Below are 72,089 nucleotides of genomic sequence, written 5' to 3'. Positions count from 1 at the left end.
AGAGACCCAAATCCTACCTCCTTTTAGGCTGAGCATATGGAAAGTTGAACTTCCTAGATCATAACAAAGATGTACTATGACATTGGCAAAGTCAGCAATAAATCGTGGTATGTGATCCAAATCCCTTTTAAGATTTGGTTGGCGAGGGGTAGGCAAGAACAGAACTACAGTTGCTACAGTCAGATACATTTTATGACAGGGGCAGATTAGGACCCCTTGTTTGCCTGGGGCTCATTTTCAGTGGTGTACTTGACCTGGCTGTGTTCTGCTGACAGTCCTGCCCTGATGACCTCCAATGCTATTCAAACAATGGTTGTTTTAAATACAATTTTAATTTATTTTTGTTAAGGAGGGGCTGGAGTGATATGTGCGAATTTATACTGACTAATGTAATTTAGCCTTGCGGAACACCCATCATAAAGATTCTTTTAGCAGTACCGCATTTATGAGTTGTGGGAGAAGATCACAGTGATAATTCATGATAAATCTAACTATCACAATATTGAAAACACATATTGCTATACTGCATTCTGGTTCACTAAGGTGTCATACATTATTTACTGTCACAAACATTACCTCAGTAAGTATAATTTCTGAGATCCACTTTCTACACAAGTTTCGTTTCCAATAGTATATTCCTACTTAGAAAGACAACACATTCAGTCCATTTTATGGTCTCCACTTGCAAGCACAGTGCATGGATACTCGACACTTCCGCAGGGCTACTCTGCTCTTTTTCTGCAGTCTGTGGTACTTTGTCTGAAGGAAGCTTGCTAATTGCCTCTACATGTGCGATACAAGAACCACTTGTGTGTGCAGACTGGTACTCTGTTTAAGGGCAACATGCTTATTGCTTGTCCACGTGCACAACCAGCTGTGTGCGCTAAATTAGCTTTCAGTGGTTCTGTCTGTGCTGTGCCTTGTTTATGTGTGAGTACATTTTGCACCTGATGCATTTTGTTTTGTGTGAGAGATACATGAACTTGATGTGTCTTCCTTGCATCATGGACACTTGTAGCCCCCACAAAGTTCAGTTCTGTGACTGAGTGAACCTTCAATCAGTCAATCAGTACTTCTATAGCACAATTAATCACCTGTGGGGTCTCAGGGCCTGTTTGCAGGCATGCTGCTCAATTGAAAAGCCAGGTATTTAGGTCCTTCCTGAACTGCTTCAGTGATGGTGTCTGTCCAAGTTTGAGAGGTAGTGTGTTCCATGTCCGGACTGTGAGGTAGGAGAAGGATCTTCCTCCTGCTGTGCTTTTTTCAGATCTTGGGAATGACTTCTAGGGCAAGCTGGGAAGAATAGAGTTGTCTGTTGGGTACGTAGAAGGTGAGGCGGTGGCTGCAGTAGGCCAGCCCTATGTTGTGTAGTGCCTTGGAGGTGTGAATCCGAAGTTTATATGTGATGTGCTTGTTGACTGGGAGCCAGTGTAGGTTTCTGAAGTGGGAGGAGATGTGGCTGTGTTGGGGAATGTCCATGATGGACCCGGCTGCTGCAATTTGGACTCTTTGTAGTCATGATTGCAGTTTCTTGGTCATGCCATCATAGAATGCGTTGCTGTAGTCCAGTTTGCTACTGATGAGCGTGTGAGTGACTGTCCTCCTCATATTGGTGGGGATCCACTTGAAGATCTTTCGAAGGAATCAAAGGGTTTGAAAACATGACCATGAGACGGCATTGACTTGGTGGGTCATGGACAGAGAGGAGCTCAGGATGATGCCCAGATTGCGTGCATGGGTAGTGGAAGTGGGGGCGTTTTCCAGTGTGGTAGATCACCAGGAGTTGTTCCAGGCAGAGGGGGTGGAGCTGATTAGGAGAATCTCCATCTTGTCTGAGTTGAGTTTGAGGCAGCTGGCTTCCACCCAGGCGGCGATAGCTCTCATCCCATTGTGGAAATTTCTCTTGGCCTTTACAGGGTCGTCAGACGGGGAGAGGATCAGCTGGGTATTGTCAGCATAGGAGCTGATGTTTAGCCCGTGTTGTTTGATGATCTTGGCGAGCGGAGCCATGTAGATGTTCAGGAGCATCAGGCTGTGTGATGATCCTTGGGGCACTCCGCAGCATGTTTCTTTGGGTTCTGATGTGAACGGCGGTTGTCTGACACTCTGTGTTCTTCTGGTAAGGAAGGATCTAATCCATTTCAGTGTTTCATCGGGGATGCCGGCGTCATGGAGTCTGGCGCAGAGGGTGGACTGGGAGATGGTGTCAAATGCGACAGGGAGGTTGAGGCGAATGTGTGGGGCCATGTCTCTGTGATCTAGTATGGCACCTATGTAAATAGCGGCTGCTAGGAGTGCTGTTTTGGTGCTGTTTTTGCTTCTGAATCCAGATTGGTATAGCTCTAGGATCTGGTGTGTCTCAAGGAATTCGGTGAGTTGCTGGTTCACAGCTTTTTCCATTACTTTGGCTGGGAAAGTGTGCAGAGAGATGGGTTTGTAGTTTTTCAGCTCCCTCCGGTTTGTCGTGGGTTTCTTGAGTAGCGGGTTGATCTTGGTGTGCTTCCAGTTTGATGGAAAGGTGGCGACCCCGAAGGATCGGTTGATAGTCCAGCAAAGCTCAGGTGCTGTGGTGGCGCTGGCCAGGTTGAACATGTGATGAGGGCATGGATCTGAGGGTGCCCCAGAATGGATGGAGTTCATGAGCTTTTGGGTATCCTCTGTGGTGATGGGGGTCCGTGGTGGTGTTTGTGGACGGTGCGGGTAGGTATTGGTTCTTGAAGCCTTTGTATATGTCCTAGATTTGCTGGTGGAAGACAGTGGTGAGATCGTCACGGAGGTCTTGAGAGGGAGGAATGGATAAGGTGTCTGTCCCAGGGTCCGTGAACTCTTTGATGATGTCGATGAGCTCCTTGCTAGTGTGAGTACTGGTGCTGAGGTGTTTTTGAATGCAGCTTTTTTAGTGGCTCTGACATTCTGGAGGGGCATGGTGACTGTGTTCTTGTATGCTATGTGGTCTTTGATTGATTTGCTGCTCCTCCATTTCTGTTCCAGTCACCTGTTTGGACTCTTGTAGGTCTTTTGTGAACAATTTGGGTGTTTTGCTTTGTAGGTTTCCTGCTGGTTTCCTGAGGGTGGCTATGCTGTTAGCGCATTCCAAGATCTAACCTTACAAACCTCATTCTTACTGTGCTAGCCCATTTCTAAACATAAGAAAAGGCTGCACTTCAGATGCTTGTTCTTTTTGTGAAGGGCATTTCACTATTTCTTACTGCGCTCTGCAAGTGATGTTTGCTCTATTGTCTACAGTGTGCTTGTTTGTGTTGTGAGAAAATCTTGCCCTGGTGCACCCATAGCATGTCTTTTTCCAGAAATGCTACACTGTCTCAATGCCAGATGCATGTACCTCTAATAAAAGCTACTTAAAACATAGCAAACGTGTGTTTCTAGTTTGGTTATTTTGGGAATATTGGCTATGTATCCATTGTACTGTGAAAAATGTTTGTTTACATCCACAGTAGTCTACCAAAATCCATTCTTCACTGAGTTGTATGCAAGTGAGAGTATTTATCTCCCAGCTGACTAGATGATTCACACATTAGTAACTTAGGGAAAGCTGTGCAGTCAGACACTAAAATCAGAAGTGGCTGTGTAAGAGAGGACCAGCTTTCCTGGCAGATGCCATTCATGTAATATATGTATAACCCAAAGCCCAGATATCCTGTCAGATGCATGAACATGTGATATCAGTGTAGGATATTGCTTGTGTAGCGCTTTGAAACTCTAACCTACAAAGCATTTGCGCGTTGAGATATACACTTTCTCTATGAACTCTCTACCTGTAATTTCTATGTTTCATGGTGTACGTCTATTTGAAACCTTAGATGGCAAGATTTATATAACCTAAATTTAGGTTACATGGATGATGTCTGAGTCTGCATGATTTCTTAATGAGATCAGAGAAAATAATATCTAGGTAACCAGAGAGATAGTTTTGCTTTCAGATGCGTGAGCAGGTAATGTTGGTGTAACCCAAAAGTAGTCTTGCTGTTAGAATACTGAGGGCCATATTTATACTTTTTGACGCAAAACTGCACCGATGGGCTGTTCAGAGGAAACCTGGGGCACAGTACTACACTAGACCAACAACCTTTGCATTGGTGTATGCTGCTATGCCAAGGATGTTGTAAAGGTATAGCCAGTCCAGGAGGTTAGGGTACAACGTAAAACTGGCCTGCTGTCACACGACAGCTGGTATTTTCCCCTACATGAACTAGTGCTCCATTAACAGTCTCAGGCCATATCCGCAAGTGGAATGTAACATTGACAACAGTTGCCACTACCACCTCTGCTGTGTGTGTAGGTCAAGTAGCTAATGGCAGTTAAGTGCCCATTGATCAAACACACTGTAACCGGGCGTCCATCGCCGCGATTACGAACTGTAGCCCCGAGCCGGCAGAATCATACCCCGGGGGCACTCTCTGGGGAATCGCCAACCCAGAAGTATTAGTCGCCCTGGATATCTGGGACACGGAGACTGCAAATATGAGAGAGGAGAAGCCAGAGGGAGCGCGCGCTGACGAGTTGGAGGAAGAAACACGCAACAGGAGGGAGAACTAGCTGAGAACGGAGCCGGAAGCAGAAGAAGGAACCAAATCGGAGGAGGAGGAGGACGATCGCGAGGACGCGGGCGAAGGAAGAAGGAAACCAGACTTAGCGGGAAGCCTGTAATAAGGTCTGAAGACCACCATGGAGATCTAGAGGAGATACGATCAGTGCCACCACGTCCCTGGAGGGGCGTGGCTTACACAGGTACGATCGTACCTTAGGGTAAATCTCTTACTCGAGTGGATGCGGGGTGGGGTGGGAGAGAAAGAACCGGGAAGGGACCGGGAGGAAGGAATTAAAGGAAGGAGAAACTTTCAGCACACAATTACCTAATGGCACAAGGGGTGGTGGTGAAGAAAACCACCCTCCTATAAGATAAAGTAGAGAGAGAGGCGTATGTTCACGGAAAAGGGTGGTACACTCTAAAGTTACTCCTCTCACACCACTGCACCCACTGTCCTCACACCCCCTACTAACCCTTTTATAGCCTCGAGCCCAACATCTACACTTATCTGTTTTTTCCATTTTTCATTGGGAAACCGGCCATCATCCTCGGGGACGGGATCCTGTTTCCTCCTGAAGACCATCCAGACGGGATCACGGCAACCCAAGAGAACGCCCTAGAACAAAAGATCATATAAATATCTTTACTGGTCATAAAGAAGACGGGAATACCAAAGACAGTTCCTAAGGAGAAAACAGTATATAAAGTGAACGTTACACTTAAATCATATCCCAAATAAAGGGAACGTACAATCAAATGCGGTGTCGCAAGAGTCAATTTCAACCCCAACCCTTACAGAGCAGGAACCCACTACACACACCCAAATTAGAGGGTTCAGGATGACAATGACATCAATCCCCTGTAATCAATACAAATGTGCTAATCCTGTCAAATGTGAATGTCCATAGTTGCTACAAAAATCAGCCATTGTCATAAACATTATGAGGTACACAGCACTAATTTCATACCCATGCTGCATATGTCAGGGTCCACCCTGTGCCTGGGTCACAATAGCTGCAATGACACCATGCAACATCCCAACTGTTATACGGTTCTGACAACAGCATTGAGGGGGAGGACATACGTCACCGGCTAGTGAAATATACCCGCACAGTCAGAAGAGGAAATGGAACACTGCTGGGACCATCAGTGCAATCCTATGTAACACACATTCCCCAACATCAACATTACACTCTACAAATGCTGACATATATAGTGTGCCATGCCAATGCTATACATAATATATGCTAGGTCTCAGCAACATATAGCTGGATGTGAAATATCAGAGACTGGGGCAATTCCAGATTGTTAAGTGTGGTGCAAGTGCCCTCAGAACACCCACAGCCAGTGCAAGGCCACAACATGAGAATGGAAGTAGACGGAGGGTTGAGTTGGACAATAAGGTGGCAACATACAATTTGGGCAGAACCTACACCTAGAGGATGTGACGCTGACAAGTCCCCAAACTGTCCACAATACATGTGACATGCACGTGGGGCATACACCTGGGGGAAAGCTAACATTAAAGACAGGAACAATGAACAGGAACCAACATCACAGTGTGCAACTAATAGGAAGTCAGGCACGTCACATTTCAAATGCCACAACACAGACACACTAATTGTACAATATCTCATTGCAGAGGACGGTGGCAATCCTGGGGATGTGCCTATCCTGGACTTCCCTGATGACATGGATGACGAGCTGACAAACATCAGCCAGCAGACCCTCCAAGATGTCCTTGGAACCCTTCAGACCCTACCTTCAGTCGCAAGGAGGAGCACAGATACAGCAGCCATCACAGAGGACACACACACCACCCCAATTGTATGACCTGCCAGCTCCAACCCAGCTGAGGACTCTGACAACACTGGCACCAGATTTGAGAGGACTTTAGTTAGAGTACAGCGGGAGCTGGCCAAGGAGGTGCAGTGGGGATGGAAAATATGGCAGCCAGCCTAGAGGGGGTGCATTCATGCATGATGTCAACTGCAGAACAGGCAGCAGCCATGCAAGGGTGAACATCACTCTTGCAAGAACTTGAAAAAAGTGTGAAGGAAATAAGCACAGCAGTAAGAGAGTTGAAACAACACCTCCAACAACAAACCTTTCAACGCATGCACAAATGCAATATTGACCCCTTCAGGGCCGACCTGGCTGCCTACCACAGTGATGTAGCTGCTATCCTTAAGAACCAGCAGCTCCTCCTTGCTGCAGTACTGCCCTTAATAGCCCCACAGTTGGCAGCTACCGGAATTTTGGAATACACATCTTCAAACACTGAAGTGTGTGTTGCCCCTTCACACCCACCACCACCAAGGGCAGAGGAGACAACACACACATCAGAAGATGAAGACGTGGAACGGATAACCTTCACCCATATGAGTACCCAGTAGCACTAGTCCCTGCCACATGGCCACTTATAACCAAGGTCCTGTGCTTTGTAACATGCCAGTCTTGCAACAGCTGCTCACAAGCACTGTTCTCCAGCCCACTGTTTACCTTGTCACTATGCCCTGTGATTGTCTCTCACTACCTCATTGGCAATTCATGGCCCTCTGCACTGTATTACACTTCACTCCAGCATGTCCAATGACATGTCCATATGCACTTGAGTAGGATCACAATGGAAGGTGTCACACTGATGGACTCACAATCCTTGACTATGTAAAAATAGCACTACAGCACTTTCAAATAAATAGCACTTACACAACCACTTTGTCTCTGTGTAATGTGACATATCAAACCTGAGGGAGATTAGTGATGTTTGCCTCATGTCAATGCCCATAGAATGTCAATACAACTGCCTTGAAAGACTGTGGGCTGATAACTATGCACTGGGGTCTAGTTTGTACCATCATCTGTCCTTCCTGAGGGTTAATTCTGAGGTAAATAGAAACTACACAGTATAATGCTGTGTCAGACAGAATAAGTCTTCTTCAAGGGATGTCTAAGCAGAAAAATAGTGTCTTCTAATTTTTCTTCCAGACAATCTTTATGTATGTGACATTTGACTCAAATTGTTCCTCACACACACCATACAGCAGGAATGGATGTGTATGAGAATAGTACAAATAAGTAACCTGGCTGTACAATGTAACAAATGATAGGTGTGAGTCATGTATACTATACTACACAAGATTATACCACCACTCACCTTATCAGGGTTCACATGAACATCAGGCTGCAGGCAGTGTCCTCAATACCAAATCTAGTCTCAAAGTATGTAAGATTGAAAACATACATCCAAACCTAACAACATATTGGGATCCATAGTAACCGTGAGTGGTGAGTGCAATGGATGGCATATGCATAGAGAAGTAGCTTTGGTGTAGCTGCCAATGTGACAGCTCAATTGGGATTTGGATGCAGGATGGAACACAAATGCAAATACTAAATTGACACTGTTCACCCACGCCAAGGCCCTGATCCCCAAGCATATGACACATACTGTAAAGGAGTACCTAAATATTTATTTGAACAGTAAAAAAAGATACTAAAACTATGGGAAACACCTTAACTAACCTAACCTATCCTAACAACACATTACCCATAACTGGCCCTAACTACCCTAACCTAAACTTACTTATCACATTTAACTAAACACTCTAAACATCAACCCCTCCACCCCCTTATATGATGGGACACATGGAGAACAACATATACTAACCTAAACACAACCTATCTTATACTAAACAAATATATATTTTTGGGGATTTTTTGTTTTTTATACACTAAAACCCCAACATCATCCAACACACATGAAAAAACATGTAGAAAGATCATACCCTCCACCCCCAACCCACTACTACTAACTAAACTAACAGCCTATTCTAACCTAACACTAAGCCCCCTAAACCCACTAATTAAAAGAACCAGGAAAGAGGAGGGAGGGGAGGGAATCATGGGTGAGGGTATTATAGTCACAGGTTCACCCTCCACAGGGTCTTCTTAATGGCACGCACCCTCTTATTTATTTGCAACACCTCCTGCTGCAGCCTGTCCAGTCTGCGCAACATCCGTTGCCTGTCACGTTGCATAGCACAACAATCACCAGTGTCAATGACTGTAGCAGGGGTGGTCTGAGTGCCAGTTGTTGTTGGTTGTCCACTTGGTGGTGCCATCCTTGGAGGGGGAGGTGCAGGTGCTGCTTTCAGTGGTCCTGGAGCTGAGGAAGATGAAGGTCCTGCAGTGGTTGCTGGCATCCTTGGTGCCACCTTGGTCGTAGTGGTGGTGCTGGTGGTGGCGGCTGTTGTGGACACAGATGGGCCCCCTTGGGCAAATGCCCTCCACACCCCTGAGGCTCTTTCATGGCGAAACGCCGTGCCATGTGGCGGAACCCAGACTCCACATCCAGAATGTGGCGGTCATGCATCGCCCGCCACTGAAATTCACAGATCTGGCTGGCATCCATGTTGGCTGCTGTTAAAAAAGATAAAGCCAAACATTAGGTACATCATTGTGTGATGCAGCTACTGATGAGAATCAGACAATACATCTAATGTACCTGAAACAGGCCATATCACCATACAGATCACAGATTCTACCTGAGGAAGTACATGCCAACGCAGCCTACACATGTCCTAGCTAACAGCACACAATACTCTAAAAGATGTGTACCAACTTAAACGATCTAAGCATCATTGTTCAGCCATTAGTCATGTAACAAATGTTGCAAGTTCTCCACAAGTGACAGGGCAACTAATGACTATCTTCTGGATGACAATCAAGGGCCACAAGATCTGTGATTTGTAAATGGAATTACCAGGATGGTATGCAGTTGTTAATCAAGAGTGGTTATCTTAGGTTTGGACAAGTGATTTACAGATTTACATGTCTGGGTACTACACATGGATCATCACACCTAGGTACACATTTCATAACCCTAAGCCTGTGCCTCTGGGGGGGGGGGGGGGGTGGACAAGCAACACATACTTTCAAACATCAAGGACACCCAGGAAGCTTTGGACAGCTGTACATGGGTTTAGTCAGTCCACCACAGGTAAGGAGGGTGTCCAACTAGGATAAACACAAGCCGTGGACAATCCCATCCACATTTATGTTTGTAGTTGCAGTCAATTGTCAACTTCATTTGATACCACCAATACCGCTCCTATAACAAGAAGATAGATGCAACCACACATCTGGGCAAGAGCTGGATGCACACCTCTGACATTGTACTCAAGTGCCACATACACGTAGCACAACATGTGTAGCTAGATGCTGCTAGGAAGTCAAACACACAGTTGAACATGTTCATTAGTGAACAGGGAGGCTCAAGTCTGTGGGTAATCCCTATTCTGTGAGATTCAGGGTCTGACTTGCTGACTAAATCATGAATATGGCCCTCTGTTAAATTTTCTTTACTATAAATTTAAAAACAAATGTCACCCTATTCACATGGGCATGCCTCCAGGGCTGCACCACAATCCCAAAATATGACTATACGCCACTGATTGTCAAACTCCTATATGGAAAAAAATGTGAAACTCCAGTCAAGTTACATATCAGATCATGTGCCAGTACATCATACCTTGCTATGTGTCCAACACACAGGAGTCAATCACACAACAGCTGCAAACACAACACAGAACAGAAATATCAACACTTACTGGATATGTCTGGGTCCGTAAATCGAGCCACTTCACCAATTGTGTAAGGAGCAGGTCCACCTGTAAAGCGTGGAAGGGTGAAATGTGCTCAATGTCTATGCACTGTACAACACTTTAAAATAAAATAACTGTGTGTGACATTATATCTGAAAGTCCAGCCTCTCAGGCATGATGATACTCCAACATACATAGCACTGCAAACATGTATAGACCCTGTCACTAAAGTGAGTGATACACACACATATGCACTCATGCAGTGGCCTTAACTATCATGTGGTCACAAACATGATCCATCAATTGGGTGCAGACTCATTTATGGAGTGTAATCCTTTCATCATTTGTAGTAATGAGAGACATGCAAAGCCACATTCCTGGAGCACTGCAATATCAGTCACTCAGGTATTGTGGCTTGTGCATCAAGAGACAATCAGTTACTGTGTGATGCTCATGTGGGTTGATTGAAGGTCATGATTTATTATGCTTTCTATGGTCCCTTACATGTAGGGCCTGTGTTGTGTGTAGGTTACATATGCTACATTAACAGTGTACCGAGCCACATATGCCTCCTATGACACCATAATGGCAGGGATCCTGTGCGTTACTTGGTGACAATTTGAGGCAAAACATGGATTGTCCATTTTTAATATTTTTATACATCAATGAAATATATGCTGACAGTGTATATTGTGGTCATCCATGACAGAATGCATGGGCACAGTTGTAGTGATTGCCCTGTGTACCCATAATGGGTTTTGGAAATCACAGTTAGCCACATTCATTATCTTACATTTGCCAAGTTGGGAGATCAGCATGTATACAGCAAACTGACACTGTCACACTGTTGAAACATGGTTTAGCAAATGTACTACTGTGTCAATCATGATGATGTAGGTTTCAAATTGTATGTACCTTCGGAATGGCAGCAGTCACAGAAATGCTGGTTGTCTCATCTTAGCAGACATCCATGTCTGTGATAGCCTCCATACTGGAAGGTTAGTTATAGTACATATACTGCACTAGATCAGCAGGGGTGTACCAAACGTAAACTAGCAATGTATTAGGGAACTTTATATGTATGATGGAATTGGTCAGGGGTCCCTTGCACCACATCATGCATGTAATACATTGTGACCATGCATTCCCCAACGTCAGGTATCCCATGATGACCCCATAACTTATGAAAAGTGCATGGCTATAGAGTAACACAGATGGGAAATGCAGTAGCTCTGTTCCAGCTATTGTGCCCAAGACCAATTTAAAACACACAGGTACAATGAACACAGGGCCAGGGATAGTTTTTATCCCTCGATATGTATGATTTGCTTCATGTTATATGCTACAGCTATGGAAAGTAGCACCAAACATCATGATATGAACCCGTGTGCATTACTTTGGCATCCATTCCTAATTTAATTGCGGCACAACCAAGTCAAACCATCAGCCTAAGATATTACAGGAGGTTAGAAAGAAATTGGTACGTATGGGCCTGAATACAGTTCAGACATGCATTCAAAATAATTGGGGAACACCTTAAGTCTTTGAATTAGCTTGTGAAAAACATCTCTTTCCTGGTACACTCACGGACCATGGATAAAACATATGTTTGAGGCGCATTAGCATCATCTATTGATGTGAAGGCAGCACTAATTTACAAGATCCAGTTGTGTTTTGTAAGTTAGTGCAGCTGTAGCATCAACAAATGACGGTAATGTGTAGCAATTATTGTATAACTCAGGGCCACCGTATGTTTAACTTGCATTCCACATGTCCAAAAACAATGCCTGCAGCATATCAACAAATGTGCTACTGTCACTACAGCGTATTTAAATGTGCACATTACTCTGAATTGTACTCACCAACAGGGCCACCAATCACAATACCCAGGTGGTCCAGCAGGTCTTGCTCCCTGGCAACAAGGTCAGCCCAGCGGTGCCTCAGTTGGTGGTCATTGCGCGGTGTGTTGAAGATGCATCGCAGATGGTACAACACCTTTGACCACCGGAGCCTCTTCGCCTCTGTGTGATACCCCTGAATCACCCTGCCACCTGCTTCTATCATCAAGGAGAGGAAGTGGCACACAAGCCAAATGAATCCCCCCAGCTCCTCCTCACCCATTCTCCCCAGACGAGGCCTACCCAACATAACAGAAATAATATGAAAAATAAAGGGTACAGAGGAGAATAAAGAGAATGGAGGGAGGAAAATGAAAGAAAAGTAACCCTAAAACAGCCCAACTATCCCCAAACTAACAATACACAACAGACTCCCAACAGTACAAAGACAAAATTAGACAACAAATATAATAAATAAACACTTACAGTGAACAACTGAGACAACTACAAATAAAACAGATGACAAATAGGATGGCACACAGGAGACAAAAGCACAATTGGGACAGGCAAAACTCTAAGCACAGCCATACAGTCTAGTAAATCACAGACTGCAAAGTGAAAGTGAAAGTACACCCACTGTATCAATTCTGTAAACAGGATATCCTATTACATCACTTCCTGCCTCAAATGTGGTGTGTTTTTATTATGATGTGTCAAAATATTATGACACTTACAGTCTGTGCATCATATTTTATTTGACACAAATGCTAAAAATTGCCCCACATCCACAGTTCAAAATATTTCGCATTGGTAATCAGTTTCATGGGGTGCAGTGTAGGAAATATTGCTGGAGGCCAATGGATGCATCATGGCTGTGGGTGTCATTTTTCAACGCATATGCGGCGATTTTTGACACATATGTGCCTTTTTTACGCGTTTGCATCAAAATTTATGTCTTTTACTGTGTTTGTGTCATTTCTCACATTTTTATAGTAAATGACAGCTGTAACTGTACAGAGATAGGCTGTTTGCACCTGCATTGTGCATTCCAGTGTTTGGGCACATGTGGCAGATCACACTACTGTGGATCATGACACTCCAGTTGTTGTACCGGATGAGCACTCTTCACTGACGCAATAGATAACCAAACATTTTGAATACAAATTAGTATTACCCAGTTTGAGCAGGTTGTGCGTCAATAGAGGATAGCAAGGCTACGCAACTTAATACATTAACTCATTGCCTGTGTGTCAATGTCTGTGAATTGGCTATTTCAATTTTAGTTGGGCCTCTGTGTGAACATCACAAGATATGTTTTCAAAAATGTGCTTGTATGCATGTGTTGCAAATGATGATAACCATCAGATGCTATTCAATGTGGAAATGAGTCAGGAAATGTGTGTCATACACGTAGCAACTAATGCTGTGTGAACTTCCCAGACTTTTGGAACAAAAGCATCTCCCATGACAAACTATGCACAGGATAGATATAGGATGGTTGATAATGGCAATGTTACTAGAGTAATCCATCACATGTACTGGAATGTTGGATACCACTTCCTGGTCTCTTGTTTATATACTACCCATGAGTAAGGCATTTGAAAATGCTATGTAGGTACAGTGTTTGTGACACAGAGTCCCAATACCAATCCAAAAATGTTATGTCACGCCACAGTTTGAGTCATATAAATGACCTATGTTTCTCTTGTGGCAGTGGAGGACCAATAGACCAAGCAGCAGGTGTTCACATATTTCCAGTGGTTAATAGCACAAAGGTGTCCAGTTCAAGCGTGTGGCCATGTGTACCCTGTGTCATTCTTGGGCTCCATGTTGTCACAGTCACGTGCAGGTCTAGTCATGAGTCTGTGGAGCCATTCCCTGCATTAACAGAGTATCCTTCAAAGCAGAATTGACTGAAAGCCAAAGAGGAATCAACAACACACATGGGGATGGTCCAGCTATGGCACTGCAGACGTTTTATGAGAAGGGCAACAAGGCAACCTTGGGGTGCTCCCAAACTTAATGGATCAGTAAATAGAAACCGGCAGGTTTCATCAGAACATTTGTACACAGGGTGACCTAAAAAATTCCCACTGCAACAGGGAACATCAGTGCCTCTGTGCAGATTAATTTCACAGCTAGTCACCACGCAATCATTGAGTTGGTGATCAATCCCCGGTGATCGACAATGGCCTGCACATTGATGGAGTGTGTGTGCTTCATGTTGCGGTATAGACACTCTGTTGCAGCAGGTGGCACAATCCATACATATGTGCAGTCAGTGGCACCAAGCATGTGTGGGAAGCCGTTGATTTGGTAGAAGCCCTGTTTGGTTTCCTGCTGCTTCTGCTGTGTGTTAGGGAAGCTGATGTGGCGGGGTGTGAGGGAAATGATGGCATCCAATACCTTGGGTAGGAAGGCAGAGAATGAAGGCTGTGAGATTCCGGCAACCAGGGCACCAGTGGTTTGAAATGAGCCACTTGCCAACATGTGGAGGACAGCTAGCAGTTTGGTCTCTGGTGGAATGGTGTATGCAAGCTGGGTGCCAACTGTGGCTCAATGTAGCGCAGCAGCTGTTGAAAGGCTTGCCAGTTGAGTCTATACCTCTGGATGAAGTCATGTTGCCTGAGTCCCAGAAGGGTTGTCCTGGTCCGGAATATCCTCTCTTGCCTTCTGCGTTGCCTTTGGGGTCCTTGCTGGTGTGGTGGAAGGTGCTGGTGTTGGTCCTGTGCTCTGCGTCTTTGAGCATGCTGGATGAATAGCACCTCCATGTCTTCTTATGGGAGCTCTGATGTTGCTTCTGTGTGTTTTCCTTAAATACTGGTGTGTTTGCCCCATTTTAACGCCTGCCCTGACCCAGGCATTATTTTTTTACGCAAATCGGGCTGTGCACCATTTTACGACTCCGCCTCCCACCCGTGCGGGATTTTTGCACGGTAACATAAATATGGCGCACGGGTGTTTAAGTAATTTTTGGGACGGGAATGCCTACCTTGCATGTCATTAACGCAAGGCGGTTTCACGCATCCAGAAAATGACGCACACAGCGGATTTCTGGCGTTCGCGGGCTCGTTGTCAAAGTATAAATATGGTGTAAGGTTTGCGCTGAATTTGCATCAAAATTTTTGACACAAATTCAGCGCAGAGTATAAATATGGGCCTGAGTGCCTTATTTAGAGCTTAGGAGATGGAATACCAGACTAAGGATATTTGCAACATTTGTATGGTGGGGTATCCCTTCTGCCAATCTGTGAAATCTGTGTAGAGTTTAGATTAGATCTGTTTTTAAGGTCTGAGCTTGGACAACTTGTACCATTAGTGCAACCCATGGAATAGATCAGAGGTCTTAGTTTAAAAGATTCCTCTCCCCCTTCCAGGAGTTGATACCTGAGTCTCAACTGTTTGTTCTGTGTGTATCTTTAGGATAGATTTCTTGAGTGAAGTTTGAGCCCATGATAAGATCTGTTTAACCTGAAACATAACATTGCTACCAAAAGCATAAATGTATATGATTAGAATTATTTGAACAAAATTCTGTTTTTCTAAAGTCAGAGCCCGTGACGTCTGTTCCGGACACAACTAATTCTAAAAAGTTGTATTGTGTTTAAATGTTTAACAAACGTTTAGAGTTAGCATCAAACGATTCTGAAAGGGCTGGAAAACATTCCACTTCTTATTAAAATAAGTGGCATTTTTCAAAAAGTCCTTAATACCTTTCTTTATTTCTAAATGGTTTGACTCTTCCGCTATTTGTAATCAATGCCATAATAGCGTCCAAGATTTGAAACGTGTTGATTTAATTTGCCCGGCCCTATTGCCTTATCATCGTAAGTGATTGCGCCCTATTTGCCTATCCTTTTCACTTAGTTCTTCTTCTAATGTATTACAAGCCTTATTCATTCCGCCTACTGAAATTTTTGTGCTAGAGATTTAAACTATTTTAAGTGTTTTTTAACTTTGTATTAGCTTAGTCAATTTGTTTATCAAAGTTTAATCCGTTTGCTACTTTTATATTCCTTCTTTTTGTATATGTATGTATTATTTTATGTGGATCTCCACCAGAGTTCTGTAACATAATAAACTTAACATGAACTTTCTATATTTCGAGGTCACGAGTGTTCAAGTTTGTCTTTGGTGTTTAAAGAAGGGTGGTCTTAGTTCTTGTAAAGTATTGGCCTCATGCTAAATGTAGTCATCCTTCGATACCCAGGAATCTATATGGAGAATTGCATTGTATTTTATAGCACTGATTAAATCAAAATTAGGGTCCCGAAAATATAGTTGTGCCAAGAGGCTCAGTAGTTCCTATGATGGAAATATGACCTGACCTAAAAGCTGTTAGCGAACTGAAAAGGTTAATAAATTCATTTTTTTCTGAAATAAGGCCATAGAACATGTTTGGTCCAGGCCCACTCAAATTCTTGAGATGTCCATGGAGCATAAACCTGTGACAGACAGACACCTTTTGGTCTTCAGAAAGCAAAGTTTTCTGAAATCCTCCTTATTAATCTATGACAGTTCAGAATGTTCACATACAAGACAGCTGTGCAAAGAGGAACACTTTTGGATTATTTCAGTTATATAGAGAACCCTAAACAAAAACATTACTTTTGAATTTGAAGATAGTTGTAAAGATAAGAAAATTAATAATATCTGTCAGGATGTTATAGGAGGCTCTTGTTAATTGTTCTCCGTCAAGGCAGCAATAGCCATAGAATTAAAGACGGCATTTCCACTGAAAGTTCCCAAAATAAAAAAACACACAGGATTCCGGAACCCGCCTCTTTTATTACCTTTTCAAAGAGGCATGGGGTGCTCAAGTTGCTGCGCGCATTTCATGTACACGTACATACAAAGGAGCATGGGATTGGCACTAGCTTTTTTATGGGAAACAAAAGAAAGAGAGAGCCCTCTATGTGATGTGACCCTCATCTGATTGTCTACAAAATTAAGGACACTTAATCAAGGAGACGGTATACAAAGTCAGCAAAAGTTTAGTTAGTGCAGCGGGCGTTCAATAAGAAAACCACAAATTCCAATCAGTAAACTGAGTGAGTGCGTGTAAATAAAGAGGACACCTCGTGGGTACATACTTGGTTTGTGGGTAAATGTCAACTTGGTACTCTTGCCAATCATCATCAATACCTTCTCTTCCGTGTACCTATGAGTGCATGGTGTGAGAAGGCACTGACCGTGCAGCAGACTCCTAAATGAATAACCTAGGTAGAAGAAAATGTGCATGCGCCACCTAATTCTGGCACACCTGGACTCACAGTATCCCTAGTGTGTGAAGCTCACAACATCAAATATCTAATTATTTAATAAAGTTCGACTGCAAGCAGAGGAACTGGTTTTCACCCAGGATACCTGTTTAGGGTCGAGAGCGCAAGCGCTCTGGCCTGTAGTAATCCGGGCTTTTAACCATGCATGCCCTCTCTTGCCATTCCTTCTTTGGTGTGCTTGTTTTAAATGCTTCATTTTTATTGGTGCATTTTGTGGAATGTCCCTCCTTTGTGTGCTGAGCTCCCTCCCAGGCGATTTCACTGTGAACATTTTTGTTGGCTATCACAATACATCATGCTTCCTCCTGTTACAGGGTGTGATGGCCCTCCTCCAGTTTCAGCTTGCCTTTCATCCCAGCCCCGATTCTATCTAGATATTCACCAGGGAGCTAATAACTCTCACGCTCACAGCGGCCGTGGCGCTTTGAATTGACCTGCTTATGTCAATTGTTTTACTTTTCATTTTCAATTTATGTGGCAAGAAAAGTCCAGTTAGGAATTTACAACCCTAATAGCTCTAAGTCGAACAAACACGAGACCCATTGCAATTGCTTGTCATCCTTGTTTTCTGCCATTGTCACTGTCTTCCAGTCTTTCTCCTATGTATTGTTATTAACAAATTTAAAACAGCACACATGCCAGGGGTCTAGCTTCTTTCTTTCCCTTTCTCCCTTACAAACTTTCTCCTCCTCTGGGTCAAAGTCTATTGATGAACATTAGGTCCTGTCTCTAAAAACATGTTCTGGTGTCCTCCATTCATAACCACCAGCACAAATCAAGCACTGCATGCAACTGTTGCCTCTGTCACCGTCTAGTTTCCAGCAGTGCGCGGGCACTGGAACAAAAAAGTCAGTTATCATAAGGTCTGTAGATTGCAGAGAAAAAGAACGAAAAAAATATATCTCCACTCTGGCAGTGTTGTTCTCTGTCATGTTGCTCCCATTCTCTGGAGCCGAGGTGTGCGGATGGCTGGGCAGATGTGGTGGGTACAAGAATCTTCTTGCGAAGGTGTGTTGCATGCACGAAGGTAAACATTAACACTGCACTCTTCGATGTATACTTGTTTACAGGATCTATTCCAATAAAAGTATGCATATAATAGGAGCTCAACAGCCAGCATCCGAGTCTCACCAAGTCCAGTGCCAACTGACAATATCACAGCTAGGGAACATAATTTCACGGACTTGAGATGCTGGAACGTTCGTAGCATTCTACATGCTACCGTATTGAACTATATATAAATACACAACACTGCTAGTTTATGATCACCAATTAGGTGCTGGAGTGTGCTAGTGCATTGAGACTCATTGAGTGTCAGCTTGTACCCCTTCAGGTCTGCCATGTGTACACGTGAGAGAGGGCGGAGAAACCAAAAGTGGTGAGGAGGGTAAACAAGCTGGATCTATTGCACCTGACTATATCAGTTGACTTACATTTTGTTTCACTGCCCATATTTGCTCTGTTATGGTCACGTTCTGCAATATAGCCACCAATCAGCAGCACAGTGGGCAATATTCCAAAGATTTTGCTGTGACTTACTCTTTTAATACTCAACTTACTCCAGCATTCTAGGAGTACGTCAGGGGAACTCCTGCCTTAGCCCTCAACATTAAGAGTATACCATAAGTATTATGAGAGGTAGAGGCAGCAAAAACATAACAAAATCTTTCGTTTGGCCCATTATGTATGCCTATATGTAGTAGATGTGTTTCCTTCAAGCACACCCTGCAGACCGAACTCTGAGTACGTGCAACTTACTCTTGAAAATTTTGGAATAATTTAAGAATACTACAAGAATAAGGCACCCCTACACCTAGAAAAATCTTTGATAACCGGACCCTGAGAGAGCAGTAAATGGACTCTTACGTTAAAATCATTCTTTCATTAATAGGATGTATCCTCACATTTGCACTGCTAAGTACATTGGAGCCAGTTCAGCATTGTAAATAAAACACTGCATGTAACATAATTATCTGAAAAGAGATTGCTTCAGATATCTAAGTCATCAGCCACCAAGGAACTCTGCGAAAACAACCTATTTGTAGGGGGAGAGGTTAAAGATAAACATATAGAGGCCGAAGCCTTTATAGACAGAGAGGCTATGCCTGCAGGAACGTGATTATTTTTCCTAGACAAGTCGCAAAGGTTAATGGTGCAGATTACAATCAGTTTCAAGAAATGGACATGCGAAATTTAACACATTACATGGCTTCAATTTGTATAAAACTGTATACTGCAAAAACAAAAACAGGACTCCAAACAAGGAGGTACACTAACAGGTGCCCCAAACACAATAGAGGCTGTCTGCTACATTCCTTTAACCAACACAGGGTCTGCAGCTAGCCTTTATGGTTTAAGCTGAAGAGAGACATGTGTTTTTGGAAAATGTTGCCACTTCGTTTAGCCTAGTGTTTATTTCAAACATCATTCACAATGTCTTTAAACGATAGGTTTAATTGGTACATGTGTTTTTTAACTGCATGTTTCATGGGTGTCAGCACATCTCAAAGTGAGGAACAGGGTAAAAACATGTCTTACAAGCAGTCCCAGTATTAAAATCAGACTAAAAAGGGGACATCCTCAGGCAAATTGTGTTTTACAGGTTTTATCCTTTTCCTCCCTTTCCGCCTACAAAGTGACTTCGTGGAAGAGGCATAAACCAGGTCAACCACATGTATCATTTAAACATTTTCATGTGCCATCAATCTTATATACTACAAAGAAAGGCTGACCCTGGGCCTACAGATCAGTTTTTCCCTTTGGTGAAGTGCGATTTATTGATCTCCATTTAAAATAAATTAATACAACTATAGTGAGCCATCTGGGCTCACTCTCATGGGTAGTGAAGCTGCATGCAACAGTTTGGTTAGAGCTGATAAATAAAAGTGGGGAGTCTAACCCCTTGGGGTAAGTCCCACAAAGTATAACATAGAGTCAGTGATGTTATTTATTTCTCTGAGCATGTGGTTTTGGTGGCCTTGCTAGTACCCCCAGTACGGCACATTGGCAACAAAGGTGGGATATACAGGATGCTGCTCCAAGGTGCTTCACCTCTGTTTGACCATGTTGCAAGGCAGGGGAAGACGGGTGGTTCCCTGACCCCATGGACCCATACCCCCAAAGGACATGCAACACTCTGTCAGCCACTCATCTCAGCTCAGGTGGAGCTGCTTGAAGAACGAGCAACACCGCCTGGTTGGGCTGACTGTGCTCAGCAACCAGCGCTGGGAACCAGGATCGAGCAGGTGTGCTGGACATTCAGCCCGGCAAGGCTCAAACCCCGACCAAGTGCATCGCCATGCTCTACTAATGTGAGCCCCCAAGGGTGGTACAGCAGGCAATCATCGCGGATGTACAACGTTGATTGGGAACAAGGAGTGAAAGACTCATACCATCTTGGAAAGTCCACAGAGATAAACAAAAGAAAAACAGACTGAGAGTGAACAAGAGGCCACATGGGAAGGGCCCAAAAAGTGCAGCAAGAGAAAAATGTTCCATGTGACAGAAGAAGGAGAAAGTATGCTGAATGGGTGTCACACCTCTGAAGACCTGTACTTTGTGTTTTTTGCAAAGGAAATTCATGCCTTGTGGGGGACGACATACTACAGCAGTTTCCAGAGTTATTCATGGGACTAGAATGTTGACCCCCCCCCAGCAAGATACACATAAACAAGACAAAACAAGCAACAGCACTAAGACATCAGCGCATACCTTTTCATCTGCATCAATAAGTGGAGGCAGAGCTGGAGAAGCTGAAAAAAATGGATGTGATTGAGAAGGTATCGGGACTCACCCCATGGGTATCCCCACTTGTGATTACAGAGAAGCCCAAACAGCTGTGAGCCATCAAGCTGTGTACTGATATGAGGCTACCCAACAAGGCAATCCACAGAGAGTGTCACATAACACCAACAATTGACAACATAACTTCAGACCTCAATGGGTCAAAATGGTTTCTAAATTGGATTTAAATTAGGCCTGGGCATAGAACTCCGCTCTGCCCATGAAGTTTGTGGAATTCAGGCACTTCGCACTACATGGAGTAGCATGGAGTTCACGAATTTCGCACTCCAGCGCAGAGCGGAGTTTGTTCAAACTTGTGAGATTGGGTTTTGGCGCTGCTGCACGTGACAATACTCCCAGGCCGCTAGCGACCGCAAACAAGACTTCGCATTTGCCCATGTTTCTTCCAGCTGCACCAGTGGCCAAAACAGGACCACTCGCACTCGCAAACTCACTTCTGAAGTATATTTTCTACTCCAGAAACAGTAAATCTAGTCAAAAAGAGATTTTGACTAGATTTTCTTCTCCAATGGACCCTGCAATTTGTTTTTTCAGATTGAGAAGCCTTTTGTTTCAAACAGGAAGGATGTGTGTCAGAGACTCCAGTTTCCTGTGCCTGTCCAGCAGACTCCTCCCAGTGCTTTTTCCATCTCCTGGTCACTTTTCACTTGGATTTGAAGGTGGAAAGATCACTCTCTTTGTCTCCTAGTTATACCTTTGGATAAGGACTTTGTTTATGTTGAATCACACAAGTAAGTTCAATAACTATTGTATAAGGGTGTTGTATTTGTTTGCTTGGGCGTGCATCAGTATTTCTTTTTACATTAATTTGATATCTAATTTTAAAATGTTATAGTGTTGGGTGGGCTGGAGTTTAAATGTGGGCCTGTTTATTATTGGTTTTGCATTTCATTGATTTTTCACCTTTTGTAAAGGAAAATTGTTGCACAGCGCATTACCTTTTCTACTTGTTTGTAACATTTGCAATATTATTTTAGTATATGGGCTAGATTACCAAAGGGCCATTTAGCCAGAAGGCCCAGTACTGGTAGTCATCAGTGCATGAAATAAATATTTTAGTGGTAAATGTTTTTAAAACTTCATTTGGGGAAGGGAAGGCATTAGATTACATTTAGAGTATTGGCTAGTGTTTGCATTTCATTTGCTTTGCAAAAAGTGTATATATTATGGGGTAATAATACTTGATGGCATAGGAGGATGTTGTGTGACCATGTGTCTGGCAGCCATTTTGTGCATGAAGCCTGTGTCCCTTTGCCATAGGCTTGCATGTGTTCTGTGCTTGCCATGCCTCCTTGCTCCTTGTTGTTTGACCATGTGGATGACAGCCATTTTATGCATGCAGCCACTGTCCCTCCCTTTGCCATAGGCTTGCATGTGTTCTTTTTTGCCATGCCTCCTTGCTTCTTGTTGTTGTTGTGTGATCGTGTGGATATGGCAGTCATTTTGTGCATACAGCCAGTGTCCTTCACTTTGCCACAGGCTTACATATGTTCTCTGCTTGCCATAGCTTCTTGTTGTTGTTTGACCATGAGGCTAGCAGGCAGCCATGTTGTCCATCCAGCCAGTATGCCTTGCAATAGGCTTGCATGTGTTCTTTGTTTGCCATGCCTCCTTGCTGTTGTTGTTGTTTGACCATGTGACCGTCTGGGAGCCATTTTGTCCACATAGCAAGTGTCTCTTGTCATTGGTTTGCATGTGTTCTTTGTTCTCTGTGCCTCCTCCTTGCTCTTTGCTGTTGTTATTTGACCATCTGGCAGGGTAGCACCCATTCAGTCAGTGTTCCCCCCTTTGCTATAGGGTTGCATGTGTTGTTTGTTTGTTTGCCTTGCCTCCTTGCTCCTTGTTGTTGTTGTTTGACCAGGTGGCTGGCTGGCAGTCATTTTGTCTATCCAGCAAGTGTCTCTTGCCATAAGCTTGCATGTGATCTTTGTTCTCCATGCCTCCTCCTTGTTTCTTTGTGTTGTAACTCGTTGTGTGACCAGATCTGTGACTGGGGGTGAATGTTTGATTTGGTCTACATTCCGTCCATCAGCTATTCTTTTTTAATTTGTCGCCCCAAGTGGGAAGGGTATGCCCAGACGTGGGTCCCGTGCTCACTATGCCACCAGATTCAAGATAGCCTGGCTGAAGAGGGATGATACCCAGAAACCGGTCCCAGGGTGCTTGTTTCTGGTCTAGGGAGGACCTTGCCTGGCAGTTCGGGCTGGACTGTTCCCATGGGGAACAAGGTCAAGACTGATTTGCATATGGCTGGGTCAAAAGTGGAACGGCATGGTGAGCAAAAAAAATTATGGATTAAACCCAGATCTGTGACGGGGTGAATGTTTGATTTGGTCTACATTCCGTCCATCAGCTGTTCTTTTTGGATTTCTCGCCCCAAGTGGGAAGGGTATGCCCAGACATGGGTCCCCTGCTCACTATGCCACCAGATTCAAGCTAGCCTGGCTGCAAAGGGGTGATACCCCAGAACTGGTCCCAGGGTGCTTGTTTCTGGTCCAGGGAGGACCTGGCAGTTTGGGCTGGACTGTTCCCATGGGGACCAGGGTCAAGACTGATTTGCATATGGTTGGGTCCAAAGTGGAATGGCATGGTGAGCAAAAAAACTGATGGATTAAACCCAGATCTGTGATTGGGGGTGAATGTTTGATTTGGTCTACATTCTGTCCATCAGCTGTTCTTTTTGCATTTGTCGTCCCAAGTGGGAAGGGTATGTCCAGACGTGGGTCCTGTGCTTACTATGCCACCAGATTCAAGCTAGCCTGTCTGAAGAAGGTTGATACCCCGAAACCGGTCCCAGGATGCTTGTTTCTCGTGCAGGGAGGACCTGGCCTGGCAGTTCGGGCTCGACTGTTCCCATGGGGAACAGGGTCAAGACTGCTTTGCATATGGCTGGGTCCCAAGTGGAACGGCATGGTGAGCAAAAAAACTGATGGATTAAACCCAGATCTGTGACTGGGGGTGAATGTTTGATTTGGTCTACATTCCGTCCATCAGCTGTTCTTTTTGCAATTGTCGCCCCAATTGGGAAGGGTATGCCCAGACGTGGGTCCAGTGCTCACTATGCCACCAGATTCAAGCTAGCCTGGCTGAAAAGGGGTGATAGCCCGAAACTGGTCCCAGGATGCTTGTTTCTGGTCCAGGGAGGACCTGGCCTGGCAGTTCGGGCTGGACTGTTCCCATGGGGAACAGGGCAAAGACTGATTTGCATATGGCTGGGTCCAAAGTGGAATTGCATGGTGAGCAAAAAAACTGATGGATTGAACCCAGATCTGTGACTGGGGGTGAATGTTTGATTTGGTCTACATTCCGTCCATCAGCTGTTCTTTTTGCATTTGTTGCCGTAAGTGGGAAGGGTATGCCCAGACGTGGGTCCCGTGCTCACTATGCCACCAGATTCAAGCTAGCCTTGCTGAAAAGGGTTGATACTCCGAAACCAGTCCCAGGATGCTTGTTTCTGGTCCAGGGAGGACCTTGGCTGGCAGTTCGGGCTGGACTGTTCCTATGGGGAATAGGGTCAAGACTGATTTGCATATGGCTGGGTCCAAAGTGAAATGGCATGGTGAGCAAAAAAACTGATGGATTAAACCCAGATCTGTGACTGGGGGTTAATGTTTGATTTGGTCTACATTGCGTCCATCAGCTGTTCTTTTTGCATTTGTTGCCCCAAGTGGGAAGGGTATGCCCAGACATGGGTCCCGTGCTCACTTTGCCACCAGATTCAAGCTAGCCTGGCTAAAGAGGGGTGATACCCCGAAACCGGTCCTAGGATGCTTGTTTCTGGTCCAGGGAGAACCTGGCCTGGCAGTTCGGGCTGGACTGTTCCCATGAGGAACAGGGTCAAGACTCATTTGCATATGGCTGGGTCCAAAGTGGAACGGCATGGTGAGCAAAAAAACTGATGGATTAAACCCAGATCTGTGACTGGGGCTGAATGTTTGATTTCGTCTACATTCGGTCCTCAGCTGTTCTTTTTGCATTTGTTGTCCCAAGTGGGAAGGGTATGCCCAGACGTGGGTCCTGTGCTCACTATGCTACCAGATTTAAGCTTGCCTGGCTGAAGGGGGTGATACCCCGAAACCGGTCCCAGTATGCTTGTTTCTGGTCCAGAGAGGACCTGGTCTGGCAGTTCGGGCTGGACTGTTCCCATGGGGAACAGGGTCAAGGCTGATTTGCATATGGCTGGGTCCCAAGTGGAACGGCATGGTGAGCAAAAGAACTGATGGATTAAACCCAGATCTGTGACTGGGGGTGAATGTTTGATTTGGTCTATATTCCGTCCATCAGCTGTTCTTTTTGCATTTGTCGCCCCAAGTGGGAAGGGTATGCCCAGACGTGGGTCCTGTGCTCACTATGCCACCACATTCAAGCTAGCCTGGCTGAAAAGGGGTGATACCCCGAAACTGGTCCCAGGATGCTTGTTTCTGGTCCAGGGAGGACCTGGCCTGGCAGTTCGGGCTGGACTGTTCCCATGGGGAACAGGGCCAAGACTGATTTGTATATGGCTGGGTCCAAAGTGGAATGGCATGGTGAGCAAAAAAACTGATGGATTGAACCCAGATCTATGACTGGGGGTGAATGTTTGATTTGGTCTACATTCTGTCCATCAGCTGTTCTTTTTGCATTTGTTGCCCCAATTGGGAAGGGTATGCCCAGACGTGGGTCCCGTGCTCACTATGCCACCAGATTCAAGCTAGCCTTGCTGAAGAGGGTTGATACTCCGAAACCGGTCTCAGGATGCTTGTTTCTGGTCCAAGGAGGACCTGGCCTGGCAGTTCGGGCTGGACTGTTCCCATGGGGAACAGGGTCAAGACTGATTTGTATATGGCTGGGTCCAAAGTGGAATTGCATGGTGAGAAAAAGAACTGATGGATTAAACCCAGATCTGTGACTGGGGGTGAATATTTGATTTGGTCTACATTCTGTCCATCAGCTGTTCTTTTTACATTTGTCGACCAAAGTGGGAAGGGTATGCCCAGACGTGGGTCCCGTGCTCACTATGCCACCAGATTCAAGCTAGCCTGGCTGAAGAGTGGTGATACCCCGAAACCGGTCCTAGGATGCTTGTTTCTGGTCCAGGGAGGACCTGGCCTGGCAGTTCAGGCTGGACTGTTCCCAAGGGGAACAGGGTCAAGACTGATTTGCATATGGCTGGGTTCAAAGTGGAATGGCATGGTGAGTAAAAGAACTGATGGATTAAACCCAGATCTGTGACTGGGGGTGAATGTTTGATTTGGTCTACATTCTGTCCATCAGCTGTTCTTTTTACATTTGTCGCCCCAAGTGGGAAGGGTATGCCCAGACGTGGGTCCCATGCTCACTATGCCACCAGATTCAAGCTAGCCTGGTTGAAGAGGGGTGATACCCCGAAACTGGTCCCAGGATGCTTGTTTCTGGTCCAGGGAGGACCTGGCCTGGCAGTTCGGGCTGGACTGTTCCCATGGGGAACAGGGCCAAGACTGATTTGTATATGGCGGGGTCCAAAGTGGAATGGCATGGTGAGCAAAAAAACTGATGGATTGAACCCAGATCTATGACTGGGGGTGAATGTTTGATTTGGTCTACATTCTGTCCATCAGCTGTTCTTTTTGCATTTGTTGCCCCAATTGGGAAGGGTATGCCCAGACGTGGGTCCCGTGCTCACTATGCCACCAGATTCAAGCTAGCCTTGCTGAAGAGGGTTGATACTCCGAAACCGGTCTCAGGATGCTTGTTTCTGGTCCAAGGAGGACCTGGCCTGGCAGTTCGGGCTGGACTGTTCCCATGGGGAACAGGGTCAAGACTGATTTGTATATGGCTGGGTCCAAAGTGGAATTGCATGGTGAGAAAAAGAACTGATGGATTAAACCCAGATCTGTGACTGGGGGTGAATATTTGATTTGGTCTACATTCTGTCCATCAGCTGTTCTTTTTACATTTGTCGACCAAAGTGGGAAGGGTATGCCCAGACGTGGGTCCCGTGCTCACTATGCCACCAGATTCAAGCTAGCCTGGCTGAAGAGTGGTGATACCCCGAAACCGGTCCTAGGATGCTTGTTTCTGGTCCAGGGAGGACCTGGCCTGGCAGTTCAGGCTGGACTGTTCCCAAGGGGAACAGGGTCAAGACTGATTTGCATATGGCTGGGTTCAAAGTGGAATGGCATGGTGAGTAAAAGAACTGATGGATTAAACCCAGATCTGTGACTGGGGGTGAACGTTTGATTTGGTCTACATTCTGTCCATCAGCTGTTCTTTTTACATTTGTCGCCCCAAGTGGGAAGGGTATGCCCAGACGTGGGTCCCATGCTCACTATGCCACCAGATTCAAGCTAGCCTGGTTGAAGAGGGGTGTAACCCAAATCTGTGACTGGGGGTGAATGTTTGATTTGGTCTGCATTCCGTCCATCAGTTGTTCTTTTTGCATGTGGATGGCTGGCAGCCATTTTGTGTGTGCAGCCAGTGTGTCTTTGACATAGGCTTACATGCAAACATCACAATTATTGATCATTTGTTTTTTCCGTTTTTTTTCTATTTGAATTTCTACATTTTTATTTTAAATGTTAATGTTTTATGTCATTTCTATTTCATTTTTAGGGCCATATTTATACTTTTCGACGCACAACTGCGCTAACGCAGTTGTGCGTCAAAAAATCTAACGCCATTCTGAAGCACCATGCGGGCGCCGTATTTATTCAATGACGTTAGCCGGCGTTAGCCAGCGGAGCTGCCTGGTGTGCGTAAAAAAAAATGACTTACACCAGGCAGCGCCGGCGTAGGGGAATATGGAGCTTGGGCGTCAAAAAATGGGGCAAGTCAGGCTGAGGCAAAATTTTCGCCTCAACCCGATTTGCGCCATTTTTTTTACTCCCAACCCCCATTGAAATGACTCCTGTCTTAGCAAAGACAGGAGTCATGCCCCCTTGCCCAATGGCCATGCCCAGGGGACTTATGTCCCCTGGGCATGGTCATTGGGCATAGTGGCATGTAGGGGGGCACAAATCAGGCCCCCCTATGCCACAAAAAAAAAAAAAAAAAAATACTTACCTGAACTTACCTTAAGTTCCCTGGGATGGGTCCCTCCATCCTTGGGCGTCCTCCTGGGGTGGGCAAGGGTGGCAGGGGGTGTCCCTGGGGACATGGGAGGGCACCTCTGGGCTCCTTCCGAGCCCACAGGTCCCTTAACGCCTGCCCTGACCAGGCGCTAAAAAACGATGCAAAAGCGGCTGGACGTCATTTTTTTTGACCTGCCCACTCCCGGGCGTAATTTTTGCCCGGGAGTGTAAATACGGCGCACATGCCTCGGAGTCATTTTTTAGAAGGGAACGCCTACCTTGCATATCATTAACGCAAAGTAGGTGTCCACGCTAAAAAATGACGCAAACTCCATGAACTTTGGCACTAGACGCGTCTAACGCCAGAGTATAAATATGGAGTTCGTTTTGCGTCGAATTTGCGTAAAAAATAACGACGCAAATCCGGCGCGAACAGAGTATAAATATGGCCCTTAATTTTTTTCATATTTTGGTTTCTTTTTTTTAATTTTATTTTTCTTTACTTTTTTTATTTTTTATTTTAAATGTTAAATTTCTTCTTTATTTAAATTTTTGTGGTTTTATTTTTTATTAATAACGTTTTTATTTTGATTTAAAATTATTTGTAATTCCTTATTTTGCCTTGCTCCACTTATCCACATCCATCCGGTCCATTACATTTCTCCATCTATCCATTCATCCACCAAGACACAGTGCTGCACTAAAGCATTAAGTTTCTTAGGTGTAATTCCATTTCCACCAGGGCACCTGCAAAGCACAGCAGAAAATCAACAGCATAATTCATTTTTTGAATGATTATTCTATTTCCCCTGGACCTCCTTGCCACCATAAGCTATTTAAAGGATTATTCCATTAACCTAAATACCTTTCTCTGACTACCCCAGGTGTCTCCTTTTAAAAAGGTGGAGATACAACAAAGAGCTATATCTGCCTTTGATTTTTTTATGGTGTGGTGGTGTGGTTTGTCTTTCCAATATTTGATGAAATAGGTATACTCCATAAGTAACCAACCACACTATGATTACATTTCTCTGTACAATTTTCAACCTGCAACAATGCCACCTTTCACCAACTAGATATTTTTCTTGCTTGGCTGTTTTTAGGTGCACAAAAAAAGAGCCCCCACATCAGTTGCAGTACTGCCAAAGAGAAGGCCTTACAGTTACTACGGTCCACAGGCACCAATCTCTTTCGCTTGTGCATCTTAGTGCCACTGCCAACCTTGAGCTTAAGATTGGCGCCAAAGAAAGTTGCTCCCATGAAAGTGGCCAGTGAGAAGAAGCTGCATTCTGCCAGTGGCGTACCAACTGCAACCATTTTTAGGAGATGTGTGCCTGTCTGTTCTGTGCGAGCCACTAAACTGAATTCCAGGTGTTTTGATGGGGTGATGACAATTTCCGAATCCCGGTGAGTACTAACGTGACCGCAATAAAGAGTACACTGCCCTCCCACAAGACCTCAAGGGGAAGGGGGTTTTGGGAAGAGAAAAAGTGAAAATACTAGCTTCCGCCTTTGTGGACTGCAGAGTTGGACTGCTGGACCCTGGACTGCGTGTTGTGTTGGGTGCCAGGCCTTCTGATTTCTCAAAATACTGAGTTCTTGGTTTTTAGGCTTCTGGGGTTTCTATAAGCCTCTTCTTTTTACAATACTTTCAGAGTCTCTGAAGCAATGCCAAAATTCAAAAACAATCCACCCAACTGAAGGGTTCTTTGTGTTCTGGAGTAATCTCTTGCCACTATTAGTTTTGATAAACTTGCTCTATTTCCGATCTCCTAAATCTCAGGGGAGAGCTTGTTATAAGAAATATATCTTTCCTTAATGTCTGTTTAGTGATATCATGGATAAGTCATGCTAGTTCTTATTGTCATGAATTAATAAAAATACTTAGCTCTGTTTTGTTACATTTAGCAATTAATCTTTCTTTACCTTGAAATGAAGTTACTTGCTTGAAAACTTCAAAAGAACCCAATCTGTATTTTTTTCATCTTTCTTATTTTCTCTCTTTTGCAGGAAATACGAAGGGACCCAGGACTCTGACCAGAGGGCGAGGATTGCAGGAACCTGACTAAAGGCTGTCCGGAGGACGTGAAATGCTGGAACTTGACAGGAAGCTGGTCAGAGAAAGAGGAACACTGGAACTCGACGGGAGACTAGCAGGGGGAAGGAACTTGACTTGCACTGGAACTCCACTGGAAGCTTGCTGGAGGACAAGGAACTTGACTGAAAACAGGTGAGCAGAGCGATAGGTACGAAGCCAAGCAAGGCCTCAGACTGGCAAGCATCCTTAAATAAGCAAATGTGCATATGTGCCTTTTGGCAGTTGATTGCTTGTTAAGGAAATGAGCAACTATCCTCCTCGCAGTGGTAATGTTCAATACAGATCACTTTGTGAAGAGCACATGTTTTGGTGGTTACAGTTAGGGCAGGTGGGAAGGCAGTTGGGGCCAGATGTAGCAAACATTTGCGAGTCGCAAATGGCCCGAATCGCTATTTGTGACCTCACAAAATCCGAAATGGGATTCAAAAATCCCATTTCCGAAGTGGAAATAGCGATGCGAACCATTACCGACTCGCAAACATTGCGACCTGATTTTGCGACCCTCAAATAGGAAGTCACAATTTGCGAGTCACAAATCATATGAAAAAGCCAGTCGCAAATTGCGACTAGTTGCAAAAAGCCCATTTTGCACATCCAGATTACCACTAATTCAGAGCAGGTGGTAACCAGAACCAAAGTATAAAAGGAGACCCAGAAGGCATCTGGGTTACTCAAAATGGCTGAACTGTACGTGATAGCATGGAGGAGGAGGGTCCACGCTGCCCAGCAGAGGAGGAGGAGGACACAGAGACAGGAGAGGATATACCGAACCTGGCAGACACTATTTCAACAAACTGAGAAGGAGATATATGCAAATATAGACTGAGCAGTGCTGCAATCTTAGAATTATTTGAACTACTCAATCCGCAGCTTGAATGACAGACAATGCACAGCAGCGCCATCCCTACACATGTGCAAGTGCTATGCTCACTGCACCTCTTGGCCTTGGGTAGCTATCAGGGGGTGATTGCACTGGCAGGTAGGGTATCCCAGAGTTCACTCTCACGATTCTTCAGATCATTCCTAGATGCCATACTCACACACATTTCCAGATATGTATACCTACCCAGGAATGAGGCAGAAATTAACAGCACCAAGATGGACTTCTACAGAATTGCCAACTTCCCCCATGTAATAGGGTGTGTGGACGGGACACATATACAAATCTGTCCTCCTGCAAATCTGGAATATGTGTTCCGCAATAGGAAATGTACCCACTCACTAAACATCCAGGTGGTATGTGACGCCCATAATGCCATTACTGACATTGTAGCTACATTTCCAGGGAGTACACATGACTCATGCATATTCAGCCACAGTGGGATACACCAACGCCTAGAACGTGGGGAGTTTGGAGACGGATATCTATTAGGTATTGGTGACTACACCCTGAAGCCTTACATACAGGTCAATGTGGAAATCATTCATGCCCTGCTAACATTGCTTATTTTTGGCAAACAGGTGACAGTGCATATGCTCTAAGACCATGGATACTTACCCCGTACCTAATACCTGGAAATGAGAATGAGAGGCGTTATAACAGTGCCCATTGGCGGACCAGAACTGTCATCGAGTGGACCTTTGGATTGTTAAAGGCAAGATTCAGGTGCCTCCAGAAAAGTGGAGGTGCACTCCAGTATGCCCCAGAAACATCATTCAAGATTGTCGCCGCCTGTGCAATCCTACACAATATTGCCACCAGAAGTGGGCTACATCTCACCCCTGAAGAAACAGATTCGGAGGATGAGGAGCAGGAGCTACCTCACCGACAGCCTGGGGATAGAAGCATTGCAAATCAAGGCAGACAGAGACGGAACCACATTGCAACCCAATACTCTGGCAGGTACGTGGCAACCGTCACCACACTCACTAATGTCAGACACACATAGCCCAGTTGTGTTGTGAAACAAACAAAACATTTTTATTTTTAAACTATATGGAGAAAGAAAAGTGCTGTCTGTTAAAGTCTGTACTTGTCCAAATGTGATGAGGACACATTATATGTCATGTGCCTCATGAACCGTGCTGTCTGGTGGCTCACACCCTCCTCCTTGAGCGCCCATCATGGCTCATCCTTGGTGGGTCGCCTGACTCCTGCTGTGCACTTCCACTCCTTAGCACACAGGACTCACTGGCAGACACGCTACTTATTGTAGACCCCTCCTCACTGTCCTGAGGGGTCTCCCCTGTGCCCCTTGCCACCTGCCTACTTTCCATCAGGTCCACAGCATGGCTGATGTCCAAGTCCAAGTCCACGCGCCACATCGCCAGCAAAGTGCCCAAGTTCAACTTGTAGACTTACTGTCCTTCTAGACAGGCCAGTTGTGTTGGTTGCAAGACACCCAATGGATGCAGCCATGCGGTCAAATCGTGCCACTGTGTGGCGCTCCCTGCGCCTTGCATACTGTCGGTCTGCCACCAGTTCTGTCACCAGTTGGCGGATGGCCTGGGTGAGATCCCCCAAATGATCATTCATCCTTGTGAACTGACTGTTCATTTCAGCCAGCCCAGTGGTCATGCTTCTCTGCATCCTGTTTAGGGTTCTTGATATTGATCTCACTTGTCTATTTTGCAGGCGCTGACCATTGATGAGGGATGCCTCCATTCCTGCGAAGCCTGCTTCCCCTACCTCCTCCTGGGGCACCGCCAGAACTCTGCGCCAGCGTCTGCGCCTTTGTCCTGCTGCTGGCTCTGATTGAACTGCTGTGGGGCTGGGCCCTGGTGTTATGTCAGCTGCCCCTATTTCATGTGCATGTCCCTCATAGGACTCTGGTGGTGTCCTGCTGGGCCCAGGAATTTCAGCAGCAGCCTCCTGCAATGTCTCTGGCCCATGCTCTCCTCCCTGCCTGGTGTTGCTGATGGGGTGTCTTGTGGGAGACCTGTGGGACATAGGGGATACACTGTCAGTCTCTCACATATGTTTTATGCCTCATAATAAACATTTGCCTATATTCTGACTACTGTACTACATTTCCCATAATGTACTGTTGTAGAGGTTGCTAGACTGGAATGGAGCTACTCTGGTGGTGCCTGCTGCTGTGTACTGGGAGAGTGTGTGTACTGCATTTGTGGGTGTACATGCATATCTCATGGTACTTACTTCTCGATGTCCCTGGCGCAGAACTGTCCACTTCTCCCATTCCAATGACGGCCTCTGGCTCCAGGGTCTGCTCGACTATTGCTTCCATGGCTGTGGGTGGTGGGACGGTGGATGGGCCTCCTCCAGTCCCCCTCATCTCTCTCAGGTGCTCTGCAACCCTCTCCTTCGTCCTAGAGCGCAGGTCATACCACCGTTTCCTGATTTCCTCAAGGGTGCAGTGCCTCACCCCTATGGCATTTATCCTTTCCTGGATTTGCTGCCAAATCGTTTTCTCTTGAGTGTCTGGGACACTCATGGCTGCCTTCCCAAATAGTTTGTTGTGGTGCAGGCAGTATTCCTATGTCAGCACCTCCAGTTCTTTATCAGAAAATGTAACCTTCCTTCTCCTTCCAGCACTGCCTGTCTCCTCCATTGTAGCAGCAGGTCCTCTCTCCTGGGTGTTGCACAGCAGTTTGGAAAGGGTGTGGTCCTCCCTCCTCCCAGGTGTATTTGATGACTTCCTGGTTCTGATGTCATCACCAAGAGCCAGGAAGTGGGTTTCCAAACTGTTGTGCAGCACCTGCAGGCAATTTGAGAGTCAGTCGCAATTTGCAACCTCGCTTTTAGCGAGGTCTCAAATTGCGGTGCGACACCTATGCGACTTGCAAATTGGTGTCGCAAATTTTTCTTGGATTTCATTTTGCGAGTTGGAAATAGCGATTCGCATTGAATCGCTATTTCTGACTCGCAACCTTTCACCTACCTACATCTGGCCCTTGGTTACTTGTTAAGGAAATGAGCAATTATCCTCCTGATTGTGCACATGTTCAATACAGATCACATTGTTAAGAGCACATGTTTTGGCAGTTACAGTTGGCACACTGTTTAGCAGGTGGAATACAATGTGTATAATCAACAAGCATTTGTTATTATAAATGAGACATTTAACAAGCATTGGTTATTCCAAAGTTGATATTCAAGGATGTAATGAATATGCCCAAATTAGTCTGAAATTAGTCTGAATTTTGCAAGCAACAGCACCTTATTGTAATCGAGCTCTTCAGTGTGTTAGTGTACCCACAGCACTGGCACATCAGCCTTCAGGAGGAACCTATGAGCAGCACTACTGCATCAACAGCACCACCCAACCCAAGCCCAACACCATGTCTGTCAGTGAGGCAGCCACTGCAATCATGGTGATGCCAACAACCAGTGATGTTCAAAGTGGACAGTGGCCAGGTCTTCTCAAAATTTGAGCAGGACAGGAGGTTGAACATCCTGCTGAGCAAGAACCTCTTCTTTTTGAATCAATGGCTCTGAGCTGTCCAGCAACAAGGAAGGGTACTACACCATATTCCCCAAGCACTACTTCTGTTGATGATGATAGGGACATGAACTGGACCCCGGCAGAGTCCAGGAGATGCCAGGAGAGGCAAGGGAAAGGAAAGTTCCAGAAAGGGGGATGATGATGAAGAGGATTATGACAATGAGACAGTCATTGGAGAAGCTGGCACAGAGGAGTCTGACATTGTTATCCAATCCAACCTGCTCCAAGGGATGTGGAATAGGCAGCATCAACAGCTCCCATATTTGTGATGAGAAGAGACCTGCATCAAGCCATACCTCAGTAGAAGCAAATGACACACCTACCTACATCCAGTTCTTTTTCAGGCATTGTCCCAATAAGAAAGTACTTCTCCCTAGTTTGGACTTTTTATGATTAGCAACGGGAAGAGAACATTGCCTTACACTCCATTTGCCATGCAATTATTAGTCAAGGTAAGCCTTTTCACATTATGGGTGCTGGAGGCCAGACCACCCATATGAAAAAAACATCACTCAATCCAGTGGTAGGAGCACCCTAAAAAAAGGCCTCAACATGGTCACTGTGGTGAAGATGAGGAGAGCCAGGAAAAATCACCTACAACTGGTCAAATCATGGTGGAAGGTGAGGAAGAAGAGCGTGACATGCTCATGCAAAGCAGCCCTGTCACTAGCAGTGTGCCAGAATCACCTACCTCAGCGACCTCACAATGGCACAGGAAGACGTTGAGTCAGATGGAGACATCACAGCATACGATGACTGAACCACAAAGACATGCATTGAGTCTACCATCACCTGCATCTCAAAAATAGCCTGTGTCAGAGGCCCCACAAAAGAAGAAAATCCAGGCTAAAATTATAGGCATTTTTCGGCAGGAGGGGCCCTATGACTACCCAATGGTACGTTTGTACAATGGGAAACTGGCTAAAATTTAAGCAATGGACCTCCTCCCTTTTCCTTTTGTAGAAGGAGTGGGATCCTTAGAGTTTGTGGCAGCCCTCTTCCGAAATAAAGTTTCCAAACTGGACCTATTTTGCCCAGGTTGCTCTATGAGAGCTGCATCACAATGTGCTGCAGTTGATTGGACAAGCTTTGCAGCAAAGAGTTGTCCATACTATCCACCTGACGATAGACTTGTGAATCAGTTGTAGGGTGACTGGTTACATTTGCACCACTGCATGCTGGATCTCTTTTCTGGGGGTAAAGCTAAATCTATCTACTGGTCTTGGCCCTGAATAAAGTCTTAAGAGCGTTCGACGGCATGCAACAGTAGCCATATTTGTCATGGAAAAATCACACACAGCTGCAAACATCTTGGAGGAATTTAAAAGCAAGGTGTCTGAATGTCTGCGAACCAGAGGTCTTCAAGTTTGATTTGTTGCCACGGACAGTGGCAGTAACATAAGCAAGACCATGGCAGATGGTGGCTATTTCAGGGTCTTGTATTTTGGCGCACTGCATCAACCTGGTTGTGCAAGACTTTCTTAAAAAAGAAGACACAGGTGGTCATTCTGACCTCAGCGGTAAAAGGCGCTTACCGCCGGTCAGTAGACCGCCATAACACCGCCACGGCAGCGGGAAACCGCCACGGTCATTCTGACCCGCAACAGGCAATCTGCCAAAAACCCGACATCCACAAAAGTCCGCCACACCAACGGCCAGCGAGAAACTGGCGATGACCAAACCTCCACCGTCACGCCAACAGAAATACGCCCATTCCATTCCGACCCACGAATCCACGCGGCGGTCTTTCAACCGCGGTATTCCATTGGCGGTACACACCGCTGCGGTCAAAATACACACACAGCTCCAAAACACTGCCACATTGGCCATTTTGAAACACACACACCTGATACACATGCAAACACCACTCCCACACACCCAACACAATATAAAACACACACCCACTTCACCCACAAACCCCTACGACCACCATTTATTGACTAAGGCCAGAGAGAGACACCACCAGCTAGTACAGAGCATTCACAGGCACATAACACCATCACTCACACAACATCCATGCACAAAACACCACACACCACCACACTCACCACACTCATCACCACAAACGCCACCCCACACCTCATCCACACCACCCCATGGCACCCCAAAGACACACCAGTTTTTCAGACGCTGAACTCAGGGTCATGGTGGAGGAAATAGTTCGGGTAGAGCCCCAGCTCTTCGAGGCACAGGTGCAGCACACCACCATTGCCAGGAAGATGGAGCTATGGCAAAGAATAGTGGACAGGGTCAACGCTGTGGGACAGCATCCACGAAATCGGGACGACATCAGGAAGCGGTGGAACGACCTACGGGGGAAGGTGCGTTCCATGGTATCCAGACACAACATCGCGGTGCAGAAGACTGGCGGCGGACCCCCACCTCAACCCCCAGAATTCACAACATGGGAGGAACAGGTCTTGGCGATCCTGCATCCTGAGGGCCTCGCAGGAGTAGGCGGAGGAATGGACTCTGGTAAGTCTAATCTCAACTACTTCATCCCCCCCCACCCACCGGCATGCCAAATCATACCCCCACCCTCCCCCCCACCCCCATCACACATCCTCCTTGCTAATGTCTCACCATCAAAACCCACCCATCCCAACACCAAGCCCTGCATGCGACCACAAACCATGGACACCCCTCACCTAAGCATGCCCACTGCACATACCCATCCCCCCCAAACCACCGTCACAACAGCCCCCACAAGGGAATGCCAGCACTGGGGTACATGGGCACCCACCCATTGCACGCTATGGCACACACAGAAGCAATAACCATACTCTTATACCCCTGCAGGACCCGAACGCCACAACACCGCCCAAGAGGGTCCAGAAATGTCCATTCCACCCCCAGAAGAGGCCCACAGTGATGACAGCAGCTCTGTCTCCCTGGACCCAGATGACCAGCCCGGCCCATTGGGGACCTCGGGACAGTCAGTTCCCCTCAGACAGCCACAGGCCACAGCAGACCTACCCCCCTCTGGGAACACCAGCACAGCACCCACCCAGCGGGCCCATGCCTCTGTCTCCAGGACACGTCAATCAGCGGTGTGTCCACCATTACAGGGCACCCAGGTTAACCCACCACCCCAACAACAACAGGGACCTGGGGGCAGTGGTAGTGGGCACACGGTCCAGGGGACAGAGGCCCAGGGAAACAGGGGAACTGGGAGGGCTACTGTGCGACAGGGGGAGGACAGGCCAAGGGAACCCACTCTCCACGAGGCCCTATCCTCCATCATGGTAGCATACCACCGCTCCCAGGAGACGATGGCGACGGTCCTGGCCAGGTTCCAGGAGATCCAGGTACTGCAGGAGGAACAGTTTATGGGGTTCAGGGAAGAACTCAGAAATATCAGTTCCGCAATGGGCACCATCGTTGTGGCTCTCAATCAGATTGTCAGCACATTGCGGGACCATGTGGCACCACAAAGTGCCCCTGTCACTAGCATGGACCAAGAACAGGCTACAACCTCCGCCGGCGCTAGTGGACAGGAGGCCCCGACACAAGAACAACAGGCCACCAGAACCCCACCCCCTGCAGAAGGAGAACCACCCCGCAAGCGGGGCATGAGATCTAGGAAGAAGACAGAGTAGGATGACAAGACCCCCGCCAGGAAAGGATACCCCCTGATTGTCATCCCACTGTCCCACATTGTCACCCTGTCCAACCTTAAACTGCCCCTGCTCCACCTTCCACAGGCATATGGACAATGCACCTGTGAGACTGAAAATCTGGACTCTGCCATGGACATTCCTCCATCATCACCCATCACCGAATTGCAACCATTACCCAAAATTGAGCACTTTAATAAACACACTTATTGCACAAAAATAATCTGGAGTCTGCCTGTATTTTTGAACAAATGTATTACACAGAACCGTGCCAAAATGACCAGTTCCATTGTGATGACAACATACCACTGTCACACAGCTGTAGTCCATGGGGAAACAAAGCAGAGGTCACGGAGTGGGGCCCACATCTCTGAAATTGGAAGGGAAAGTCACAACTCAGTTAACATACACTGGGGGGAAACTCAGACAGTAGAGAGGCAGGAGACATTAAGTAAATGTAAAATGCCAGTGTTGATTCTTACCTGTATGTCATTGAAAATACTGCTGTATCACTGTGTCCCTGTTGTCTGTGGCGTCCTCTACGTCTTCCTCCTCTTCACTCTCCGCAGGCTCCACAGCTGCCACAACACCACCATCTGGACCATCCTCCTGCAGGAAAGGCACCTGGCGTCGCAAAGCCAGGTTGTGAAGCATACAGCAGGCCACGATGATATGGCACACCTTCTTTGGTGAGTACATTAGGGATCCACCTGTCATATGGAGGCACCTAAACCTGGCCTTCAGGAGGCCGAAGGTCCGCTCGATCACCCTCCTAGTATGCCCATGGGCCTCATTGTACCGTTCCTCTGCCCTGGACCTGGGATTCCTCACTGGGGTCAGTAGCCAGGACAGGTTGGGGTAACCAGAGTCACCAATTAGCCACACACAGTGTCTCTGAAGTAGTCCCATCACGTAAGGGATGCTGCTATTTCGCATGATGTACGCGTCATGTACTGACCCAGGGAACTTGGCATTAACATGGGAGATGTACTGGTCAGCCAAACAGACCACCTGGACATTCATGGAATGATAACTTTTCCTGTTCCTGTACACCTGTTCACTTTCTCTGGGGGGTACCAAAGCCACATGGGTCCCATCAATGGCACCTATGATGTTGGGGATATGTCCAAGGGCATAGAAGTCACCCTTCACTGTAGGCAAATCCCCCACCTCAGGGAAAACGATGTAGCTCCGCATGTGTTTGAGCAGGGCAGACAACACTCTGGACAACACCTTGGAAAACATAGGCTGAGACATCCCTGATGAAATGGCCACAGTTGTTTGAAATGACCCACTTGCCAAAAAATGGAGTACTGAGAGCACCTGCACCAGAGGGGGGATCCCTTGGGGTTGGCGGATGGGTGACATCAGGTCTGGCTCCAGCTGGGCACACAGTTCTTGTATAGTGGCTCTGTCAAGCCTGTATGTCAGTATGACATGTCTTTCTTCCATTGTCGACAGGTCCACCAGCGGTCTGTACACGGGAAGATTCCTCCATCTCCTCGCAAGTCCCAGCGGACGGTGCCTAGGAAGGACAACATGGAGCACAGAGTCAATCAACCCACAGGTACGTTCCCACAGCTTGCACAGTACACGATTCTCAATGCATTGAATGGCTTGTATGAGTGTTGATGCAAGGCCTAGGTATGTGTGACGCAGTAGAAATTAAGATATGGGGGCCCTTGAAATGGCGGCTGCCTGACCTGTGAAGTGCAACAGTGGGATGTGAGGTCAATGCGCTGGCGTGGCACACCGTGGCGGTAGGCGGTCGAAGACCGCGGCGCAAAGCCGCATTGGTTAACATTGAACCCTATGGGTTTCAGGAGCCAATGAAGATGTGCGCCGGCGGTCGCGGTACGCACCGCCGCAGTACGCAGCGCCGCGGGCGTGACCGCCATTTTCTATCTGCTTAATCACTCGATACCTGATGATCCACAGGAGAGGACCTATACTGCAAGTGCTGCTGTGACCTAGGTCTGGAAAAGACAATGGCTGCTGCGACTGGGGAAAGGGCCCCTGCCTTCACTTCTGAAGAATTGGAGAAACTCGTGGATGGGGTCCTCCCCCAGTATGCGCTACTCTACGGTCCTCCAGACCAACAGGTAAGTACACTGGGACCATGCTTTGGGGGCAATGCCTGGGTTGAGTGGGGTGAATGAAAGATGGTGGGGAGGGGAGCGAATGAGGCATGCATCAAACGAAAGATGAGAGCATGTGCCACATGGCAAGGGTGGGGATGGGGGTCCACTCACATTGAGCATGCAGAAGGTGATGTTTGTTTCATTTTCTTCCCCTGCACAAGTCACATAGGTCAGCGCCCATCAGAAAATCGACATTTGGCGTGCCATCGCCAAGGACGTCCGGACCCTGGGGGTCCACAACAGACGGGGCACCCACTGCCAGAAGAGGTGGGAGGACATCCGCCACGGGAGCAGGAAGACCGCAGAGGCTCTGCTGGGTATGGCCTCCCAACGTAGGAGGGGTGCCAGTCATGCTTTGACCCCCCTGATGTCCCGGATCCTGGCGGTGGCCTACCCCGATTTGGATGGGTGCGTGAGGACATCACAGCAGACACAAGGGAGTGAGTACAAGCACATTCTGCTGATTTTGCGCACATTAGAGGTGTTGGGGTGGGGGAGGAGGGCTGTGGGTATCCCTAGGCCAGGGCGTTTTCAGTAGGCTAGGCCCCTCCGTTAGGCATGGCCCTGTACCCTCGCCCCCCACCTCTGTAGGTTGCCTAGTACAGCTAATCATGGCCCTGTGTCACCTATGTGTGGAGTAGTCGTCCATAGGCTTGTAGGCCATGTCCCACGGATTGAGTAGTGTACCCCAGGTGCGCAGCGTAGTGCAGGGGGCTTCTGTGTCTGGTCTCTCCGCCAACGGTAGCGGTAATCCATGCACTCAACATGTCTTTCTTTCTCTCCCTCCCCTTTTTTGTGGTCTTCCTGTTCATGTGTGCATTAGCATCATCAGGCGGAGGAGAAGTGGCATCGGAGCACGAAGGAGCTGCATCTCACATGGCCATGGAGGGCCATGCAACTGACTCTGATTTCACCAGTGAGACGGAGGGCGAGGGGAGCTCCACAGCGGGGACACGTGGTGACACCAGCGACACAGACACGTCCTCGGAAGGGAGCTCCCTTGTGGTGGCGGCAACATCCGTGCCCGCCGCAACAACAGGTACAGCCGCCACCCAGCGCGCCAGCTCCGCCCTCCCAGCAGCCCATCAGCCTTCGCCCCGTGCCCGCTCACCCAGGAAGGTGGGCATCTCCTTCGCCCCAGGCACCTCAGGCCCTGCCCCAGTTACCCCTGCTGCCCTCAGTGAGGAGGTCATTGACCTCCTGAGGACCATCATTGTTGGGCAGTCTACCCTTTTGAATGCCATCCAGGGTGTAGAAAGGGAGGTGCACCGGAGTAATGCATACCTGGAGGGCATTTATTCGGGTCAGGCTGCCCATCAGCGATCGTTCAACGCTCTGGCCTCAGCACTGACGGCAGCCATTGTCCCTGTCTCCTGCCTCCCTCCTCCAACTTCCTCAATCCAGTCCCACTCCCCTGTACCTCTGCCTATCCCAGACATACCATCAGACCAGCCTGCACACACCTCAACACCCAAGAGAAGCTCATCCAGGCATAAGCACCACACATCACACAAGCATTCACCCAAGCAACATCCACATGCAGACATGCCAACAGCCACAGCCTCCTCTGTGTCCCCCTCCTCCTCATCTCCCTCCTCCCTCCCTGTGACATCTCCACTCACACTTGCATGCACAACATCTTCAGCCACTACGTCCATCACCAGAACACCCACCACAACACTCCGCACATGTGCAGTCACCACCCCTACTACCATTTGCACGTCCCCTGTGTCCTCTCCCAGTGTGTCTGTCACCCCCTCTTGCAAACCACACAAACGCAGGCAGCCAACCACCCAAAAGCCATCCACCTCACGACAGCCTCCAGCACAAGCACCTGCACCCAAAGACACCAGACTTCACTCTCCTACAACCACATCCTCTTCCTCCACTCCCATACCCACTACAACTACACGTCCCTGTCTTACTAAATTGCTTTTCCTTTCCAACCTTGACCTCTTTCCATCAACTGACCCCCCCCTCCATCTCATAAGGCTCCAATCAGCACCTCAGCCACCACAAAACCTGGACCTACTGAGAAAATAGTCCAAGGATTTTGGAGTCCACCACCTTCAAGCCCAGCTACTTCGGCTGGGAGTAAAGAGAGGGCCAGCCCACCCCCTGCAAAAAAAGCAAAGAAAGCCAGTGCCCAGCGCGAGAGGCCAAAGACAGCAGGCTCCACAAGCACTACCCTGGCACCGTCAGGGAGTGGGGTGCCACCTGGTACACCGGCAAAGGGAGGAAAGGGCCACAGACGAGCAGGGAAGGGTGGCAAGGGCAGCACGCCCGACAAGTCCGGCAGCAGGCGAGCTGCCCAGGAGGGCCCCGCCAGCCCCAGCGAAGCTGCCCACGAGGGCCCGCCAGCCCCAGCCAAGCTGCCCAGGAGGGCCCCGCCAGCCCCAGCCAAGCTGCCCAGAAGGGCCCCGCCAGCCACAGCCCAGCTGGGCAATGAAGGAGCGCCAGCCACAGCCCAGCTGGGCAATGAAGGAGCGCCAACTCAAGCAACGCTGAACATGGCAAGGACTGCCAAGGCAAGAAGCGCTGAACAGGGCACTGCCATCTCAAGCACCGCTGAACAGGGCACCGCCATCTCAAGAACCGCTGAACAGGGCCCTTCAAGTCAAGAACCGCTGAACAGGGCACCGCCATCTCAAGCACCGCTGAACAGGGCCCTTCAAGTCAAGAACCGCTGAACAGGGCACCGCCATCTCAAGCACCGCTGAACAGGGCCCTTCAAGTCAAGAACCGCTGAACAGGGCACCGCCATCTCAAGCACTGCTGAACAGGGCCCTTCAAGTCAAGTACCGTTGAACAGGGCCCTTCAAGTCAAGAACCGCTGAACAGGGCCCTTCAAGTCAAGAACCGCTGAACAGGGCACCACCATCTCAAGCACCGCTGAACAGGGCCCTTCAAGTCAAGAACCGCTGAACAGGGCACCGCCATCTCAAGCACCGCTGAACAGGGCCCTTCAAGTCAAGAACCGCTGAACAGGGCCCTTCAAGTCAAGAACCGCTGAACAAGGCACCGCCATCTCAAGCACCGCTGAACAGGGCCCTTCAAGTCAAGAACCGCTGAACAGGGACCTTCAAGTCAAGAACCGCTCCACAGGGCACCGCCATCTCAAGCACCGCTCCGCTGGGCCCTTCATCTCAAGCACCGCTCCGCTGGGCCCTTCATCTCAAGCACCGCTCCGCTGGGCCCTTCAACTCAAGCAACGCTCCGCTGGGCCCTTCAACTCAAGCACCGCTCCGCTGGGCCCTTCATCTCAAGCACCGCTGAACTGGGCCCTTCATCTCAAGCACCTCTCCGCTGGGCCCTTCAACTCAAGCACCGCTCCGCTGGGCCCTTCAACTCAAGCACCGCTCCGCTGGGCCCTTCAATTCAAGCACCGCTCCGCTGGGCCCTTCAATTCAAGCACCGCTCCGCTGGGCACCACCGTCTCAAGCACCGCCCCGCTGGGCACCGCCGTCTCAAGCACCGCTCTGCTGGGCCCTTCAACTCAAGCACCGCTCCGCTGGGCCCTTCAACTGAATCACCGCTCCGCTGGGCCCTTCAACTGAATCACCGCTCCGCTGGGCACCGCCGTCTCAAGCACCGCTCTGCTGGGCCCTTCAACTCAAGCACCGCTCCGCTGGGCACCGCCGTCTCAAGCACCGCCCCGCTGGGCCCTTCAACTCAAGCACCGCTCCGCTGGGCCCTTCAACTGAATCACCACTCCGCTGGGCCCTTCAACTGAATCACCGCCCCGCTGGGCACCGCCGTCTCAAGCACCGCTCTGCTGGGCCCTTCAACTCAAGCACCGCTCCGCTGGGCCCTTCAACTCAAGCACCGCTCCGCTGGACCCTTCAACTGAATCACCGCTCCGCTGGGCACCGCCGTCTCAAGCACCGTCCCGCTGGGCACCGCCGTCTCAAGCACCGCTCCGCTGGGCCCTTCAACTCAAGCACCGCTCCGCTGGGCCCTTCAACTCAAGCACTGCTCCGCTGGGCACCGCCGTCTCAAGCACCCCCCCGCTGGGCACCGCCGTCTCAAGCACCGCTCCGCTGGGCCCTTCAACTCAAGCACCGCTCCGCTGGGCCCTTCAACTCAATCACCGCTCCACTGGGCACCGCCGTCTCAAGCACCTCCTCGCTGGGCACCGCCGTCTCAAGCACCGCTCCGCTGGGCCCTTCAACTCAAGCACCGCTCCGCTGGGCACCGCTGTCTCAAGCACCGCCCCGCTGGGCCCTTCAACTCAAGCACCGCTCTGCTGGGCCCTTCAACTCAAGCACCGCTCCGCTGGGCTCTTCAAATCAAGCACCGCTCCGCTGGGCACCGCCGTCTCAAGCACCGCCCCGCTGGGCACCGCCGTCTCAAGCACCGCTCCGCTGGGCCCTTCAACTCAAGCACCGCTCCTCTGGGCCCTTCAACTCAAGCACCGCTCCGCTGGGCACCGCCGTCTCAAGCACCGCACCGCTGGGCCCTTCAACTCAAGCACCGCTCCGCTGGGCCCTTCAACTCAAGCACCGCTCCGCTGGGCACCGCCGTCTCAAGCACCGCTGGCCCATTGGCAGAAGGGGCAGGCCCGCAACTGTGTCGGGCAGGGCTGCACGAAGCACTCTGGGCACCATGCCTCCTCCAGAACCAGTGGAGTCTGTAATCCACTTGTGAGACTGGGGCTTTGCACTCCCCAGGATGGCACAGTGGGCAACACACCCACTGTAGAGACTTGTGAGACTGTGGCTTTGCACTCCCCAGGATGGCACAGTGGGCAATCCACCCACTGTAGAGACTTGTGAGACTGTGGCTTTGGGCAACCCACCCACTGTAGAGACTTGTGAGACTGTGGCTTTGCACTCCCGAGGATGGCACGGTTGGCAACCCACCCACTGTAGAGACTTGTGAGTCTGTGGCTTTGCACTCCCCAGGATGGCACGGTGGGCAACCCACCCACTGTAGAGGCTTGTGAGACTGTGGCTTTGCACTCCCCAGGATGGCACGGTGGGCAATCCACCCACTGTAGAGACTTGTGAGACTGTGGCTTCGCACTCCCCAGGATGGCACGGTGGGCAACCCACCCACTGTAGAGACTTGTGAGACTGTGGCTTCGCACTCCGCAGGATGGCACGGTGGGCAACCCACCCACTGTAGAGACTTGTGAGACTGTGGCTTCGCACTCCCCAGGATGGCACAGTGGGCAACCCACCCACTGTAGAGACTTGTGAGACTGTGGCTTCGCACTCCCCAGGATGGCACAGTGGGCAACCCACCCACTGTAGAGACTTGTGAGACTGTGGCTTCGCACTCCCCAGGATGGCACAGTGGGCAACCCACCCACTGTAGAGACTTGTGAGACTGCGGCTTCGCACTCCCCAGGATGGCACAGTGGGCAACCCACCCACTGTAGAGACTTGTGAGACTGCGGCTTCGCACTCCCCAGGATGGCACAGTGGGCAATCCATCCACTGTAGAGACTTGTGAGACTGCGGCTTCGCACTCCCCAGGATGGCACAGTGGGCAACCCACCCACTGTAGAGACTTGTGAGACTGTGGCTTTGCACTCCCCAGGATTGAACAGTGGCCATGGAGGCCCCTCGTGGATCTGGCATCGTGGACTCATCTGGCTGAGGTGATCCCCCCTTCCCTTCCCCCTGAGGTGCCTGTAGTTTTGCTATCTGATGCCCCTGCAGTCTTTCTCCATTGGAGCCGGGTATCGTGTGTAGGCTTTGCCCATGTGTTTCGGCCCATTGGCCCACGAACAAAGGCTGATACCCAATTTGGACTGGACAATTTACATATGTATATATAGTTAGAGATGTTTGATATATTTTTTTAATTAGCCGTACAATATACTTCAAATTTCAGGATCATTTATTTTTGTCTTTGCATTCTTCCGGGGGGTTTGGGGGTGTCACTCTGAGTTGTTGCTCTGCATTGATGTGTATGTAGTTGTGGGTGAGGGTGGGTGTGTCACGTATGTGTGTCCCCGTAATTTTTTGCCTCCCCTGTGTCGTAGGTGCAGTACTCACCGTTGTCTTCTGTGTCGGCGTTTGTGCTCCTGGTAGAGGAGCAGGAAGACAATAGCTGGTAGGATGTGTAGTTCGGGTTCCATGCTGTCCAGATTCCTCGTGGAGTGTGTAGAGGTGAGCGTTTTCCATTCGTAATGTCTGTTTCCGCCGTGTTTTTATCGGCGGGGCTACCGCCCCGGAAAAGGTGGCGGATTGGTGGGTTGTGATAGGGTGGGTGGTACATTGGCTCCCGCCTGTCTGTTGGCGGTCACCGCCGTGCTGTTTGTTTGTCCCGCCGTGGCGTTCGGAGTGTTAAAGTGGCGGTCTCTGTTGGCGGTTCCCGCCAGGGTCAGAATTCCATTTTTTTTACCGCCTGCCTGTTGGCGGGTTGGCCGCCGCTTTAACACCGACCGCCAGGGTTGGAATGACCCCCACAGTCAGCAACAAACTGCCCATCTGCACTCATTTCAGCCATTCTTTTAAATCCCGGAAGCAATTGTGGACTATTCAGTGTGATAACAGAGGACCAATTAAATCCCTGATATAGAAGGTGACAACACGTTGGAACTCAGCCTATTATATGTTGCAACGTCTGTTTAAGCAATAGATACAGATCAATGACTACGTCATTCAAAGGGAAGCTGATGCAATTGGGAAAGACATGACCATGGATGCTGACAAATGGGGCCTACTACACTGTCTCACACAGATGCTGCTCCCTTTTGAGGTTTACACACAGGAAGTTAGCAAGGAGGACAATACAATGGGCCAAGGTATCCTGTTATTGCATCTGCTACAGAAGCAGCTACAGAAGGTGCCTGAAAGGTTCACATTTGGGGGTGCTAATAAAAATCCAGAAGTGCATACCTTGGTTAATAGCCTAAGCTATCACTTGACTTGTAATGCACGGCTGCAAAATTACATGCTCTATCCAAAGAATGCATCTGTGCCAGCCTACTTGATCCACACTACAACAAAAACTCTTTCGCCCATATTTATTTTTCTGATGGGGATGTTTCACAATACAGGAGGTGGATTGTTGAGCAAGCAGGAAAACTGGTAAAAGTACAGTTGTAACTTAAAGTCCCACTACACAGTTCTGGGGTGCCACCTTCAACTTCTGGGGAGGGAAGTCTTGTCTCAAATCCGCCAGCCCCACCAACAAGAAAACAAGTGACAAGAGGAACAGAGGAATTGGAGCCAACCTCTGCATTAGCTTGGTTTGAAGTGGCAAGTCTTAAGTCCAGTGCAGTGGTAAAGAAAAAAGCGGTCAAGCAGGTGACAGCACCAATGACCATTAAGAGGATGTTCCAGGAGTATCTGGATGACCCTAAAGAGGTGTGTGTCAATCAAAACCCATAGGTATAAGAAGATGCACTAATGGCCAGAGCTCAGAAAGCTGGCAATAACGTTTCTGGCTTGTCCCGTAGGCAGTGTGTATGCTGAATGTGTGTTCATTTAGCTGGTGAAGTTTTTACAGTGAGAAGGACCAGTGTCTAACCTCAAAATATGGAGAGATTGACTATGATCAGAAAGAACCAGCCAGCATTTTATACTACCTGATTACATTGTTCTTAAAACTTCCCAGGAGGAGGAATAGAATGATTGGTCAGAATCAAGTGTTGTAGCTGACCAACCTCTAAGAGAACCACCAGAGTTTGAGGACAAACTCTACTTCCCAGATTGAGAATGCCAGTGCTACCATAGAACTTTTAAATTATTTCTTGCTCAGCTTCATTTTCTCTCTCTTTCTTTGTAAAAACAATATAACTATGCTAGAGTAACTGTTTGTTTGTGTCCGATTTATGCTTCTCCACCATTGATTTTATAGTCACATTGGAGTTGGACCGTGTGCAGTGAAAAAGCCCCCACATACCCTTCAGGACATTGGAGATGATGCCTGCCTCCCTCAAATGACATTGCCTATCCTATTTTTACATCACATAGCAGAGCTGTGCTAGAAGATCATTGATAAAAATACTGCCAGTGCCAATGCCTAATTCCAATGTGTGGATATCATCAAGGAGGCAGTATTTTGTTCAACCGCCGTACTTGGATTGGAAGTAGTAACTAAGGGCCAGATGTAGCAAAAGTTTTTCCCCATTCTGTGTCTATGGGAAAAAGTGTTCGTACATATGGCCCTAAGTAACTATTGCACAAATGAATGGTACATTAGTGTTACTGTTGATCTCCACAAAAGAATTATATATCAGGCAAATGCAATAACATTGTACTTAAATCAGACCGCGTATAGTATTGTACTTACTTGATTGACTATTGTTGAGTTGGCTATAGTCCTAAAATCCCTATTCCAAATTTAGTTAACAAAATATACGGGCCGGATTTATGAAAAGTGGCGCTGCACCTGGTGCAGCGCCACTTTTACTGCACACCTTAGTACCCCCCTAACACCACCATTAGTGCACCATATTTAAAATGGTGGAAGTCAGGGGGACTAGCATAATCATTTTTGACACAAGTTCAGCGCTTTGCAGGACTAGCGTCAAAAATGTTGACGCTAATCCTGCAAAGCACCCAGAGGCTCATTGAACACAATGGGAGCCTCTTTTTAATACCTGCACTTGGCAGGCATAAAAAAATGGCAATGAAAGTGGCACAATCTCATAGATTCCTTTGCACCATTCTTACCCTCCCTCCAGCGCCAGATTGCCCCCATGCATACATTATGCCTGGCGCAGGCATAATGTGCCACAAGGGGTTACAAAGCAGTGCAATGCAAGTGTACAAAAATAATGCTAATGTGGCTTTGGAATGGCGCTAGAATGAATGCACTGCATTTACAATGAATGATCTTTCATTTTATTCTCATTTCTCAAGCCCCTTGATGGACCAACTTAGGCCTTCATTACAACCTTGGTGGTTGGTGGTAAAGCGGCGGTAATACCGCCAACAAGCCGGCGGTAAAAAAAATGGAATTCTGACCATGGCGGAAACCGCCCACACAGACAGCCACTTTAACACCTCGACCACCACAGCTGTAGCAACAAGCACCGTGGCGGTAACCACCAACAGCCAGGTGGAAGACAATGTACTGCCCACTGTATTACAAGAGGCCTATCCGCCACCTTTTCCCGGGTGGTACCAACGACATTAAAAACACGGTAGAAACAGATCTCAGAAGTCAAAGGAATCACCTCAGGAGACTGAGGGAAGAACCACACCGCCCTGGAGCCCGAACTGCAGGTGTACCCCATGCTGGTCTACCTCCTCCTACACCAGGAATAGCAATGCCGGCGATAACGACCACGGTGAGTACTGCTGCCTAGCAAACAGGGGAAGGGGGAAGAAAAGAGAGTGACACACACACGCAACATGCAAAACCCCCACCCCCAACAGCATACACACAAACAGATGCAACAACATTACACATCCACCCTGTACCCCTCAGGAATAATGCAAGGACAAAAGGAAGTGATTGAAGTGAGTGTAATAAGATTGAATACTGGAAATACATCCTCAAAAATCTTATCAGTATTTACATATATACAAATGGAGGGACACTTTGCCCAGTCCATAATGTCCGTGGGCCACAGGGCCACATCACATAGGCCAAGGCCCCACTTTACTCATGCATCAACACGGAGAGAACACTGCTGGTGCATCAGGTCAAAAATACACATGCACCTCCGGTGGACGGGGAATGGGGGGACACCTCAGCTGGAAGATGGTACAAAACCACTTGCCCTGGAGGGGGCAACATGCCCTGTGCTTGGTCCTAGGGAGTGCAAAGCCAGAGTCTCTCAAGTGGGTGGTTTGCCCACTGCTTGGTCCTGGGGAGTGCAAAGCCACAGTCTGTCAAGTGGGTGGTTTGCCCACTGCTTGGTCCTGGGAGTGCAAAGCCACAGTCTCTCATGTGGGTGGTTTGCCCACTGGTTCTGGAGGGGACTTTGTGTCCAGTGTGCTTCATCCTTGCAAGGAGGGGGTGAGTGGATGCCTTCTTCCACGGGTGCTGGAGGGGGCATTGTGCCCAGTATGCTTCATCCTGGCAAGGAGGGGGTGAGTGGATGCCTTCTTCCACTGGTTCTGCAGGGGGCTTTGTGCCCAGTGTGCTTCATCCTGGCAAGGAGCTGGTGAGCGGATGCCTTCTTCTACTGGTTCTGGAGGGGGCTTTGTGCCCTGTGATGCAGCACATGGGGAGTTCAAGGTCACAGTCACTGACCTGGGTGTCAAACCCACACGATATGCAGTTGTCAGGATGTATTACAGTCCATGGAGGCAGAACTACACACTGCACGCCGGCGGCAATGGCTGCTCAGTGTTGACAGTGCCGGTGCTGGTGTCGGTGCTGCCAGTGGTGGGGGGAGGCTCCAGCCCTTCCCCTGCAGCCTTGGACGGCTGCCCTGTGGGGCTACTGCTGCTGGCAGTGGTGCTGGTAGCGGTGCAGGTGGCAGTGCAGGTAGCGGTGCTGGTGGCGGTGCCTTGGACGGCTGCCCACCGGGGCTGCTGCTGCTGGCAGTGGTGCTGGTGGTGGTGCAGGCAGTGGTGGTGGGAGGCTCCAGCCCTTCCCCTGCAGTCTCGGACTGCTGAAGCGACATGGTTGGTGTTGGGGGATCAGATTCAGTCCCAGCACCAGGCCTCTTGTCCTTCCTGCCTGCAGGGGCAGGCCTTTTGTCTTTGTCGTCTGGTGGTGTCTCCTTGCCATCTGTTGGTGCCTCCTTGCCCTTGAACTTGCCAGCTGGTGGTGTCTCCTTGCCCTTTCCCTTGTAAGCTGGTGGTGCCTCCTTGCCTTCTGGTGACACATCCTTGCCCTTCCCCTTGGCCGGTGGTGGTACATCCTTGCCCTTCCCCTTGGTAGCTGGTGCAGGCACACTGCCAGTGCTGATGGGTGTTTCCTTGGAGCCTCTCATACCTGCAGTAGCTGCCGCAACTACTGTGGCCGTGGACTACGTGGCAGAGGTGCCTGCCTAGCTTCTGCCCACCATGACCCGACATGAAGGATGAGGGAGGGGTAGGGAAGAGGTCAACGGCAAAGATGAAAGGCTACTTAGGGACACTGGCACAGGAAGAGGGTGAAGGTTGGGGAGTGGAGGAAGAGGGAGTGGTTGTTGGAGGTGTCTGTCTGCTTTGTTTGGGTGCAGGTGCATGGGCTGGATGCTGTTGAGAGGTGGATAGCTGATGGGTGTCTGAGTGCTTGCGTTTGTGCATTTTGGGAGGAGGAGGGACAGACACAGTGGGAGAGAACATAGGGGACGTGTGCATGGATGTGGGGGTGGTGACTGCAAGTGAGGGGCGTGTAGTGATAGGCGTGATGGTGCATTGTTTGTTGCAAATGCCCTACCAGCCCCTGGATGGCATTCGCTATGGTTGACTGCCCAACAGAGATGGATTGCAGGAGGTCAATAGTCACCTTACTCAGGGCAGCAGGGCTAACTGGGGCAGGGCCTGAGGTGCCTGGGGTGAAGGAAATGTCCACCCTCCTGGGTGAGCGGGTACATGAAACTCGCTGAGGGGCTGCTGGGAGGGCGGTGCTGGTACGGGGTGGCTGCTGTACCTGTATTTGCGGAGGCCACAGAGCTGTCCACCACCACTCAGGAGCTTCCATCGGAGGAGGTATCACTTTCAGAACTGTCCCCTCCGGTCTCCGCTGTGGTGCTCCCCTCGCCCTCCATCCCACTGGTGCCCTCACCATCGGTGGATTCGGCCTCATGGGCCCGGTGGGATGCAGCTCCCTCAATTGCCAGTGCCTTTGGTCCTCTGCCAGATGATGCTAATGCACATAAGGACAGGATGACAAAACAAAAAGTGGGGGGGGAGACAGAGGATACACTTGGTGAATGGCAGCAACAACACCACCGTTGGCGTACACAACACACAGAGAACAGCCCTACGCACTAGACAGTGCAATACCAGTCACAATACTAGTAACCATGCCATGGGCAGTAATACCTAACGCAAATTGCAGCATACCTGAGACCCACAGAGCCCTGCCCAGTAGTGGATGCCCACTAGCTTGGTTGAAGGTGGAGTTCCTCAGCCCCTATCCTACATGGAACCTACCCTGCAAAATCCGGCCTGCCCTAGGGGCACCACAGGACCATATCCCCCACCCGGAGACCACCCCACTATGCACAAGTAGTATATTGGGAAACTGTACTCATCCCCTTGTGCTTCTGTGATGCCCTCAAGCTCCCATCCAGCTCCGGATAGGCCACGGCCAGTAAGCGGACATCAGGGGTGTCAGGGTTCGACGGGGCAACCCTTCCTCATTGGGAGGCCATCCCCAGCTGGGCCACCGCCATCTTCCATGCCCAGCGTCTCAGGTCCTCCCACCGTTTGTGACAGTGGGTGCTCCGCCTGCCGTAGATCCCCAGGGTCCGCACATCCTTGGCGATGGCACGCCACATACCCTTTTTCTGATGGGCACTGACCTGCAGAGGAAACACACATACAAAAAGGGCTTCAGTCATATTGTCTTGCCTGTTACACTAATGGCCCACCATATCCCTCCCATTCCCTGACGCACATACATTGCTCACCATACATACAGGACCCTTCAACCACCAACCACCTTATACGAGGCACTCACATACAGCACTCCATCCATTCATGCCCCATGCAATGTGCTCACAGAATACTCACCTGTTAGTCTGGAGGCCTAAACAGTATTCGGTACTGGGGTAGGACCCCGTCCACCCATCTCTCCAACTCTGCAGCATTGAAGGCAGGGGCCCTTAACCCAGTTACACGAACCATGGTCGGTTCCAGACACAGGTCACAGCAGCACATGCAGTGTAGGTCCTCTCCTGTTGAAGATCAGGTAGCAAGTGAGAGAACAGATAGAAAATGGTGGTCACGTCCGCGGCGGGGCGTACCGTCACCAGCGGCATACACCAATATTGGCTACTGTAACCCATAAGGCCCAATGGCAACCAATGAGGAGGTGCACAGCGGTACTCGACTGCCTCCCGCAACGGCACACAACGTCAGAAGCATTATCTCATTTCCACATGTTCATCCACACAGGACAGGCAGGCGCCATTTCAGGGGGGGCAGGCCTTGGCACCTAACTGCATCACAGCACACATAGGCACCATTTGGGCCTATACAACAACATACTATTTCTGTCACAACATGCAATGCACTGAACATTTTGGAAATGTTGAATACTGACCAGATGCTCATCGTTTTGCCCCCTAGATTACAACCGCTGAGGATGAATAGGCGATTGAGACATCCCCCAGTGTACAGACCCCTGGTGGACTTAGCAACAATGGAGGACAGGCACATTATCCTCACCTACAGACTTGACAGGGCCAAAATCTAAGAGCTTTGTGCCCAATTGGAGCCAGATCTGATCTCTGCTATCCGTCACCCCAATGGGATCCCCCCTCTTGTGCAGTCCTATCAGTGCTCCATTTCTTGGCAACTGGCTCCTTCCAAGTGACAGTGGGCTTGGCAGCAGGAATGTCTCAGCCAATGTTCTCAATAGTGCTGACCAGTGTTGTCTGCCTTGATGAAACACATGCACAGCTACATTGTTTTCCCCCAGGTGGAGGATTTGGCCACTGTGAAAGCTTACTTCTATGCGATGGGACATATCCCTAACATCATTGGGGCAGTTGATGGTACACATATTGCATTTGTACCCCCCAGAGAAATGAACAGGTGTTCGGAAATCGAAAGAGCTTTCACTCGATGAATGTGTAGATAGTGTGCCTGGCGGACCAGTACATCTCCCATGTCAATGCAAAGTATCCTGGCTCTGTGCATGATGCCTTTATCCTGAGGAATAGCAGCATCCCATATGAGATGGCTCAACTCCAGAGGCACAGGGTGTGGCTAATAGGTCCAGGGTCCCCACCCAGTATATGTTGGTATATGAGGCAGAGGATGAGGATGTAGACAATAGAACAGCAATCATACAACAGTACTTCCAGTGACACACAGGTAAGATACTGTAACTTCACCTTCCTTTGCAGTTTTATATTGTACATTTTCACTGGCAAGCTGATATTCCCACTACTATGGCCACTTACTGTACCCTTTGACATCTCTATTTACAGATATCTGTGCCCCACTCTGGCTCCTGGTGTATTGACTGCAGCAAAATACAGGTCATACCTATGTACACATTACTGTACAGTTGAATTGCAATGTCTACAGATTATTAAACAAATACGTAGTTCAATCACTTGACAGACTCAATACTTGTATTTTTTACAAGGATGTTTATTTATGTGCTAATAAGTGGATGGGGTATTGCTATAGGCTGGGGGGTGTTGAGGGAGTGTCCAGGTTCGATTTACAGTCTATTTGTATCACAGGTGCATTGTCCAAGGGGACATAGGAAGTGGAGCAATGGCATTTCAAGGGTGAGAGGGTGGAACACAAGGGTGACAATCAGGAGAGTCTTATTTCCTGGCGGGGGTCTTGGCAATGTTCTCTGGCTTCTGCCTGGATCGCAAGGACCATTTGCGTGGTGGTTCTCCTTCTGCAGGGGGTGGGGTGCTGGTGGCCTGTTGTTCCTGTGGCGGGACCTCCTGTCCACTAGCGTCAGCGGAGGTGGAGGGCTGTTCATCGGTGTGGCTAGTGTCGGGGGCTCATTGGTGTGTCACTGCCTCCCTCATGGAGTTTGCCATGTCTGCAGAACCCCTGTAATGGAGACCAGGGTGGTGTTGATGTCCCTCAGGTCCTCCCTGATCCCTAGGTACTGTCCCTCCTGCACCCGCTGGGTCTCCTGCAACTTGGCCAGTATCTGGCCTATCATCTACTGGGAATGGTGGTATGCTCCCAGGATGTTGGTGAGTGCCTTAAGGAGAGTCGGTTCCCTGGGCCTGTCTTCCCCGTCACACAGCAGTCCTCCCAGCTTGCCTGTTGTCCTGTGCCTCTGTCCCCTGAACCATGTGCCCACTGCCACTGACCCCAGGTCCCTGATCGTCCTGTGTTTGTGGTGTGGCCTGGGCTCCCTGTAGTGGTGGACACATAGCTGATTGATGTGTCCTGGGGACAGAGGTATTGGTCCGCTGGGTGGGTGCTGTGCTGGTATTTCCTGAGGGGGGAGGCTCTGTGGTGGTATGGAACTTTGCCTGGGTACCAGACTGTCCGGTGGTCCCTGATAGGCCAGATTAGTCATCCTGATCCAGGCGTGCAGAGCTGCTGTCATCACTGTGGGCCTCTTCTGTGGGGGGACTGGATGTTGCTGGCACCTCCTCTCCAGTGACGTTGTGTGGGGGACCTGTGGGGATGTAAATGCAGTGTTATTGTTTCTGCGTGTGACATCTTGTGCATGGGTGTGTTGCCCTGTGAGGTTGTGATTGCCCTGGCAGCTCAGGCTTGTGTGAGTGGTGATTTGGTTGGCTAGGTGATTGTCTCAAGTGTGCATGCTTTGGTGATGGATCTCCATGCAGGTGTGTGATGGGTGTCCATGCATTGGTGTTGCATGCAGGGCTTGGTAGTGGGAGGGGTGGGTTGTGATGGTGGGGTGTATGTGAGGTAGTGGAGTGATGGGAATGAGGGTGAGGGTGGGGGTATGTGATGGCATGCAGGTAGGGGGGTGATAGTAATAGAGATTTGACTTACCAGAGTCCAGTCCTCCTGCTACTCCTGCCAGGCCCTAAGGATGCAGTATTGCCAAGACTTGCTTCCCCCATATTGTTAGTTGTGGGGGAGGAGGTGGGGGTCCACCGCCAGTCCTCTGTACGGCTATCTGGTGTCTTGCAACCACGGAAAGCACCTTCCCCCGTAGGTCGTTCCACCTCTTCCTGATGTCATCCCTTGTTCTGGGGTGCTGTCCCACGGCGTTGACCCTGTCTACGATTCTCTGCCGTAGCTCAATCTTCCCAGCGATGGATGTCTGCTGCACCTGTGATACGAATAGCTGTGGCTCTACCCGGATGATTTCTTCCACCATGACCCTTAGCTCCTCCTCTGAGAAACTCGGGTGTCTTTGTGGTGCCATGGGTGTAGGGTGAGTGGTGTGTGTGAGGGTATGTTGGGTGATGTGTTAGGGTGTGTGCTGTGAGGTGCATGGATGGTGCATGGGTGATGGTGTTCTGTGGCTCTGGTTGTGTGGGTGCTCTTGCTGTATCTCTCTCCAGTGGCATTTTTTTTGAGTCATAAAGGGTTGTTGTTAATGTGTGTGTTTTATAGTGGTGTGGGTGTGTGGGTGTGCTGTGTGTATGTGTGTCAGGTGTGTGTTATTCAAATTGTCCAATGTGGTGTTGTTTTGTATGTGTGTGTGTATTTTGAGCACGGCGGTATGTACTGCCAATGGTTTACTGCGGTTGAATGTCCGCGGCAGTGATTTGTGGGTCATAATGCTGTGGGCGTAGTTCTGTTGGTGTAACGTGTGGGTTTTGCTGACCTTTGGGCTGGAGGATTTATATGTGTGCCTGTACAGTGATGGATTGCTAAGAGTGTGTCATAATATGTGACTTGCCGCCAATGTCATAAGTCTCTCTTTTTTGCAATACATGCATACTCGCATCACTGTGAAATTGCTTGGGACTGTATGAGCTACATGAAGTCACAGAGAACGCTAACTCACTGATATTGCTAATTCACTATGGAAGCAGGAGGACAGAGGAGTCTGCATTGCAATGGCTTCTTAAATGATCAGCCAAAGCTAGTGCTTACCCATGAGTACGATGATGTAGCCCTCAGTACCTGCCTAGCTTTAATTGGATCACGTAATAAATTATATTCTTAACAGAAATAAAACATAACTTACCTCTGAGTGGAAGCTGCATACTATTTGGAAAAAAAGTTAGCATTGTAGAACACAAATACAATAAAAATATAATACCAAGCCCGGGATCTCAACTCCTAGCTGGTCGAGCATGTCCTGCTCGTGGTTGATGATATCTGCCCAGCGGTGCGTCAGTTGCTGGGTGGTGCGCTGGACCTAGGTGGTGGCCCTGATTAATTGGCGCAGACTAGCCCAGCACTCATGACCCTCCCGCAGGGGGTAACTGCTTCCAGGCCTGCTGCCTGCTGCCAGCATGGAGGGGAGGTCACGCTGCACATAGATGAGATGGGATGAATAGCAAGACAAAATAAATTGAGTGAGCATGTCAGACATGCCAGATCCTTGACAGCCCTGCTGCACCCACCCCTGGTAGTAAATGAGGTGGCAGCAAAGACCATTTGGGAAAAAGCTTAGCATGGACTTTGCAGGTTTCCTGGATGGAAGGCTGGCCATGGCAATGGTTAGAGACCGGTCCAAATACCAGGTAGTACAGTTAGTAGCTACCACAGCATTCACCCACATCAGGGCACTACTATAAAAGAGTTTTTCAACCTACAGCATACCTACCACCATCAAGACAGACAATGGATCTCCCTTTCAGAGAGCAGACCTTGGCCAATACCTGTCAACATTGGGCATCAAACACCATAAGTAAACACCACAATGGCCCTAGGCCAGTGGCACTGTAAAGTAATTAATGAGGATGTTAAACAAGGCACTATGGCCCTCATTACAACTTTGGCGGGCGGCGGAGGCCGCCCGCCAAAGTTGCGCGTCGTGAATACCGCACCGTGGTCGGAAGACCGTGGCGGGTATTCAGAGTTTTCCCCTGGGCTGGCGGGCGACCGCCAAAAGGCCGCCCGCCAGCCCAGGGGAAAACTACCTTCCCACGAGGACGCCGGCTCGTAATCGAGCCGGCGGAGTGGGAAGGTGCGACGGGTGCAGTGGCACCCGTCGCGTATTTCACTGTCTGCAATGCAGACAGTGAAATACAAAATGGGGCCCTCTTACGGGGGCCCCACGACAAGCCATACCGCCATCCTGTTCCTGGCGGCCGAACCGCCAGGAACAGGATGGCGGTATGGCTTGTCAGAATCCCCTCGGCGGCGCAGCAAGCTGCGCCGCCTTGGAGGATTCAAACGGGCCACGGGAAACTGGCGGGAGACCGCCAGTTTTCCTGTTCTGACCGCGGCGTTACCACCGCGGTCAGAATGCCCTGCGGGGCACCGCCAGCCTGTCGGCGGTGCTCCCGCGTGCCGCGGCCCTGGCGGTTCTATACCGCCAGGGTCGTAATGAGGGCCTATGTGTGGCAGTTGATCAGAATCAAGACTGTGAAAGGGAATTTCACCATTTCCTCCGAGCCTACTTAAACACACCTGACTTCAAAACAAGGTGTACCCCAATGCATTTGATGTTCCAAAGACCAGTCTGGGACAGCATAGCTGTGGGGCTAGGTTGGCAATCCAAGTCTATCAGTGAGGTGCAAGTGCAGGTGAGGAGTCGAAAGAACAATGAGAGAGTCAGCAAGACCAAACATGCCACTAACCGACACCTGAGGGTTGGTGACCATATCCTGATATGAGACTTGCCACTCCTGGTGTAAATTTTGTACTCCCTATGAGAGGGGATTAAGGACTGTAACTGCAGTGAATAGAACCATGGTCACCGCTCAGAGAGGTCAAGAAATGACATCAAGACATGTTTTGTGTTTTAGGTGCATCCAAGGCCTGGACCAAAGTGAAGCCGAGGAACTGGATGAAGTGGGCAATTTGATCTTGCCAGTTCCAGCTGGTGATGAAAGTGCAGCTACTCCTGAAAAGCAAGTGGAAGATTCACAGCTGTTTAGCCTGGAACTGACTCAGACTTCCAGGGAGACCATGCCTCAAAGGAAGAGGACTGAAGAGGTCATTATTTCCCAACAATACACTGGGCAGAGTAATGAACTAAGGCCAATTCCAGCACCCAGCCAAAGGCTCCGCAATTTGGCATGTGCCAAGTGAGACTGTCCCTGAGTATCTGAGGTTGGACTGGATGTATTGAGCAATCTGGGCTCACCATCAAATGAGCGCTACAGCTTGGCCTTGTGGGACTGAACTGAAAAATGAAAAGGCGGGGGTCTAACCACTTAGGGTTAGTCCCACAAAGTACAACACAGAGTCAGTGCTGTTATTCATTGCACCCTGAGTGCGGGCTTGTGGCCTTGCCAGCACCTCTTCACCACCCCACCAGAACAGCACAAAAACTACTTGCTCTCCTTCATACTTCCGCGCTAGCTAATCTCTTGACTGGAACAGTGACGGTAAATGTGGATTGCTACCGTGATGTTTTTGAAGTACATCACAGAATCATACCATAGAAGCCTGCCTGCAGCTTTTTACGAACACTCTCAGAGCTAAACTGGCAGGCTTCAATACAACATGACCCATATTTATGAAAAGTTTGTGCCACCTTTGGGTCATTTTTTTATGCAAAAGCAGCGCAAACCAACGGCCATCTTAATATTTTGACCCTAGACTTGTCTAGTGTCAAAGTATCAGAGTTAGCATCATTTTTTGGGAGTGCCAACCCACCTTGCGTCGTATTTTGACATTGATATGCAAGGTAGCCATTCCCTTCCAAAAAATGATGCTAGCCCTCCAGCGCCATATTTACCCCAATGCCAAAACAACACAGAGAAAGGGTCCCAAAAAATGACGCAAAGGCTGATTTGCATCAAATTTTAACACCTGGTCAGACAAGGCATTAAAAAGAGGCCCACACACCACCATTGAAGAAAAACACACAGAAGGAGAATTGGCAACCTTCTGGACAATATGGAACTGTTCTTGCTCCAGCTTGGAATACGCCACATACGTCAGCGACGACAACAGGTCCCTCCACTACCACCGGAGCAACCCCAAACACTACTACAGCAGCCACAAAGGAAGCGCAGAAAGGGGAAAAGGATATTTCAACAACGTACAACCATCCTTGGGCTCAGGGAACAAGATGTCATCAGGAATTACCATCTGAACTGGGAGTCAATAGTATGCATGCTCCACCACTTTGCACCAAACATCCCAGCAAGGGTGGAAACTCCAACAAACATACCACCCATGACCAAACTCCTCGCTGTTCTCCATATGCTGGCCTAGGATCTTTTTAGATAATGGGTGCACAAGTGGCTGGTATCGCCCAGCCATCCTTCTTGGTCTTCCTTCCAAATGTTCTGGTGGCAATCATACACCTCAGACCGCACCACATCTGCTTTCCCAACACCCAGTGACTGCAGCTTCTAATTTCTTTCTAATTCCTGGGTGCAATGGACTGCACCCATGTTCAGCTGGTACCAACTGCAGCAACAGAGCACCTATACAGGAAATGCAAGCACAACCTTCCATAAATGTGCAGGCCATTGTGGACTACACTGGGCTCTTCTCAAACATCCTTGTCTAATACCACGTCAGCATACATGATGCCTTCATATTCCAACATTCCACCACAAACAAGTGGTTCTAGAATGGACAATATGGCAATGGCCTACTCGTAGGTAAGCCACCATACCAAACAGTACACAGAAAACACAACAGCCTTGTAGTACTGACAAAACATATATCACATTAAACACACATGGGCAGGAGAACACAGATGTACAGTCAACAACACATATGCCACACTACACGCCAATCATTGCACATCACACACACACATACACCCGCAGGTAAATAAAACAGCCACAACCTGACTGCACACCATGTGAGGACAGGTGGAGAAATTTCCTGTTTGCATACAGAAACTGGGCACAAACATCTACAAGTGTCCACAGGTTGACAACTAAATAGAGATCCCACACACATTACACCTAATGATGTTTAGCTCAGCAATGTGAATGACAGGCCATGTCAATGTAAAGAAAGCCCCACATTGGCTCTGTCCCACATCAGTCATGGGGTTCAAGCAACTGCCGGCACTAATATCAAATGCCACCCAAGTGTTGCCATCTAAATATCATCTACACATACCTGACATACCTGTAGTGTGCTTCGAAAAAAGAGGGGGGTAAGAGAGGAGGATTGGGCGGTCCAGTGTACACCCTCCCAACAACGTACTAATATGATGTGGTACACTGTTCCGAAATTGAAAGAGAAGGAAAGAGAAAGGGTCCTGATAATCAGGAGCAATAGTCCTCACACACCATATTTGGTGTCATGTTTCATCATCGGACAGCTCCTCGTCAGACTGGCGCTGCAATGTCTGACGGGCACCCCCCGAGGGGGGGCTCTTTGCCGGAGATCTTTTTGAATATACTCGATGATGCCGCGGAGCCAAATATGGGTCCGAGAGAGGAAAAAATGTACAGAGAAAGAATAGTAAAATTGGCTCAGATCCCTCACTTAATAGTTTATTATTCGCTGTTGGGAAATGGTCAAGATTAAAAAGAAATCAAGGGAGTGAAACTGGAGACAATGCCCGGACACTCACACAAAAACAATCAGAATAATTAGGGAGGATGGAAGTGATCCAACGCTCCTTAGTATGCGGTCGACATGTTTCGCGTCGTTGTTGGTCCAACAGGATCCCGTGACGCTTCTTCAGGACCGACTAAATCATGAGTTTTCTCAAAAAGAAAAAACAAAATACCTACACTCCTGTTGACTAACACTCACAGTCTGGGTGTCATCAGTTGCTTGCTAGGACTAAACCGGACTGGTTTTCCTTTCCTATCAGTCGCCCTAAATATGGGAAAAAAAGGGGGGCTAAAATTAGCTCAGTGTATCATCACTTCACCAGTATTCAGGAATGATGAGTATGATTAAATGTAGAAAAAAGGGGGTGACAAACTTGTGCAACACTCAGTGATCAGGTGGTTGTAGGCACGCCATGCTGGTAAAATATAGGGTGGCTTACCATATCCATTAGACAATAGGCTCCATGGGATATCGCTGGCCCATCGCCCGGTATACAGAAAATCTGATGGTAAGAGAACACATGCCAAAGAAGGGGGCACCATATTGTAGTTACATAATTATCATAAAAGACCAAGGTAAAATGACCATAGTTTGGATATGCGGGACTGACAGTGAAAGTGAAATATAAAAAATAATATACATATATATATCTCACTTCAAATCTGAACAAATACATCAAAGAAGTAAAAAGATGTGTAAGTCATCAATTTATGCAGAAATACTCATGAACATCCTCAATGTCATGTGCAAGGTGGAGTGAGCAATGAAGGTAGCACATTCAGAAAGTTAAAATGAACGGAGAAATACTTCATTTCAAAATAAATCAAGAGTAGTGCCAAAGTTCAGAGGTACATGATGGGGATAAAGATAGGGGGGTATAATGACCCACGAGTAGTTAAACCCCATGTATCACACCGCAGTCAGTAAAAATAAAAATGAAAAGTTGAGCTGAGGAAGTACATATAGCTAAACCACGGGCGTCTCGCTAAGTGCAGAACAAAAGTATATCTCACCACGGGCGTCTCGCTAAGTGCAGAACAAAAGTTCTGCACTTAGCGAGACGCCCGTGGTTTAGCTATATGTACTTCCTCAGCTCAACTTTTCATTTTTATTTTTACTGACTGCGGTGTGATACATGGGGTTTAACTACTCGTGGGTCATTATACCCCCCTATCTTTATCCCCTTCATGTACCTCTGAACTTTGGCACTACTCTTGATTTATTTTGAAATGAAGTATTTCTCCGTTCATTTTAACTTTCTGAATGTGCTACCTTCATTGCTCACTCCACCTTGCACATGACATTGAGGATGTTCATGAGTATTTCTGCATAAATTGATGACTTACACATCTTTTTACTTCTTTGATGTATTTGTTCAGATTTGAAGTGAGATATATATATGTATATTATTTTTTATATTTCACTTTCACTGTCAGTCCCACATATCCAAACTATGGTAATTTTACCTTGGTCTTTTATGATAATTATGTAACTACAATATGGTGCCCCCTTCTTTGGCATGTGTTCTCTTACCATCAGATTTTCTGTATACCGGGCGATGGGCCAGCGATATCCCATGGAGCCTATTGTCTAATGGATATGGTAAGCCACCCTATATTTTACCAGCATGGCGTGCCTACAACCACCTGATCACTGAGTGTTGCACAAGTTTGTCACCCCCTTTTTTCTACATTTAATCATACTCATCATTCCTGAATACTGGTGAAGTGATGATACACTGAGCTAATTTTAGCCCCCCTTTTTTTCCCATATTTAGGGCGACTGATAGGAAAGGAAAACCAGTCCGGTTTAGTCCTAGCAAGCGACTGATGACACCCAGACTGTGAGTGTTAGTCAACAGGAGTGTAGGTATTTTGTTTTTTCTTTTTGAGAAAACTCATGATTTAGTCGGTCCTGAAGAAGCGTCACGGGATCCTGTTGGACCAACAACGACGCGAAACATGTCGACCGCATACTAAGGAGCGTTGGATCACTTCCATCCTCCCTAATTATTCTGATTGTTTTTGTGTGAGTGTCCGGGCATTGTCTCCAGTTTCACTCCCTTGATTTCTTTTTAATCTTGACCATTTCCCAACAGCGAATAATAAACTATTAAGTGAGGGATCTGAGCCAATTTTACTATTCTTTCTCTGTACATTTTTTCCTCTCTCGGACCCATATTTGGCTCCGCGGCATCATCGAGTATATTCAAAAAGATCTCCGGCAAAGAGCCCCCACTCGGGGGGTGCCCGTCAGACATTGCAGCGCCAGTCTGACGAGGAGCTGTCCGATGATGAAGCATGACACCAAATATGGTGTGTGAGGACTATTGCTCCTGATTATCAGGACCCTTTCTCTTTCCTTCTCTTTCAATTTCGGAACAGTGTACCACATCATATTAATACCTGTAGTGTGCACATTCGCCTGTCTGCTACATTGTGTTGCACACATAGGAATACAACATTACCTGTCATGAAAGACCATGGGGCAGATTGAAGAGAAATTGTGCAGCACTAGTCCAGTGCCACCTCACATGCACCCCCTAGAGCCCCACCTAACGCCACCATGCATGTCCTGTATACAAGAAAAGTGCCACCATGGTGCACAGTTTGTGCAATACTGTACAGTTCATGGATGCCATAGTAGGACTCTGCAGGAGTATAGGGACCCATGTAAAAGTATGGTGTGCCCCCTCACAATGCCTGCACTGTGCATTTCTTGAAAGTGTCTGTGATAAATCATGTGTAGGAACTTAGGACATTCCACTGCACCAACCTTTGCTCTTCCTCCAGTTGTGTGAATCACACCCTAGTACACTTGTTGGCTGGCACAGCCACCATCTGCCACAAAGGGTCACTATGTGTTGCACTAGATGCGTAGTGCCACATGTTAACATGGAGGCCAGAGTTTGGCTTTGTAGGGCTACCATGGTGTCTGTAGTTAGTGCACCACTGTGGTGCAAGGAGGTGTAAAGCTCCACCAAAATAGGGCTCTGGCACAAATATGGACAACACAACACATATCTGCAATGGACAAACTTCAGTTTGGATTGAATATTACAATCCCCAGGTCCCTGAGCCACAACCCAAGATTGTCATGTCCATCATCACAGACCTATAAAACCATTTCTTAAACCAGGAACATACATTATACAAGAAGCAAGTCTGAGTCACCACTGCACCAAAACTAACATCTGTCAAGGTACGCACCAAACCCCTATCAAGCATTACCAACACATCTTCTCTCATTCCTTTGCAGCCAAACAAGGTTACAGCATGCAGCCATGGGTGATGACTCCATTTGGCAGTCCCACAACAGTGGAAGATCGTGCATATAATGAAGGGCACAGAAGAACACAAAGGGGGTCATTCCGACCCTGGCGGTCCATGACCGCCAAGGCGGAGGGCAGCGGAAGCACCGCCAACAGGCTCCCGGTGCTTCCTGGGCGATTCTGACTGCGGCGGTAAAGCCGTGGTCAGAAAAGGGGAACCGGCGGTTTCCCGCTGGCCCAGGGAATCAGCCATGGCGGCGCTGCATGCAGCGCCGCCATGGGGATTCCGACCCCCTTCCCGCCATCCTGTTCCTGGCGGTAATTACCGCCAGGAACTGGATGGCAGGAACGGGTGTCGTGGGGCCCCTGGGGGCCCCTGCACTGCCCATGCCACTGGCATAGGCAGTGCAGGGGCCCCCTAACAGGGCCCCATAAAGATTTTCAGTGTCTGCTTTGCAGACACTGAAAATCGTGACGGGTGCCACTGCACCCGTCGCACCCCTTCAACTCCGCCGGCTCCATTCGGAGCCGGCTTCATTGTTGAAGGGGCTTTCCCGCTGGGCCGGCCGGCGGTCTTCTGGCGGTCGCCCGCCGGCCCAGCGGGAAAGCCGGAATGGCCGCCGCGGTCTTTTGACCGCGGAGCGGTCTTTCGGTGGGAACCGCTTGGCGGGCGCCGACCGCCGCGGTCAGAATGACCCCCAAAATGTGGTGGAGAGGACATTTGGACTTCTGAAGTCAAGGTCAGGTGCCTGGCCCTGACAGGAGGAAGTTTGTTGTATGCTTCACCACTGGTTTGTAAGATGATACTTGTATGTGCAATCTTGCATAATATACGTACACAGGCCAATGTACCTTGGGATAAACAGGTAGATGTCCCCAGCAAGGAAGGGGGTGACAATGGCGCAGCACAGTTAGAGGGGGAACAAAAAAACACTGCTGCAGGAGTTGGCAGGAGACTACAAATTGTATAGAACTTCTACACATAGGGGGTCATTCTGACCCTGGCGGTCATCGACCGCCAGGGTCGATGACCACGGAAGCACCGCCAACAGGCTGACGGTGCTTCCTTAGGTATTTCGACCGCGGCTGTGAAGCCGCGGTCGCCCAGCCGGGTCCGGCGGTTTCCTGCCGGATTTCCCCCGGCTGGGGGAACCCTCCATGGCGGTGCTGCTTGCAGCGCCGCCAGTGGGATTCCGACCCCCTTCCCGCCAGCCTGTTTCTGGTGGTTTTCACCGCCAGAAACAGGATGGCGGGAACAGGTGTCGTGGGGCCCTTGGGGGCCCCTGCACTCCCCATGCCACTGGCAGTGCAGGGGCCCCCTAACAGGGCCCCATAAAGAGGGGAATATCACTTGAATCTTCTCTTGCTTGAAGAGATACACCTGACCTTGAGCAACTTGAAGCCTGTCTGCGTGCATGCTGAGTGAAGGAGCCTCCAACCTAACAGGAGGATTGTCTCCTTAAGTATTAAGTATTAAGTATTAAGTAAATATTAAGTGCATACTCCTCTTTGAGACCAAAAAAGCTTTAAATCCAACAAAATGTAATCAAGATAATAAAATAAAACATAGGAACATGAAAAGGTGATCAGTAAATAATCTTAGCCTCCTATTAACGTGAACAAGTGGTGGTGTCTAAACAAAACCTTAAACCTGCAATTAAAATGTCATCTTGTCAGTAAAGTAGGTACATCAAAGAAAGTACTTGGAGTTACAAGCTACACACCATGTTGCTTCTGCGGTATAACAACAATGCTACTTGAGCACCATGGCTGTCAGACCCTTATCAGGGTCACACAGCTGACACATGTTAAGGTGCTGAAACCATGATGGTTTGCCTCTGGTGTTCTGGGGTCTGTCCTACCTCAGCACTGAAAACTGGGCCAAGTACAATCCCTTCCACACTTGAGTCAGGTTAGAGAGGGTAAACAACTATAGCTTTCTCTCGGAAGTAGTATGAGGGGATTCAAGATCAGAGCTGAACAATCAACCAACATGCATAAAAAGTTGATATCATGTACAGTGTTTGTTGTTTTAAAAGAGAAAGTACTTTTAATCGCACAACAGTATTTAATACTACACAAGTCAGTTGTCAATATAGGGTGCTACTGTTGATCATAATCCTCATGTAGGTGCTACACCCGGCCCTCTTCTCTGTGCTCACTCCCACCCAAATAACCCTAATGAGGATAGTTCCCTACTAAGCGGTGGCAGTAGCATGAATTAGGCTCAGGAAAGATTACGCTCTGCAAAAGTTCAAATGCACATGCAGTTTGCTTTCTTCTTACCTTTGTTGGAGTGGGAAGAAAATAGGCCCTCATTCTGACCTTGGCGGTCTTTTCGCAAGACCGCCGAGTTACCGCCGCGGTGAAGACCGCCGACCGCGGTGGTATGCCGCTGTGCGCATTCTGACCGCTGGGAGCGTTCCGCCGGAAAACCGCCAGCAGCCACACTGGCGGCCGGCGGGAAAGTGGAGACTGGTCAACCTCCACCGCCACGCCAGCAGAACACCGCCCACAGAATTACGACCCACATTTCTGTGTGGCGGTCTTCTGTTGGCGGTCTTCTGTTGGCGGTCACCTCCCCATGGCTCCTGTCACCTCCCGGAGGACCAACGCACAAGGTAAGTTGATCGTCCGTGAGGGGAGGGGGTGGGGGGGTGTTGTGTGATGTGTGCGTGCATGGGGGTGTGCGTGTGAGTGTGTAGAGGGGGTGTGTGAGTGCGTGCATGCGGGCGGGGAGTGCTGCTGTGCCTATGGGCAATGTGTGTAGTTCGGCGGGTGCACATGTCGGCATGCATGTGTGCGGGTATGTGTCCCCGTTGTGTATGTGTGTGTAGGGGGTGTGTATATGTGCATGTTGGGGGTGTGTGCATGTCGGGGTGCGTGTATGTGCATGTCGGGGTGGGGGTGGGGAGGAGGTTCGTACCACCTCTGGGGGGTGGCAGGGGGGTGGAGGGTGTGGGGGGAGGACTCGGGGGGCAGTGGGGGGTGGGGGAGACCCCTATCAGTGCCAGAGAAGGAATTCCCTGGCCCCGATAGTGCCTACCGCCATGGTTCGCATGGCGGTTCCCGAACGCCAGAAACCGCGGCGGTAAGCAGGGTCATGATACCGATGGCGGTCTTGGGTCGACCGCCGGACCGGAGTGCGCAGACTCCAGCCCGTCAGTCATGACCGCCGTGGCTGTCGGAGTGGGGAAGTGGCGGTCGGTCGCGGCGGTGACCGCCGCGGTCAGAATGCCATTTTTAATACCGCCGGTCTGTTCGCGGTCCGACCGCCGCCTCTCCGCCGACCGCCAAGGTCAGAATGAGGGCCATAGTCTTTAAACTCACTGCAGAGTACTGCAGAAACTTTGTACCGACCACTGATGAAGGCTACTGTGCTGTCCTTGTGGCAATTCTTGGTGCATGACAGATGCAGCCAATTAGTTCGGCATGTTGTGCCTCCCTTGACAGATGGATGTCTCTTGGCTGGCTGTGATGATGTGGACTGATGACTTCTCAGTCACAGCAGGCTTCTGGGCCAGTGCAGATAAGAAGAAAGGCAGGGGCAACCTAGCCCGATCAATTAGACATGGCAAGGCAATTTCAGCTCCACTCAGGCCTATGCACATAGTGAGGCAGTTGCACCCCAGTTCCAGCCTCGCTCACAGATGTATGAAGTCTTTCACAGTTCTCATCAGGAACGGTAGAGAGAGACCAGGAGATTCATTGCAGACTAGTCACATGCTTACCTTCTCCTTCTAGTCTGCCTTTCTTCCTGCATGGCCAGGCACATGCCTTTCCTCTAGCAGTGGGCAGAGAGGCAATGAGCAGAACCTCAGCTTCTTAAGTTGAATTCCAGGCTTCCGTTAATGCCCACTCACCAGTAGAAGTCAGGCTGTTAGGCAGACACAGCCCTGGTCACACAGCATTTATCTGAGTATTCTTCAGAGACTGTCCTTAGTCATGAACAACTTGAAGCTGGAACAAAGTGGGGTGGCTTGGACTGCACTTTTACACACATATTCCAGTAGGTAGATGTAGATACACTCTCTCAAAATTCAGAACCAGTATGAAGTGATTGGAGTGATTCTCTTTTGTGTCCTTTTCAGGCTGCTCTCCAGACACAGGGGGTCATTTTGACCCTGGCGGTCTTTGACCGTCAGGGCGGAGGACCGCGGGAGCACCGCCGACAGGCCGGCGGTGCTCCAATGGGGATTCCGACCGCGGCGGTAAAGCCGCGGTCGGACCGGCACCACTGGCGGGGTCCCGCCAGTGTACCGCGGCCCCATTGAATCCTCCGCGGCGGCGCAGCTTGCTGCACCGCCGCGGGGATTCCGACCCCCCCTACCGCCATCCAGATCCCGGCGGTCGGACCGCCGAGATCCGGATGGCGGTAGGGGGGGTCGCGGGGCCCCTGGGGGCCCCTGCAGTGCCCATGCCACTGGCATGGGCATTGCAGGGGCCCCCGTAAGAGGGCCCCTACATGTATTTCACTGTCTGCTGCGCAGACAGTGAAATACGCGACGGGTGCAACTGCACCCGTCGCACAGCTTCCACTCCGCCGGCTCGATTCCGAGCCGGCTTCATCGTGGAAGCCTCTTTCCCGCTGGGCTGGCTGGCGGTCTGAAGGCGACCGCCCGCCAGCCCAGCGGGAAAGTCAGAATTACCGCCGCGGTCTTTCGACCGCGGAACGGTAACCTGACGGCGGGACTTTGGCGGGCGGCCTCCGCCGCCCTCCAAGGTCAGAATGAGGGCCACAGTCTTGAGTAAAGTGATCCTTCTCACACTAGGCAGCACAGAAGCTGTCTCCAAGATGGGCATCCACAACATGGTAAAACAAAGTGTGAGTTTTGTGCACCTGGCTGTTATCAGCCTTCCTGAGCAGTTATTAGAGGCAGACAAAAGGGCAGGCCTGCCCTAGACATGTCCTCACTTTGAAGAAGAGAAACTACATTACCACTCCTCAACCTTGCCATACAACAAATGGCTATGTTCAGGATGAACTAATCAGCAGCCTTTTGATAACAAAGGGGGTCATTACAACCCTGGCAGATGGTGTAAAAGGTGGGGTAATACCGCAAACAGGCCGGCGAAAAAAAAAAGGGAATTACGACCCTGGCGGTAACCACCAACAAAGACAGCCACTTTAACACTTCACCCGCCACGGCGGTACAGACAAACAGCGAGGCGGTCACCGCCAACAGACAGGCGGGAAACAAAGTACCGCCCACACTATTACAACACACCAATCCGCCACCTTTTCCGGGGCGGATTCACCGTGGATAAAAACACGGCGGAAACAGCCTTTGCTATGGGAAAACGCTCACCTCAACACACTCCACGAGGAACGACGACTCTATGGACCCGGAACTCCAAATACTACCTGCCCTTGTCTTTCTGCTCCTGTACGAACAACAGCGACGTAGGCGCAGAACATACCGGTGAGTACTGCATCTACGACACGGGGGACGGGGAGGCAAAAGTTAGGGGGACACCCACCAAACACCCTCACCCTCGCATATTACAACATACACACCAATGCAGTCAAAAATATCACATTAACAACCCACAATCCCCCCAGAAGAATGCAAAGACAAAGCAAGATCCGTTCAAATATTGTAATGTGCCAATATACATGTCATATAAAAATATACTGAATCATATGTCGAAATCTGTCATATTTATATATACAATACAAGAAGTAGTGCAGATATGCACACAACAATGCATGGGCAAGGCCCACAATAGATACCTGACCAAAATCCGAGAGAACACTGCCGGGGCATCAGATGGAAACACTACAGGCACCTCAGGGGGAAGTGAAGGGTTGGCAACTCAGCCAGATGAATGCGAAGCCAGATCCACGACGGGGCTCCATGCCCATTGATGTATCCTGGGGAGTGCAAAGCCACAGTCTCTCAAGTCTCTACAGTGGGTGGGTTGCCCACTGGACCATCCTGGGGAGTGCAAAGCCACAGTGTCTCAAGTCTCTACAGTGGGTGGGTTGCCCACTGGACCATCCTGGGGAGTGCAAAGCCACAGTCTCTCAAGTCTCTACAGTGGGTGGGTTGCCCACTGGACCATCCTGGGGAGTGCAAAGCCACAGTCTCTCAAGTCTCTACAGTGGGTGGTTTGCCCACTGTGCCATCCTGGGGAGTGCAAAGCCACAGTCTCTCAAGTCTCTACAGTGGGTGGTTTGCCCACTGTGCCATCCTGGGGAGTGCAAAGCCACAGTCTCTCAAGTATTTACAGTGGGTGGGTTGCCCACTGGACCATCCTGGGGAGTGCAAAGCCACATTGACGCAAGTAGATGCAGTTCTCAACTGGTACTGGGTGGGACTGGTGGCCAGTCTGGATGAGTCTCCCTGTGAAAGTTCCTGTCCTGTCACTGTCTCAGCTGCACATGGGAGAAGGATGCCTGATGTGGTGGCTTATTCATACCCACACGGTGTTTGCCCTGATCAGCGGTCTTCACCATGGCGGTCTTGGCCTTGTTCAGCGGTGCTTTGCCATGGCTGGCTATGGACTGTTCAGCGGTCTTCACCATGGCGGTCTTGGCCTTTTTCAGCGGTGCTTTGCCATGGCTGGCTATGGACTGTTCAGCGGTAGCCTGAGATGGCGGTTCAGATACTGACATTGGTGTGTGGCATTACGAACTCCACACTGGACATTGGGGTGTGGCATGACGAACTCCACACTGGACATTGGGGTGTGGCATGACGAACTCCACACTGGACATTGGGGTGTGGAATGACGTTCCATCATCGCCCAGCAGGGCTGTGGGATCCTGGTCCTTCCTGGGCACTGACTCCGGCGGTGGTCTCCTGACCAGTAACCATACTCGGGCCCTCCTGGGCACTGACTCTGGCGGTGGTCTCCTGACCAGTAACGATCCTCAGGCCCTCCTGGGCAATGACTCTGGCGGTGGTCTCCTGACCAGTAATGATACTCGGTCCCTCCTGGGCACTGACTCTGACGGTGGTCTCCTGACCAGTAACGATACTCAGGCCCTCCTGGGCAATGACTCTGGCGGTGGTCTCCTGACCAGTAACGATTCTTGGGCCCTCCTGGGCACTGACTCTGGCGGTGGTCTCCTGACCAGTAACGATACTCGGGCCCTCCTGGGCACTGACAATTCTCGGGCCCTCCTGGGCAATGACTCTGGCGGTGGTCTCCTGACCAGTAACGATACTCGGGCCCTCCTGGGCACTGACTCTGGCGGTGGTCTCCTGACCAGTAACAATACTCGGGCCCTCCTGGGCAATGACTCTGGCGGTGGTCTCCTGACCAGTAACGATACTTGGGCCCTCCTGGGCACTGACTCTGG

The sequence above is a fragment of the Pleurodeles waltl genome, chromosome 11, assembly GCF_031143425.1.
Source record: "Pleurodeles waltl isolate 20211129_DDA chromosome 11, aPleWal1.hap1.20221129, whole genome shotgun sequence".
NCBI lineage: Eukaryota > Metazoa > Chordata > Amphibia > Caudata > Salamandridae > Pleurodeles > Pleurodeles waltl.
Note: the sequence above shows the minus strand (reverse complement) of the source record.